We start from the raw sequence: 72089 nt of genomic DNA, 5'->3' as shown, positions 1-72089 counted from the left end.
GGTGGGTTTTTCTTTTCTTTTTTTCTCCACATCAGGATTACAAATGACTAAATGATTGCAGATGACACAAAACTGGGAGGAGTGGTTGATACGCTACAGGGTCGTGCTGCAATCCAAAGGGGCCTCAACAGGCTCAACAGGCTGGAGAAATGGGCTGACAGGAACCTCATGAACATCAGTAAGGAGAAGTTCAAAGTCCTGCACCTGGCGAGGAACAACCCCATGCACTAATATATGTTGGGGACCAACCAACTGGAAAGCAGCTTAGCAGAAAAGGACATGAGGGGGGTGTCGTGGACATGAAGTCGAAGAAGAGCCAGAAATGTGCCCTTGCAGCAAAGAAGGTGAATGGTGTTATCAGCTGCATTAGACAAAGCACTGCCAGCAAGTCAAGGGTGGTGATCCTTCCCTTCTGTTCAGCACTGGTGAGGTCACAGCTGGAGTACTGTGTCCAGTTCTAGGCTCCCCAGTAACAGAAAGATGTGGAGATACTGGAGAGAATCCAGTGAAAGGCCACGTAGATGATTAAGGGACTGGAGCATCTCTTCTATGAGGAATGGATGAGAGAGCTGGGGCTGTTCAGCCTGGAGAAGAGAAGGCTCAAGGGAAATCTCATCAATGTATTTAAATACCTGAAGGGAGAGTGTGAAGAAGATGGAGCCAGGCTCTTTTCAGTGGTGCCCAGTGACAGGACCAGAGGCATTGGGCACAAACTGAAACACAGGAGGTCCCCTCTGAACATCAGGAAACACTTTTTTACTGTGAGGGTGATGGAGCACTGGCACAAGCTGACCACAGTGGTTGTGGAATCTCCCTCCTTGGAGATATTCAAAAGTCATTTGAACATGGTCCTGGGCACCCAGCTCCAGGTGGCTCTACTTGAAGAGGGGTGCTGGACCAGATGACTTCTGGCTGTGCCTTCCAACCTCAATCATTCTGTGATTCTGTAGTTCTGTGAAAAAGGTACTCATATTTCTGTTAGATGAGGCTAAAGGATGTGCTGTAGAGAAAACCATGACCAGATTTAGCCAGGGTCAGATGAAACCTTTCTCATTAAGCCTAATTGGCTTTGGTCAAATACATATGTCGATTTTTTTTTCACTACCAAAATAGGTTTGTCTACATCTCTGTGCAATTCCGTTACAACAGTGATGTCCAGGGTACTTGATTACGGCAAAAGGACAAGCTCTTAGCTATATACCTTGAGTAAGAGACTATGGGAGCTTGAGGCAAAAAGCTCACAGAATAAGTGTTGCTGAGAAATTAGCTCATATAGTCTGTTCTTTGGGTGAAGGGACTGAGACCTGCAGCAGCGTCTTCAGACCAGGATGTCCCTCTAGTTTATTCAATTTGGTGCCTAATAGGCTCAAGAAATTTGGTTTGCCTGACAGCCCATAGTATGTGATAATCCCTGTACTCATATATTGTAGAAATATACTCTATGATAATTGTCCATAAAAGTTTTAACTTGCTGTTGAATCTGTCAGTGCTTGTATCCATGTCTTCCTTTCATTCATTGATGATTCAATGGATAAAAACTATTGAATATCTATTTAACTCAATCCCTATCCTCATCTTCCTACAAATTCTTTCCTCTGAACAGTGCCCAGTGCTATTTTCAATCCTCAAGGATTCCTCCCTGTATTTCTGATGCAGCCTAAACCCCCACTCCTGTATATCTAAAAGCTTCTAATACCACTCTCTCTGGATATTGCAGCAAGCTGTTTCTTCCCTCTTCATGCCCATGCTGTTTTATTTTCCTTTCTGCTTTGTCTCTGTGGAGCAGAACTTGAGGGCTATTTCAGATTTCTTCGTCATTTTTTTGTGCCTTACAGGCTCTTTCCACATCTCATTAACTCATTGTCTATACTATTTTTCTAAAACCCATCTTTTACACTACAACATACTTGATAAAATAAATCCAATGGTATACACTGCCATCCATCCAGTGATGGATTAGATAGTGCTTTACCGTCTAAGTCAATACGTCTTCACACTTCTTAGTCATCTCTTCCCCTTGATTAGACTTGACTCCTCCACACCAGAAGAAATTAGTTACATTTTGCTCAGAGCACTACAGCCAAAGTAAGTTTTGTGGCTCCATTTTATGCCACTCTGAAGATGTCTGACAGGAAAGACATTTCATCCTCCAATACCCACATTGAATTTAAGCTCTTTACCTTTCTCTATTGTTTGGCAACTTGCCTTGGATGAAGCATCTGTTTCCTCCCACATCCTCATCCCTTTTCCCAAACAGCTGGGGTCTGTATATATCTATATGCTACACCAGTGTTTGAAATAATCTCTCACTTTCTGTGGCTCAAGGATCAATATGCCTTTCAAATCCTTTTTTAAAACTGACTTCTTTTGCCCATCCTTTTATCAGTGTTAATTTTAAGTAATCTGCCTACTTATATATCTCTTTTTTTAACTTTCTGTACCTAGAATATAAATTTCAGAAGACATGATAATCTTTAACCCATTTATTTTAAGCATGTAGAGCTACACAATTATAAACTATCCAAGAAATGTACTTATGGCCAGTTTAAAACCTGAGCTCTACCCTCTGGATTTGTTAGCCTCATTCTGAGTTAAACCTTCCTTTCCCTCAGACCAGTTTTTACTTCCCTGCTGCCAGTGACAGCAAACATCCTGCCTGTCAGCCTTAAACATTTTATACGTACTTTCAGACTTTCAGTAAGACAGACAGTGAATCTTGCTGGGAGTCTATCTGAGCCGCATGGAATAGCCTATCCATTATAATTTTCCAGTTCACTACCAACCATAGCTCAAATGTATATCACAACCTAGGGCTTGTTTTTTGCATCTTGTATAAGAAGACCACAAGACATGCAAAATTTAATAACAACCATGTAAAAAAAGTCTTTCTTTTCTTTTTTTTTTTTTCTGAAAGTGTTGCCTTTGCCACTTTGTAAAGAGGACTGAGTGCAATCCTTGAGGCATCATGTGCAGCCTTCCAAAAAGAAAAGCTGAAAAACAAATTGGACAAGCATTAAGAACTGCAAGTAAAGCAATTCAGTTACACAACAGTGGAATGGTATGTCACAAGGCTGAGGAATGAAGTACCTGCTTCTGAGTGTCTTAGTCAAATCAGAGATTGCAATAAAGTTCACAAGGGGCTTAATAATCCGATCACGATTTTTTGTGTGTTATCTATGGATTTTGGTGATACAATAAATGTGGTAGTCGATCTGCTCCACTGTACCTCCTGGAATATAGACTCTGCAGTGACAGGCAAAGCTATGTGCCTGATTTCAAAATATTACAGTATAAAAATAATGCAGTTGCCATTTCTGACAGCCATCAGTGCCTCTGCAAATAAGCAACTTTTCTTGAGCTACTGGGGCACAGCACTCAAGCAGACCAGAATATAATACAAAGATGATTGTGTTGCTACACCTCTGCACAACTGTAGATACAAGCAGATTCACTGTATTGGTTAGGTAAAGCTAAGTCATTAACTCGAGCTGGCACACTTAAGGGTAAAGGAACACCACAGGGCCTTTTTAGGTATCTGTTTGAGGAGGAAACACATCAGGAAGTAAACAATAATCTCTGAAAGCAGGACAAAGCACAAATCCCTAGTATTATCAGAAAGTGATGAAGAATTAGAGTGGATTGACTATGAAATGGTTCACCCCAGTGAGTGTGCATGTATGTGGTCTGGAGAAATTATTATGGGGCTGGCAAAAAGCCTTTTCCTCTGAAAAAAGAGGAAAACACGGGAAAAAATTCTTGCTTTGTATCTCATTTTTTCCTCTTGGGAACAGCTACATTGACATCATAATTGAAAGATGTTTACAAAGTTTTAACAGCTTTAAAATTAAATAATTTCATTTTTTGGTTTCCAGGACTTGGCTTATTAAGAACAGACTCTTACTGGAAGATCATTCAGGATTTGCTTTTCAAAACAACAATTTTTAAAATTCTTCTGAGTTTTGCAAATTCTGCAAGAGAAAGCATCACATTATCATGTGAAAATCAGTCTTGGCCTTTACACGGCTTTGACACCTTTGCAGATCCTGTAAAGAACAGCTTCTTCACACTGTAAAGGTATGTCATTGAATTTTTTAGCTCACTGTTTTTTCATTGCTGTATCATTTTAGAAAGTCAAAAGAATTGTAGTTTCATATGACTATGTAAAACTGCACATGTATGTGTGATGGCAAACATGTATTTAGGGATCCGAGATATGGAGAGATCTCTCTGAAGAGACTGAGGAAAACAACACATCTCATTGAGAAAGGAAAAGATTTATAATTCTTGCATGTTTATTAATTATTACATTTAACTGCTTAATGCCAGCTTTATGAAGCAAATTGCATTTATACCAACCTGATAGCTACTTAATTGTGCATGAATAATGAAGGCATAAAGTCTTCAATGAAAGCTGTGACTTCAGAATTGAATTATGAGTTGAAGCCTTTTTTTCAGTATCAGAGTTTTAGTTTTGAGTAATGGTGAATGTTCTGCTCAAATGGTCTTAAAGAACACCAGGGGTCTCACTGTGGAAAGTTCTGAGACTATTTTTCAAAAGATGACTGACATCACCTGCAAAAAAGGTAAAATTTACCTTTTTTTCCTTGTAAATTTCACTTGTGTAGTGCTCCACAATGCAATGTTACAGATTGGAAATGGAGCTGCAAGAAGCAGTAGTTCTAGGAAATGTAAGGAATTCTGTATGTATGAGTCTGTGCAAATTTTAGCTAAAGGCTTACAGTATAAGTATGCCAAATAGTACCTTTAGGCAAACTGGTTGGAAGGAATAGGTTTAGGAGCAGGCTGAAGGCTGGCAAGCGTGCGTCCGCACTGCCATCTGGTGTCAGTCATCGCGCCCGTGCCTCCTCCGTGACGCGGGGTCTGTAACAGGTCGCACCCTAGTTGGGGTGTCCTTCCCTTTGGTTCCTTCAGTTGGTGTGAGCCTACCAATTTGTCTTATGAACAATGAAACATCACTGGAATGGTGGTTTTGCTTTCAACCGTTTCACGGACTCTATTTGTAAAACAAGAGTGTTGTAATGACTTTGTGTGAAACCAACACAAGAAATTTGTTTTCCTCTGAATGGTGGCCATACCAGGCTCTTCTCTTTCTGTACATCAGCATTAATAATGACAGTCCTGTGTTCCTGCAGTCTCACCTGTGTAATTCCCTCAATTTCTATTCCTAATCTGACATAATAACATTCTCATGAAAACTGCACAGGGAAAAGCTAATATAATATAACCAGCAAACATAGTTGTAAGTCCCCTTCCTCACACTTAGGGACTTCAGCTGGGCTGCTCAGATGAGGGAACTGTGTAATACCACAGTCCAATCAGTAAACATGGCACATACAATAATCCTGTGACTGAAAAGACACTTATTCCCAAGTTTTCCAAAGAAAAACTTCAAAGTGTGCAACTGTAGTGCATTTCTGTTAGCCCTGAATCTGCCAGTGGCTGCAAGCATTCCAATCCAGACTACTTGAATTTTGATAGTCACGTCCATGCCATTCTCTGAGAAATGTCGGTACTTAATCCATCCAGTGATCTTCTGATAAGATTTTGAAAGAGTGTATTGCTTTGAGAATCAGTAGTTATGCTGGGAGAAAAAAAGAAAAAGAGGGGAAAAAAACCCCCAAAACCAAAATTAAACCCAAACTGTATTTGTAACATGATCTTTTCTAAAACAGAGGCAATCTTTCATTTTCACAACAGTCTGATGGAATCCACAGACACCCAGCAACCACTGTGCTGTCACGGGGTGGAGGTGGGGGGCAAGAGTTTGTAGATTCATGGACCTGACAGCTCCTTCCTGATGTTTATTTTCATTATATATTAAGGAAAATTAAATTGTTGCCATAACTTAAAAAATAGCTACATTAGGCTTTTTCAGCTTCAGGTTAATCAGTCTGCTGCAATTCAGCCCACCCTTGAATAAATAGGGACAGAAATATATATTGCTATTAATTCTTTCTTTTTTCCTTTGTGCAACATGTAAGTTGTTCTTATTCTCAATATAGTGATTTAAAAATCATTCTGTGTACAACTGGTGTCCATTTACTGCAGTTCATCTTCAATCTATATGGACAAAACCTTGCAGTTAAATGTTTGCATTACTAATACTGGATGTATTTACCTCCCTGTTCTCTAGAGTCTTAATGGACTTATATTTTATACTGTTAAATATATTTAATCAATTTAGCAAAGCAAATATAGTTTGAATTTTGCACTTGGAAGGTTTTTTGTTATTAGTCCAGAAAATTTTCTATATGACATGACAAATCTTTTATGGAACTTGTAATTGGGCCTCTTTTGTGTCAGTTTAGATGTTCGGCACTTTCAAAAATGAACGTATTTAAATGCAGAGTTTAACCACTGCACATGCAGTACTCTTTGCTACTTCACATAGGCTAGCTTCAATCTCCATTTGTACATGACTTGAATATATTCAATTTGATAAACAGACTTTGTTATGGACAATAGCCAAAATATATTTGTACTTAAACAAGTAAGATAAATGATGAGTTTATAATCTACTTTTTATTTAAGAATCCCTCAGAGTTTGGGCAGTCCAGTTTGCAATCTGCTTCTTTAGTTTGTGGCCAGATCTTGTTCAAACACATGTAGTCCTATGCAGGTTAATGCTTATGATTTGGTAGCCAGGAACAGCATACAGCTTGTTTTAAATAGTAATATGACCAAACTGAATATGTAACATTGTGATATGACTAGGCAGTCCTCTTTCTTGATCTTGAATTGAACTACTGAGTGGCTTTCTGATTCTCTATGTCACCCTTCTTCGTCTGATTCATCTAATTGGGGCAGTAAGGACTTTCCAATACTCTGCTTGAAGTGTCCAGTCTAAGTTAGACATCCACCTTTCTTTTTCTAGAGAAAATGACACCTCCAGTGAGAATTTTTCCATCCTAATACAGACATCTAAGGCTGAGGGATGTTGCACAGTCTTGCTACTGCCTTCCTACTGCAGGGAAGGTGCGTCATTTGTGCTTGGCAGTTCTGGTATCCAAATTTATTCTGTTGGCAATGATATGGAATCATGCGATAGCTTCTTCCTCGCCTGTTGGCCTGAGCTGTCTTTGGAAGAAGACATGGGTACACAGGGAAACAGTGCACAACATCATCTTCTCTTGACATCAAGTTGGGATCTGACAGTTATACATAGGAAATTGAACTGCTAATGCACTCCTGCCACAGTGATATCATAATTCCAGCCTAAAATGGGTAGCATAAAGTGTGGGGTTTTCTTTATGGTTGAAAAAAAAAAGCTTAAATTATAGTTAAGATTTTATGTTGAACTTGAAGGCGGCCGTGATTAAATTAAATCAGTTCTACCTTAAAAGGTATAGTCTATGCATGTTTGAAGGGATTTGGTACGTCTGAAGGTAAGTTGTTTTGCTATCATCTTTATCACATGAGAAGTTCTTGTAACACTGTGGTTTTCTTTCATAGGTGACACTACTGTATGCCTTTCTTCACATGAGACAAAACTTGAAATATTTTGATAAAATGAGATGCTTGCGGAAACGATCAGCAGTGTCGTTCTTAGGAGTCCTTGTCATTTGCTTGCTGTTCATGAACTTGTACATTGAAGATGGTTATGTTCTGGTAAGTTTCTTAGATGGAAGAAATTATCCTGGAATGACAGAACAGGACACATCCCTAGTTAAGCAGTAAAGTTCATAGTTCCTGCAATTTAACCCTGTTAGTGTACCATTAACTGTGAACTATCTTCAAATTGTGTCCTTTATGATGAAGCCATCTGATCAATATATACTGCACACAGGATGTGTCAGTAAGATCCTACCAGTCCTTTTCACAGAAGTAAAATATGTCATTGTTTATTGGAAGTGTGGGAGATAATGAATGTAGCAAAACATGGAGACATCTCCATCAGATATCTTCCTTTACGTCAAAACATAACCTGTATTTGCCATACTTCTGGATTTTCCTCAATTTTAATGTTAAAAATCATTTACATCTGAAATATTCATGTGAGCTATGAGCTTTTTGAGTCCACACTGAAAATCTCATTTGTGAATACTGTATTAAACAATATTATAGAAATACAATTATAGAAGAGAACTTACAGTAATTCCATGTATTTCAAGCTCCTTGCATGAATAATTTCTTTTTAGTGCTTTTATTCTGCTTTTTTCTCACTTCCTGTGTCCCAGATTTGAGTCTGGCAGGTCCAGTGCTGCAGCGTTAACAATTAGCTATAAATGATACCTAGTGTAAGTTTATGATTGTGAAAAAGATTTACTGAAAGGTCTGTGTTAGGAATTTCAAGTAAGCTACTGACAATGTAACCTAACTCTACAATTTATATGTAAACTATGGGTGTCTCAGTGCTGAATGCCAAGTAAGCTCTGAAGACTTGATTAATGGATTGAATTTCCAGTTCATCTGAGGTTGGACTCGGCCCAGTAAAAGAACATGGTAGTTTAATAGCTGGAGCTTGCAAATAGTAGAATGACTAAACTGAATATGTAACTTTGTGATAAGATTAGACAGTCCTCTTTCTTGAACTTAAATTGAACTACTGAACAGCTTTCTGATGCTCTATGCCACCCTTCTTTGTCTGATTCATCTAATTGGGACAGTTTAGGCTTTCCAATACTCTGAAAGGTGAAGTCCGATCTCGGTTGGATCTGAAAAGCAACATCATAGTATGGAAAACGTGCAATACATAAATAGTAAAATCCTTACATGAATTTATAAAAAACCACAGATAACTTGTTAGTAACTTTAATGTAAAATATTATGCATATAACATTACTTATAAAAAATCTGTAAACATTGTAAATATTATTAAGACTATGCTACTACTTTTTAAACCATTGAAAAGATAACCCATGCTTCTAGCATGTTACTCCATTACAAACATATTGCTTTCTCTAACAACAGTACTTGCACTAATGTTTTGCACTACATTTTATTTATTCATCATTTCTTGGTTGTGATTGAATTTGACCTGGCTTATCACATTTTTTTTTTTGCCAAGTAGTATTTTCTCTGATGCTTATTCTCCTTTCATTAATTGCTTCAAAGTCCCCCAGATGTTTCTGAAAGTGCTTTTCTTATCACTGCTAATGGTGTTCCTCTTGGTTTGTTTTTGAAATCTTTTTCTGTCCTATTTGCCAGCTCCCCAGATGGCTCCATGTCTTATTCTTAATTTGCTTTTTTTCCCCCCTTTTTTAGAAATCCACTCTCTTATATTGCTTCTCTCATCACAGTTCTGGCATGTTTGTGTTCATGTAGCTCCCAGCCAAGTCTCTTGCCAAGTCTCCTGACAGTTCTCCCAGATCTCTTGATACCTTTATGGTCCATCAAGCATTTTTCAAATGTGTTAGGCTGTTGACTTTTTAGTTTATTTATTTATTTCTATTTTCAACTTTCCTGACCACGTCTGACAGCTCTGTTAACTTGTCTGGTGTGTTTTCTCTGCTGAGGTAAAAGATAAGTAGTTTAAGTGGTGGTGAGGAGAGAGACGCTGGGGATAGCTTTTAAGGACAGCAGGCTAACCAGTTCCCCTCAGGGAACAGGCATCTGAAAGTCCCCAGAGTCCCCAAAGGCCCTTTGGCTTTCTAATTGTAGGGACTTTCCTGCTGGAATATCTCCTGAAGGTAACTGATAGAGGAAGGGTGCAACTGACCCCCAGTTTCTCTTCCCGGTCTCAGAGAGCAGGCTGTGCAAGGGGATGCGGGCCTGGCACCTCTTTCACCAGACGTAAGATGAGATGAGTGGCCTTTTTCAGCGAGTAGGAATGACTACGTGAGATTCATTGTGGCAAATCTTAAGAAGGGAGAGAACTTTCCCTTTTTGCTCAGAGAATCTCGTATGTCTGAAGAATCCCTTCACTGTTTTCTGCACAGCATTTGCTGTGGAAATGGAAAATCAGGGCCCACCCGGGGAAATTGCTTAAGTATGCTTGATAGAGGGTATACAGTGCTGATGCATGTGTGTCAGCAGAGTAGTTTAAGACACTTCTGCAGCACGAATACCGCATCTGATCAAACATTTTGAAGGAGTACTGAATTAATATAACCTAGATCACAATATCTGTATGATTTGCAGTGATTTTTTTTTAATACATATTCTGAGTTGGAAGTGAACTGTAAGTGAAGCATGCCTTCTGCACTCTTCTATGAATACTAATCATTATTTTGGGCACTATGAAAACAATAGTATTGTAGCTGACACAGCATCCTTAGCAGAGCAGAGCATCTCTCTAAGGAATGGATAAACAAATTCTGGCACTTCTTCCCATGCACCCACAGGAACCTCCCAAGCTCCAGCAAACACTGGAATGTAAGTTAGAAGTTAGTTAACAGATGAAAGCCAGAACCATCATAGAAAAAATTAGAGAAGACAGCTAAAGAGAGCTAATCAAGCTCTCCAGCTTCATTGACCTCTGCACAGTAGTCAAAAGTAGAAGAACCAGATTTTAAATGTTTGGAAAAATCCATATTTCAGTTTTGCTTTTCATTCAACAAAGGAATGAAAACAACAACAATTGAAACAAAAAAAATGTTAGACACAAAAGGCATTTCTTAAAGAGGAAAAAAGAAGGAAAATTTTTGTGGTCAGTTTAAATAATTTGCTTGTTAAAATCAAAACATTTTTTCCTGACAATATCTATTCCTAAACATTTTGAAACTTTTTATGTAGGAAAACTTCAGCAGAATGGGTTTCCATTCCAAAACCTTCTCATGAAACACATTTTGGTGCTCCGTTCTCGAACCAATGGGATATAATGTTTTGACATTAAAGTAAGTCTTTTTTTTTTAAAAGGTTTTAAAAAGGAAAGGTTTTGGACCAGCCCATTTTTTTTCCATTTGATAGTTTTCATGGAAAATCCCCTGAAGTTTTGGTGCATTCTCTTCCTAGCCTATTGAGTTACATTTTAATCTGGAATCTGATCAACGTAAACCTTCCTCTCATAACCTATGAACAAATGCAAAGTAGCATAGCAGCACTAGAAGGAAATTACTGGAGAGACATTGCAGATCAAGAGAGCATAACAGTGCAGGTAGATGCCCCTGGATGTCCGCCAAAGATCTTTCCTAAGCTCAGAAGTGGATTATTTACTACTTCTATGAAAGAAAAATAATGAACTTAAAGTGAACTTAGGATCAATTTACAGAAATATTTCTTTGTGCTATAAATTTTATCTTTGACACATTTTAAAATATTTATACCATTAAATATGAGTGCTGTTTCTGCAGTTCTTGTTGTTAACAGCAGCACTATCACTGCACAATGCTCCCATTTAATGACAGCTCAGGAAGTTTTTAGTGTGTTAACACACTGTGTATATCAGAAGAAATGAACTCATTCATACACTGGCCTGTCATCTGACTGGAATCAAGCAGTGTAAATTAAATAAGCATTCCTACCTTTAAATTCAGTCTTGTGACACTACAACCTGTTAGACATTTTCCTAGATATAACTCCTTCCCTTGTGTGACTTTACTATGGCTCAAAAAGCCTCTTGGAAGAAAAAGGCAGGAGAAGGAGGCAGGAACAGGAGGCATGATGATAAATTTGCCTTTTTTCTATGCCATCAGTGTTCACCAAATCCAGAGAAAGCTTTGGCTGTCTGGATGATCACATGCATTTCTGTTTATCACAAATCTGAGTTTGAGCTACTCAGAAAAGTGGCAAAATGAGCCAGATGCCAGGATCTAGTTTCGCCTTTCCTTTGCAACAGTTTTGGTGGGGTTTTTTTAATCACTGAAAACATTTTCAAAAAATCTCCCCTATTTCACCATCTATGAAAATTGTCTCATCTGTTGCAGACTGATGCTTTCTTATCCCTATTTTGAATACCGCAGCACTTTTTGGTAATAATTTAGTGTTTGCAACCTTTCCAGAGTTTTTGTCCTGAATATTTTTTCTTCTTTTCTTGTTACCATAATCTGAAGGGTTATGGTAGATTTTCTGTAGTCAGAAATGTATGATATTCAGTAATGGGTTTTTAAAAAAAATGAGGTGACATCCACATGCTTTCACGAAAGCTGACACTGAAAAATGTTGTTCTTGGAAACCTGCCTGTCTGTGTTTCCTCTCTGGCTGGCATTCACAAATGTGTTTCTCTCTGTCTCTCTCCCTCTCCTATTTTTTTTGTTTTCTCACTAATAGGAAGGGGACAAGCAATTAATCAGAGAAACAGCCACGCACCAGCTCAACCCAGAGCGCTATGTTCACACTTTTAAAGATTTGTCTAATTTCTCAGGATCTATAAACATTTCCTATCGCTACCTAGCTGGCACGCCTTTGCCAAGGAAAAGTAAGTAACTGCAATCTGAATGTTATGAAATGAGGTAATTTAAAAACGGGTGAAATCCATATAGTCCCTGTGGTATTTCTAGGCAAGAGGGTCTGAGTCAAGCAGTGATGATTTCAAAGTTAGTGGGACAGCGATCTCTCCCTGCACAGGCAGTGCCTGGGCAGCTGCCAGTTCAGCCCTAGCAGCGACTGCCCCACAGCCTGGTGACCTTGTGACCAAATGCCTGACTTGTAGTCATCCTGCAGGCAGCCCCTGGATAGTCTGTGTGAGCATATTTTTGTGGATCTCCCCCCCAGGCCAGAGGGAGATGATTCAGGAAGCAGGAGCAAGGCACACACTGGTGGTGCTCTGTAACCACCTTCTGAGACCATATTGTCAGCCTCTGTCTGTATAACCAGTCACTCCAGTCTAAGGTATGCTTGGGATCACGTAGGTACACCCTTCAGGTCCCCTGTTCTGCCAATCCAGCAGACCTCCTTGCTCCTTGTGAATGGATCTTCTTGTTCCTTTAGCTGTGATAACGAGGGAGGCAAATTGTGCTATTATGGGGACAGTAAAGGAGGATTCTTCTCGCAGCCATCTGCAGATGGACTATCTAGTTACTCTGACTCCAGGCAGGGTTCAAGACTTTCATCTCAAAGTGAAATATGACCATACCTAGCTTTTAGACAGGTGTTCTTTGGGTTCCAAATCAATCATTTCACAAACATAAACAATGCTCAGAAGTCCAAGCACAGATGGTAAAATAAAATCATCTGTGAGTTGTTGATCTTCATAGAAAGCTATAAAGTAAAGTTTGTTCAAATTAGATTTGAGAAATTTGGTTCTGTGTAGGCAGCGTGAATGGCTTGTGGGGGTTGTACTTCACTGTACAACTGCATTTTGAGCAGACTTAAGCCTCGAGGGAAACTCTGAATCACTTTATCAGAGCAGTCTTTTATAAACCACAATATTTTAAGAAAGCTGGGATAGGTTCAACTAAAGTAAACCCTGTCAATTATAAAGTCTTAACATTTTTTACATCAGAAGTTAGGAAAATTGAGATATATTAGCAAATATCTGAAAAAAAAGATTTAGATTGCTGGTAAAAATGCAATGGAAGTGACTCCAGAAAAGCAGAGATGAAAATTCTTCCCTTATAATTAAGATGCATCTCCCCCTTGAAAGGTGTAACAGCATTAAAAATTATTTATACAAACACAGGCATGCAGTAGTAAGTTCCTTTCTACTTTAAAAGAGTATCTAAATATGTTCCCTGTAAAATGCTCAATGAGTCCTGAAAGAGGGTTAGGAGAAGAACTATTAGCAAGGAAAAATTGGACAAATTCAGTTAAAAATGAACACACAGGAAGAAATTATCCATGCAACATTCATAAAACTGTAAAGTTATGCATAAGATTAGTTAGTCTTGTAGAGTGCTTACAATGATAGAAGTTTGGCAATTAATCTATAGCTCACATTTTTGTGCTGCATTCCGTAGTTCCTTGCTTTAAAAATATTGTGTGAATCTTATCTCATAATCCCCTTTCTTTCAGCAGATTTTACAGCCTTATCATTGTCTACGTGGTTTCCTCTACCAGGCATATATGTGCACATTGCTTTGGCTTTTGTCCACTACATGCCATTCCTTGCAGTTAACAAATGAATGTTTAATGCAATAGTCTCCATATGTCTATTTGCTTGCAATACTATTCTTCTTTCATGAAAAGGCAATAGACATCCTTTGTTGCATGCAGCTTAATAAGTTCACATACCAAATTTCTCAGACTTCACCATTCAAAAGGTTTATTTAATATGAGCACAGCTCTGGAGGATAGCTTTGTGGTGAAATGTTTTCCAGTGTCAGATACTCAGTTTTTGTTCAAATTGTCTTTTGCACAGGGTATCTTACAATCGGGCTATCCTCTGTGAAAAGGAAAAAGGGAAACTACTTGCTTGAGACCATCAAGTCCATATTTGAGCAGTCAAGTTATGAGGAACTCAAGGAAATTGCAGTGGTAGTGCAGCTGGCAGATTTTGACTCAGCCTGGTGTGAAGGGATGGTCCAGGATATTTCACAGAAATTTGCACATCACATAATTGCAGGCAGATTAATAGTTATTCATGTCCCTGAGGAGTATTATCCTGTACTGAATGGCCTCAAGAGAAATTACAATGACCCAGAGGACCGTGTGAAGTTTCGATCCAAACAAAATGTAGATTATGCTTTCCTTCTTAACTTCTGTGCTAATCTTTCTGACTATTATGTGATGCTAGAAGATGACGTCCGCTGCTCAAAGAACTTTTTGACTGCTGTTAAGAAAGTAATTACCTCACGAGAAGGATCCTACTGGGTGACTTTGGAATTCTCCAAACTGGGGTACATTGGAAAGCTTTACCATTCCCATGACCTCCCACGCCTGGCCCATTTTTTGTTGATGTTTTACCAAGAAATGCCTTGCGACTGGCTGCTCATCCACTTTCGTGGGCTGTTAGCTCAAAAAGAAGTGATACGTTTTAAGCCGTCTCTGTTCCAGCATATGGGATACTACTCATCTTACAAAGGAGCTGAAAACAAGCTAAAGGATGATGATTTTGAAGAGGAATCATTTGATATCCCTGACAACCCACCTGCAAACTTGCACACCAACATGAATGTATTTGAAAACTATGAAGCAAGCAAGGCTTACAGCAGCATTGACGAGTACTTCTGGGGCAAAGCTCCTTCTACTGGAGACTTCTATGGGATTGTATTTGAAAAGCCCATTAAAATCAGTAAAATTAAAGTTGTCACTGGAACTGAAGACCGGCAAAATGACATTTTGCATCACGGGGCTCTGGAAGTAGGAGAAAAGATTGTAGGGAGTAAAAAAGGAAGACAATGTACTACTTACTTGAGACTAGGGGAATTCAGAAATGGGAATTTTGAAATAACAGATGTAGAGCACAAAGTTCTGTTTGATATTAACTGCATGAGAATACTTGTTACCAAAAGTCAAAAAGAATGGCTGATCATTAGAAGCATTAGCATCTGGACTTCACAAACACCGAATCAATAAAGCAAAGCCACTTGAGAAGGTACAGAGTGCATACAATCAGCTGGGTCCCAACTGGTGCCATTCCCCAGAAAAACTGACTTATTTCCAGCTCTTTACTAGAGACACAGAAAATCTGGGGAAATCACAAAACAAGCAAAGCAATTTATTTTTTACTAGTTTGGCCAGGCAATATACAAACACTTATTTGTTGAAAATTTTGAATTTTATAGGAAATACAAAGTTCTCAAACCTCTCTTGAGATCTTGAACCCCTTTTTTATTATCATTTCTCTGTAAGAGAGATCTGCTGGACTAAACAGAACAAAACAAAACATCCTGTAATTACCAAAAGGTTTAAAGCTATGACCAGTATGTTGTGAAAAGAAATTGGGTTGCACCTTACGCACATATAATTTTAAAATGTTATGGTAGTATGCGTTTGTACAATAGTTGGTGATGTGTTTCTTTTAAAGGCAGTTGTGACAAGGAAATCTGTCCTGAAACTGACAGTTTCATTCTGAGCACTGTAAGAAAATAGCGTTGCAACTCTTTTCAAAAGGGAATGTATGTAAAATTATAAATCTGACATGACAACTATGTAAAAAATAGATAATTGCATCTGTTATTCTGTCTCAACAAATATTGTTTGTTCTTTTCCCTGGGTCCTTTCACTGAAATGAGCACTACTTGGGTTCTATATTACTTGGGGGACCAATTTGCTCTCCTTATTCAAACAAAATGCCTCACAGTAAGCAAGCATTCTGCTTGAGTACAGATGTCGCTATCAAACCCAACCACCTCAAGGACAACACTGTTCTCTTAGACAGGCATCTTAACAGATAACGGCTTCAACATTTTCTGTTCCTTCACGATATACAGAACTCCCCACAAGAAATTTGCACATAGCTGAATACTGCAGCATGCTTTCCAAGGATGGTTATACCTTCCATATCTACATGTCCAGTCCATGTATGATACAAACATAAAGTGTATGAGGTTAATCAATTGGAAGTGAACGTAATCACCAGTCATTCCTGGATGATCTCTTAGCCAATAGAGCAGATGCAAAATGAAGAATCTTGATTTAATGAAAAATTAATATGTTCCTAAATTAGTTTTTATTTTTTCTTCAGTTTTCTAATCCTGATCATGTTAGTTTTGTTGACATCTTCCCACTGCCTCTGGTTATTCCCTGCAAGCTTATTTTGCCTGGCTGTAGCCAATAAGCAGAGAAGTTCCCACAGTCCTCATGACTTCAGTGTCAGCTCTGGGCTTTTAGTGCATCACACAGGGAGGCTGTATAGCTATATGGTTTATACTATATGCATACATTTGGACTAGCAGAATCTATGGGGTTTTTTCCCCTAAGAAATTCTCCAGACTCTCTTAGTAGACAGACTAAGAAATCCATGAGTATCAGGTGTGACACAGATAAACACTATATTGTCAGTCTCATGAATACTGTGGTTATCATCTAATTGCATGTACAGGTTTTAGTTAAACCTGGAAGGCAAGGATTAAATTTCAAGAATGCCTGCACTGACCAAGAGTCAACTAACTACTGTACTCAGTACATCTAAATCTAATGGCTATTTCAGAAGGGTAAATTATTAAAAAATCTACACAAAACAGCAATGCAATTGCTTTTCCTGGTTCATAAATCCTGATAAATTCAGGTCTAGGTTTGGCAATTCCCCCTATACAGAGGTAAGGTACATTTTAAAATAAATCTTCTCATATATGCTTCTACGTAATTCAGAAAAGCATCCTCTTCTCAAAGAAAGTCTTTGTTTCTTTGTTCCTTAGTACACACCTAATTATCTGTTCTTCATATACACATCTTCAGTAAAATAAATTAAAAGTGGTGTACATGTTCAAACTGAAAAGGAAAATAACACCATTTTTTAATATTAAAAATACGTGCTAATCTCACATGGTTGTAAATACTTATGAAGGATTTGCTTTTTAACAGAGATCTGCCATGATTATCAAATACTTAGTTGATAATTAGTCATGAGTCAACACCAATTTTTTTAAATGAACTGTCATTCTTCTATTTTTCCATTCCTTGATCATTAAATATTAGTGCCAAAGCAAATATAACTAGGTTAACCAGGAACATTACCTTTACTTTTATTCAGAAATGCAGTATGTCCCAACCAATCTTCTAAATTAGAATGGAAAATATACTCAATCCCAAGGTTTAAAATGTTCTTGTAATCAAAACCATACACAATGTGAATGGCTAGTACAAATTAAATGCTCTCAGCATAAGCCTGAAGTAATTTAAATGGTATTTTTGGATTAAGAGCTGAACAAAACTTCTTTCCTTTTTAAAACAACAGTAGTAATAAGTCTCATCTTCGATATCGTGGCTTAGCAGTGAGAACTCTCATCTGGCTGTTACCAGTCTGAGAGGGTGAAACTCAAAAATGCCAATGTGAATGCCCTCAAAGGAAGCTTTCCTTGGGTGTGAATAGTGGTACGGTTTGGGAATGAGAGGCATGCACTACTCTTCCTGTTGAATTTGAGTTCATTTGGAAAAAAACAATTAAAGATACATTTATTTCAGGAGAGGCAAGAACGCAGTTCTGTTAGCTAGTGTTTTGAGCACTCACATTAGTGCATGGGTCCCAGCTCCTCCCTCACAGAAAACATATTTTATCTATCTCATTCACATGAAAATGGTAGCCAAATTTTTAAGGAAAAAAAAAAGCCATAAAATTAATGATAACTGGTTTTCAGACAAATTTCAGAAAGATATATTTGAAGATACATTTTTTTCTTCATGTGCTAAGAACAGTGAATGACTTCTGAAAGCGAAATACTTAGTCAGAGGTGTATACATTCACTAATACTTCCCAAAGTTTGGATTGTCTTTTTTTCACTGATGAAGCAAAAGATTAGTAGTGTCACAAAGCTCTGTTCACTGGTGTATACCATTGGTTCTGTTGGTGTGCATTTCTTGTGTTCATTTGTGGACTGAACATCAATATTTTCATACTGAAATAATAATATTGAAAATATTACACTGTGGTCTGCACACTGATGGATCTATTCTTCACTAACGCACATGTATTGTTCCTATTGGCACTGTTTGGGATTCCTCGTTGTATAATGTCCCTGGGCCTTTTTTCCTTTTCTTAACTAAAAGCCAGTTTGTCTTCTACTTTTCTTCACATAGTGTAATCCCTCTGACATAGGGAATTCTTGGGAAGTAAAATACTACTCACTGTGAATTAAAGGAAGAACTGAGCCCTTAGTTTAGTGCAGAATAAACAAACCCAGAAGACAGTAATTTTCAGGCAAGACAGTTTTAGCGTATTTACTGTATGTACTCTGATAAAGATAATTCACTAAGGTGCTATATGAATGTGTTATTTTTAGATCAATGTTCTAACATGACGCTCTGTTTTACTCTCTTCTCAGTATTCTCTTATGTTAGACGCTAATGTTTTTGCTTTTGTAAAGGGAAATTGGGGACTTGTTTGTTATTGAATTATTAAAAGTTAAATAAACAGCAAACCATAACACCTTAGAAAATATTTCATCTTGGAAAACTATTAAAGGAAAAAAAAAACCCATGGTTAACCATCTTAAAAACTGCAGATGCAATCAGCTTTTATTGTGAAGCATTTCAGAGATTCTGATGGAAATGATAGTTCTTACTACTTTCATGTTAAATTTGCAGTTCTGTTAGGCTACATTTCAATAAGTATTAAATTATGAGTAGCAATGCAGATCATGTATCATGAGCTCAAGCAGTGTCGTATCCTCAAATGGTACAGTATAATGTTTTGCAGAACACAGGTGGAAAATACAGATGTATTATAATGAAAACAAATGAAGTGATTTTGATGTTATATTCTATATACAAAGACAAATGTATTGAAGTGTCTCCACCACTCCATCAGCTTTTCACATAAAGTAAAACAAGGGGCTTAATCTTTTTTCTTCTCTCCTTAGTCCTTGGAGATGAAAACTACAAAATTTCTACTCTCTTTAGTGGAAGCAGGATTGACATATATATCATAAAAGACTGAAAATGTTGATTTTGTAAAATAATTGGTTTTTTAACATAAACAAATATTTGTCTTACCTTTTCCATTTTCGTTTTAGCTGTCCTGAAAGGCTGAAATGAAAATAGTCTCCAAACAGATGTTTCGGTATCTCCAGATGGCATTTTCCAAGTTCTTGCCTCTTTTACTCATTTTGTCACAGCGAATACATTCTGTGTCACCTAGGCATACATGCCCTTTAGCAGCACAGTCAGGAATGTAGACTAAGGCTAGATTGCTGCTTCTGCTGTAAATGGAGAGCAAGAGGAGCGCATCCAGAGTCATCTCAGAGTACAACGGTTGTCTAAGATCTGTTTCTCTCTACTGACTATGGTGGGAGGTTATGCAAGTGGTCGGGCCTGAATATTTGTTTCTTAGATAATTAGAGACACAGGAGATCTGTTTCTTTTGCAAGATTACATACAGTACATATAAATCTAGATAAAAACATAAGATATATATAAACGTTTACAGATAACTTCCCATCAGCAGCACCACTCTTCACAGCAGAGATGTTCAGTGTCTTCCTCCTAAATACTATCGTGCAATTTCAATGAAAATACTTTGTCCAGCTTTAAAATAAGGAGTATGAATCTCCACCATGAATCTAAAGCATTATTTATTACCTGCTAGTTTAACAATGAAATTAAGTACAGAGAAAGATTAATTACAATAACATTTCCATAATAGTAGTTTGTTGTTGAATTGGCATAAAATTGAATTGGCATCAGGGCAGATACAAGGCTATTTTTCAGCCACATTTCTAGATGACTTTCAACTGTCGTACTACCTACTACAAATTCTCAAATAAAATTCCACTTTGTCCTCACAGTTGTAAAAAGGCTCTTAAAAGTCCACGTAGAACTTGAAAGTAATTTGAGTAGGGTTATATTGCTAATTAAGCCCTTTGCCAGCCTTTTCCTGGGCTTATGTAAGAGTTTCACATTTAATGAGTAAAGCTGAACATCAAAAGCTGATGCTCATTTCCTCTGTTCAGCTGGTTAAATAGCTGCCTTCCCTCTTTCTTGCTATTTACTCATTAACATTGGTTTTGCTTTTGCCGGTTCAGGAAAACCTGACTGGCAGCCATGGAAATCTCAGGCTGTGAATTCTCAGTCTCAAAGATACTGTGTTTGTACTCTATGAAATTATTCCATTTCTTAACAGACCCACACCATTTTTTTGAAACCCAGCACAAGCACAGTGTTCAGTTACTTGGGCTCTCCTTTGGTGTCATTAGAGTGGGTTTTCTTCCTAGACAACTGCATTGAGCACAAGCATTAAAAAGACATTACCAAGAAAAAAATAACTGCTATGTAAAGGACCTACTTTTAATTTTTAAAACCAGATTCAAATGTTTCTTTGTGATCAGGTTTCATCTATCCTGAGCAATTTGAGTAGAAGAGATGAAATTACTATGATGGCAAGAAAAGGTTAAATAAATATTATGTGTGTATATTTCTGCTGTATGATTGCACTTAAGCTAACATTATTTAAAGGTGGTTGTTTGTTAGAGTATCATCATTGTATTAACCCTTTTACAGCAAAAGGGAGCCTGTGATGGCCTCCAGAACTGCTCTTTTTTGCTGTCCCAATGAAAATAATAGATTCAGCTTTCAAAAGCATTGCCTTGGGCATGCACACTGATGTGGTACACAAAGAACAATATTGGCCGTCCGTCCAGCCTGCTGTACTGCAGCACTGGAATACTTATGTCTACCAGAGTGGGGGTGGAAATGTAACAAGGAGCAGTTACTATCCTTGCGACAGTACCTGTAATATTTTTGGAAATAAATCTAAGATATGAAAAGACCCTTTGGCTTAATGCCCTTCTTTTCAACCATGGTACTATTCAGTTTTCTTTTAGCTGTAGATACCACATTTTCATTTGTTTAACTTGGGCCAAAAGTGCATATAACCCAAGAGGAAAAAGCATACTTTAAAGGAAATTTGACAACGGGTTATTGCATACTTTGCTTTCTCAAATGTATGTTCACCTTGTTCTGATAACCTGGATTTAGATTTCCTGCTCAAATTGAAGTCTAGAGCTGCAATTCAAAATGTTCTGGCTTTTTTTCTTTAGTATACCTTGCACCACTAACAGCAGAGGTCTTAAGGTGTAAGTTAAACCCTTACACCATTTGCTGCTACTTAAAGTCCCTTGCTTGGTGCTGATGCCACTCGGGAGATTTCAGTTCATCTGCAGCTTTAGTCTATTCTAATTTCACGTTACACTTTCACCAGCACACACAGGCATTCCCTCTCTCTCTCTTTAATTTCAGTACTGAAAAAGTGAACATCATCTTGGGTAAATATTGCCAAACCACTTTCACCTCCATTCAGGAAACTGGGACTGCTACTTTTATTTCTTTCTTTCTCAGAATTACTTCCTTCATTTGGTCATTGCTCACTATATTTAAATGCCACATCTGCTGAGAAGACAATAAGTATGCTGTAACAAGGCACGCTTTTAAGGGAGAAGTGCTAATTCTTTTTTTGCCACATAACACTAAGCATGCACAATTTGATTGTGTCAAAATTATATGCATACCTCTTTACCTTCGTGAAAATCTCATAAAGCAAACTGGTTTTGTTAATCACTCCTGCAATTGGTTCCTGGCAGCAGTTGTTTCTTGCGTTTGCAAACAGAGCCAGGTTTTTCTCCTCCACAGAGCTGAATAGCGTCTTTCAAGGAAGAGAAAAAAAAAAGCCCAAACCAGGTCTTCTCTCTAGTGGTTGTCTGCTAACTTTCAAAGATACAATTTCTTCCGTATGTTTCCTCCCTTCTCTCCCTCAAAACTGTATATTAAAATCAACTTGTGGTCTCCCTTCTTCCTAATACCTCAACTCGCTCCCATCTGCACACTCATATGTTTCTTTTGGAAAGGAGTTGTTTTAGTTTATGCAGAAACTCTTATATTTGGGGAATAAATGACACAACACAGACCAAATTTTTTCGAAGGTCCATTTTTTTTTAAGCATTCAAAATGAGGTATGCAATATATTCCCTCAAAGGAGATAAAATGTTTTCTCAAGCATGTTTGTCTGAACTGCTCTGCACACAAAAACAAACAAATAAAAAGTCAGGTAGGCTTTTTAGGTAAGTAAGGGTGTGCATACATGCATTAGTTAAAAAGTTGCAAAACCCCACATCTACAGCTGCCCTCTGCACCAAAGACTTTAAGCTCTCTGGCTGAGAACAGAAACCGTTTTTTGATCAAAGCAGTGTGTCAGAAATAATTTGGACATTAACTTTTCTACAGTTAATCAGTCTTTCTTCTGATACTAAGCAAATTCCACATAATATAACCTCTGGGGTAATATCTCTTGCCAAGCTGTTGCATGTATTTTGTAAACAGATGTTACTTTTCCTGAATATTGATTGTAATTAATATATTTACCTTGACCAAAAACTATTGATAAAATATTTTTCTTGTCTTCTCCTGTTTGAAAGTTTATTTTTTTCTCTTTTAAACTGAGGAAGTGTATTTGTTCTTTGCAACAGCTTTAGCGTAAACATTCTAGAACAAGGGATTAGGAGCCACGTGTATTCTGATATGAAACTGGATTCTACCATTGTACTTACAGCATATTTGAGAAAAGGTATTTAAGCCATAAAAGTATATTTAAGCATTTTTCTGTTCTAAAAAACATTACAGCATCTTTGTTTCAGGACTTTGTGAGAAAAAAATGCACAAATAAGACCATATTACTGGAAAAAAATCCCTTTTCCAAACTTCCATTTCTTCTGCCAGCAGCAAGGCATCAGGTTTTTCCAGTTCTTCTTCATGAGACCCAGTTTGTTTGTATCATGTATTTCCATCGCCTCCACAAAATTAAGTCAGATCCCCATCAGGTTTGGATGCATTTAGTTCAAAGATTTTTTTTTTTTTTTTTTTTTAAAGCTCATTAAAAATTGAACAGCTATCTTCCACTGTCCTACAGAAGGAAATACTGTAAAGTTCTGGTCAACGTGTCTCATTGTTGTGATAATTAGTGGCTAGTAGTTGGTTTTATTTATTTATTTTCATAGAGCTAGATTTCCTGAGGAGTGGAGGGGGAAAAAATTGGTTGTATTTCTACATCACCTATTTCTGTCATCACCTTCTTCATATCCAGATTTTGCTACTCCCTCCTTCACTGCAGGCACACACACACAGAGTGAATAAACAAATAAACAGAAAGGCATTGTAAGCAATAGGTTTCTGGTGGAGAGGGGAGCATGAGAGAGAGAGTTAGAAGCTGTCTTAGATATTTCAAGTTCAATACAAAGAAAGCTAAAGACTGTTTTCTCCTGCTGCCCTGCCTTTTCACTGTGACATTTCTTCCATTTCATATGTTTCTGTGGACACATGATCTAAAGCTCACCGCACTTAGTGGGAACTTTTCTATTAACTTTGCACTACTTTGCTATGCCACTTCAGCTATAAATCTTCTGTCATGTAAGCCAGCTTGCTTTCTGGTCAAACTACACCGTGCTGTGTAGATGTACCCTCTGGACGCCTATGTGATTTTAAATCTGGGATACATTACTAACCCAGCAAGCATTTATGCAGATGTTAAAGTTAGAGAGGTGTCTGCTCCTGCTGAGATTGGGTACCGGAGCCAAACATGGCACGCTACATCACCTCAAAGACTCCTTGGGCGTGTGTTATAACACCATAGGCTTCCGACTCACATCCAGCCAGCCAACAGCTATAATGGTTTAAAACCTTACCACTTGCCAGCTTTTTGTTTTATTCCCCTCTCCTCACTTTGCTTAAAGTTACAGCCCCAACAGTGGAGCCAGTGGAAGAGTGCTCAGTGCAGTGTCTTTGTGCAAACCTACTCTCATTAATATTTTAAATATGCCAACAAGCTGGGGACCTGGCGTGCCAGCGGCATTGCCCCATGCTGCCTCCTGCTCCTGCCACACCAGGCAGCAGTGGCTGGCAGGGAGCTGGTTGCACAAAGCCTTCAGCTGGCCCTTAAGACAGCCTTTTTTTTTTTTTTTTTCTTTTTACAGTTCCTTTGCTACACAAAAAAAATCTTTCTTGCCATTATTTGCGGAGCTATCACATTTTAGTGCAGCAAGTTTTTGAATAGCAAAGTAAGAAAGATATTAAGCAAAGAAAAGAAAAAAGAAAAGAAGCTTTTAACTCTAAAGCTTCCCAAATTAGTCATTAACAATAGGTCAGATCCAGTAACAAATTAGGAGATATTTCTCATTTTTTCCATTAAATTTAGCTTCCTTTTATTTTTTTTTCCTCTCACATTTTTTTAGTTGCAGAGGCAACTAAAACTGAAAAACAACAGCAAACCTTTCCCACCCTTACTTCCCAGTTTGCATAGATTTAGAACTTTTTAATATTTACCCACATGGAAACATCTACCATCTGGTGAGCATACTTTGGTCAGATGCTCCGCTCCCAGTAGTCAGGATGTCTTGGAAAAATTCCTAGTTCTTAAAAAAAGAAAAAAAAAAAAAATCTTTGTCTGTGCCAGGATAGTTTGTGGGCCAGATGCTTATCTAAATTACCCTGGTGCAAATAACTACTTCCAATACTAGTTGAATAACAAAAGCTATACCTAATTTTTTTCCTTCTTTATTTTATTTTCTGCAATTTAATGCTGTAATTAAATAGACTGAGATGATTAAAATAACCTCAAAAGACTTTTCAGGGGAACGGGATCTTTAGTTTAACTCAGAGTAAGAAATCAGAGACTTAAATTTCCTTTTCTCTCACAAATGCAAGTGCTAAAGCAGATTTCCTAGGAATTTGAATCTTTGAATCTCAGAAACCTGGAACAGAGGCTCCTTCCTCATCTCGGTATGAGCTACAGAAAAGCACCTTTCTTCCAAAACAGTCTCTATTCCAAATGATAAAATTCATAATTTCATAAATGAGATGTACATCTACTACAACTCTTATGAGAGCTTCTCCTGCTCATCCCACACTTCTAAAATGTTGCATTTAGTAGCTTAACTGCCTTCACTGCGCTTGTGTTAATAGACCCAGTTTTCAGGTTTTGGTCTTTAATGATATAAAATTTCACAATCAGGAATTATTTCTGTTCTCCCTATTTGCTTCAGTTCACTGAAGTTTTCAGACAAAAATGTGAGAGACACAAAGAAACAATTAGGAAAAATGTTTATAGCCTTCAGGAGAATTGTTCATTTTTTATCCCTTTTGTTGGAAAACAGATCTTTTCTCCCATATGGCACCTCATAACAGAGTTTTTGGCACTCAGACTGTTATTTGCAACATATTCCTAAAGTGCTAATGCACCTTTTTTTTTTTTCCCCCTCGGCTGCTTTTTTTAGTTTTCTGTTGTGTCTAAGCAATCACTGTCTGTTATGAACCCGAGGTGGTTTTTTGTGGGGTTTTTTTTTTTCTTTTTCAGCTGTACTGGAATCCAGATGAGAGCATGCTAACAGCTTCTTTTTGGAGGTTGTTTTTTTCCTTTTTTTTATCAGAATGGGAACTGTTTGTAAGAAACAGTTCATCTGGTAAATTGAGCTTGTATTTTCTTTTTTACTACTATAAAAGAAAGGATACAGAAAGAAGTGGGGCTAAATTGCCAGAGTACTGTTACTGAAAGGCATTTTTTCCCTGCCATGTTTTGCTAGCGAGCATGTACAATGGCACACTGGGTTACATCTAAACAGGCAAAGCAGAGAAATTACTTTAGCTTAAACTACTCCTCAAGCTTTAAGGTAGCAATCCCACAGCCACCGAAGAGGATTCAGCTGTAAGAAGGACACAGTCACTAACAAAGCAAATGATGACTCAGATGTTTCTAGTGCTCCCAAAATATTCTATAATTTAAAATATTTCAAACTTAATCCAAAGACCACTGAAATTAAAAGGAGTGTCTGTCTTCATTTCAACATGTCTTTGATCACAGTCTAATTTGGAAATTATCTCTAATCATTAAACTAGTCTTAGAGATGGCACTTCGAGACAATAGCCATGAACACAAAAGACTGTTGGTATTGATGTTTTTTAAGAAATCCTATTCAGAGTTATGCAAAATTTAATTAAAATCGGTTACCACCATTTCCCCTGAGCTGAAAATAGTTTTTTGTGGTCCTGCCCCACTTCTGTGCCTGTCTTTCTGCCACCTCCCTGCACTGTGCTGGTACAAGCACCCAGTGAGTCAGATAGTGAATCAAAGAGAGGAATAAAATACGGATTATAAATAAGGGAGAAATAAAAACTTTGGTGTTAGTTCAGTTACCATTTGGACATATCTGCGCTTGTGCTGGCATAGCTGAGGGATTGGAGGTAATTCAGTTAGATGGAAAGAAGACGCTGTGTAGTTAATGACTAAGCAGTTGTCTGTAGCCCCTGAGATATTTATAATCCCTTTCCTTTAGTGTCTGTATTAGCACATATACTAATCTTCTTATTGTCTCAGATCTAAAGACATAAAAACGATAAATCGGGAGAGAGAAAGAAAAAAGTGTTAATCCAAGCAGATGAAATAAAGCAGAGAAACACTAAGAGTTACCAAGACTATAAAGTAGAACTATATCACAGCCACAAGCTGGCTCCAGGCCTCCATGTCTTCTCATTGTTCAGCTGCAAATATTTTGTTTAGATTTTTCTCCTTTGGCATTTTATAATTTTACATAAAATGTAACCTCATGGCCATAAGAAAAATCCCCACCCCCAACAGTCATTGCCTATTAGGTTATCTATCTTAAAAAGCAATTCCTGTAAATAAATTCTCTTAAATTCCATTTGTGTCTCCTCCTACATTTTTGCTATTGTTATAGACAAGCATTTACCACACTGTACAATCATACTGATTTGAGAACTTTATCTTGACATGCATAAATTAGGACTTATTTGAATACCAGGTATGGATTTTAAGTTTCCATAGCCAAAGAGGTGAACACTGTTGCTAGCAGACTGGTAACGACAGCTGAGTACAAAACAGGAGCTTTATGAATGAGTTAAGAATAATGAAACTAGAAAGCCTAAGAATCATCTTCTGGTTGTGTTAAAAAAATCTTCCAATTAGAGCTTATAAGTCTATCAATTCCTTTCCAAAATTCATAAGCACATGCATATTTTTAATACATATTAAAAGTATAAATATAAATAAATATGCCTGGCTGTCATTTATAATTGTCGATAGAGTGCGTGAGGTTGCAGAGAATAGGCACAGACACTACTGCAGGACCTTGGAGTTGTCCCAGTTTCTGTGTTTAGATGTCTGCCTACAGCGTATCCCACACTTCCCACTGCTTTGCGAAGGTTCCTCCTTCACCTAAGACACTCAAGAGTGTATGCAGAAGACAATCGTGGAGGCAGACTTCATTGCCAATAAACAAGTTTCATAGGAGAGGATGCAAAGTCATGGCAGTGGGGAAGGAATGCTGTGGGAAAAAACAGAGAGGAGTGGTTTTTCAGCATAGTTGTAAACCTAGGGATAGACTAATTGAATTAAGTCTTGTACAATTTTCTAATGTAATTTCCACAATCACTTGATTTTTTTAAGACTGAAAGGGACATTTGGAATACATAGTATTTTGTAAAATAACTCCAATTTTCTGTTTGCAAGGTGAGCAGGAACTTTCAGCTTTAAAAATAATGATAGCAGAAAAAAATCTGTTATAGGATGGGAGAGAGATGGTAAGGCTAGAAAGATAAAACTACATCAATCCTTTCCATCTCATAGAGGGTTGGACACAAAAGTTATGACCTTTAGCAAAGCAATTTAAAAAAAAATGACAAGGGTGGGAAAAAAAGTGTCTAGTTCAGCCAGGCCTGTTGGGAGGCAAGTAGAGACTGAGATGTCAGAGACCCATAGCATAGATCAATATCAGATGGATTCAGGAAGGCAGGAGAGAATAGAGAAAATACAGATGAAGAATGCAAACCAATAAAATTTACACTCACATGAATAATTTTCTCTGAGCTGTCACTTAAAGAAGCCAACAATTCAGAAAAAATTGTATTTCCTTTTTTTTTTTTTTTTTCTGTGCTAGAATAGAAAATAGCAAAATCTAATGGGACCTGTGAAGTTAGGTTTGGAGGCACCAACTCTCTACTAGTATTACATGCAGGTTTTCAGTGTGAAGGCTGGGTTCTGAGTTATGTGAAACTTGAAAGGCTTAAAGCTGAGTTTGGTTCAGAAGATATTTTCAGATGAACCTGGGTGTAAAAATACCAGAATTGTTGTACTCACAGTATCTCACATTTGCAATTCTGTTTGTTTTAAATTAAAAATTAAGAAAATCAAACAGAAGGAAGTGGAAAAAGAAAAGAAAAATAACCTAATCTATCAAACAGAAGGAAATGGAAAAAGAAAAGAAAAATAACCTAATCTGTCAGCATTTTCAAATGACTTTAACTTGATTCTGGTCAATAAATGGGAAAAGTTTGTAATTTTTGTTGGATGGTATTCATCTTCATGAGTACTGATGTTCAGTGCCATTTTTGATATTATTTGGTATTGGAGACATCTGAAATCTTGGGTTGATCAGTAGGGTATGGGATCTTGGGCAACAGTCTTCAGAAGCATCAGCTGGTGGCCAAATATTACTATTATCCTTCATGATAAAAACCAACAATAAGTCTCAATATTAAAGCAACGTAAGCCTGAGGCATCTGGTTTAAGATAACCAGTGTAGGAGCATCTATAGTCAGTAGAGAGAGATGTTGTCTCCAGAGGGCTATTCATTGCGTGCTAGGTTAAGGGCCAAAGAGAGATGGCAACCTCTCGGGGTACTTGTCTCGCAAGAGGCTGTAATGGGACCTGCATGAGTAGCTTAGACAAGACTTCCAGTGTTGAGTGGACTGACTGAGTGACATATATCCTATGGTTTTGTCTGTTAGTTCAATTTCCCCCCCCAAATCCACCCCAAAGAGTTACTCAAACTGATGTGTTAAACTGAAGATGCTTGCGTCTATGCTTTTTCCAAAAAAAGAGCAAAACTTACTGCCAGTTTGTTGTTTTACTAATTTCAATTCATTTACAAAAACCGGAGGATGGGTTTGAAGGCTGTCCATTCTACTGTAACATCTTGCACCTGGCTTTTATTTCAGACATTCATGTTTTGCCCTAATCATTTCAATGTGTAGATCTGCAAGGACTGACTAATTAATGTTCTATGTTATTAAACTCATTTTTCTTCATAATTTCCTTCAATGTTCTAAGAATTGTCTACAATAGTAAAGAAGCTTGTCTCAGCTAAAAAAAAAAAAGTTGTAATGTTCTCACAAATTAAGCATAAAGTTTTTAAATATCTTTTAGCTGTATTGAGTTAATCATATTCACCAGTAGTACAATCTGTAGGTCAGAGGTTTATGTACTTAGTGTGAATATCAAGTTGCTGAATGCATAAAAGCTTGATTCCAATATGGTTAAAGCTTCCTACCGCAGAAAACTGCAGTGTCTAATTCCAGCAATAAGAGCCTGTCAATAACAGAATCTGACCCTTTGCCCTTTTACAGTTCACATACAACTGCCTTGCCCAAACCCTCATTAGCCTTGCCCAGTGCTCTTTACAGAGTGTGTGCTGGAGTCTGCAGTGGCTAACAGGGTGGGAAAATAGCCACGATTTTGAGCTAATGTTCAGCATTCCAGCTTTTTTTTTTTTTCCCCCTCCTCATTTGTTGTTTGGAATAAGGGTACCACCTACTGGTCATAAGTTTTTTTGTGAAATTATCTGAAAAATATCCTCTTTTAGTTCTGATCAGTGCCCCTTATTCCTTCCCTATTGATTAAAACAATCTAATTTCATACCTTACCTGTCTTTTCATACCTTTCTGGGCATGTGGATTTGAACAATGTTCTTTTTGCTTTAAATATATGTACCAATACAGGCCAAAGAATTGAGACAAATATTATGCAGGAGCCCAATTGTTCTTACTTTAGCATATAGTTTTACTGATGCAAGTAAGCATTCATATATGAATGAACAGCTTGATTTCTCTAGTATTAGTCAGGAATGGTCTCCAGAATCGTATGCTTTCCTGCACAGAAATGTAAAAGAGTGCTCTTACCTCTCCCTCCTTCAAGGACGTAGAGAACAATAGTTTTCAGCTCAGGTGTCTGACCCCATCCCGCACACTTGCTGCCTCTGCAGCAGCCGCAAGACATGCCCAAACTCTTCCTCTTCAGCCTTCATTTCTCACCAGCATGTGAAGCAGAGAAGACGGGAGGAAGAGGTGGAGCTTCATTAGGAGTAGCAAGGGTCCACAGAGAGACTATAAAGTCCTGTAAGTGCCAGGAGAGGCATGATCTAGATTGGGTCAGGAGAAACTGAGCAGTCGCTCTTCTCTTTCCTCGCCCAGCACATTCACACTACTTACTCCTTAAAGAGTCAGCTACATGAAATACTGCCGATCCTTTCCAGCCTCACTTCTAAGGCCAAATTTCTGAAAGTTCCCATTTACGTGCCTTTGTCCTGCCCACCTAGTAAAAACAAGCCCCATGGACTCTGCAGCCACTGCCTTCGTACCCAAAGGCCCAGCCTCCCTTCCTTGCCACCAGCCTACTGATGCCATTCTCCTGGACTTGCCCCAACTTCCCGCTGCCACAGCTGCTTCTTCCTACCTCATGAATTCTCTTTCCTCCAGACCATTGCCGTTTCTCACAAAATTGAATTTGCCTGTGAAGTAAATCTGGAATCAGCTCTGATTTGAGCCTGAAACATTTCATACAGTAAATACGGAAAGAATTTACTTTAAGGGAAAAAAAAAGAAAGAGGTATTTTAAATTATATTTACAAGGTATTTTACAGAGAAAAATTATTGGATACTAACAGTAACAATTAATCTGGTAGAGAAAAGCATAATAAACAAATAGCTACAAATTAACACTTGACAAATTTTAACTTGCACTGTTTATTTCTAATTTTCATCAGTTAGGGTGATTAGTCTTTGGAAAAGATGATCAAAGGTGGGAGTGAGACTATTTGTCTATTTGAAGTCTTCAAATGGGGACTGGAAAATTAGCTTTTACCTTGATTAAATTCTCTTGTCTCCCTTGTAGAGGAAAGCAGAACCAATGATTCGATGTTTCATTCTTCATGTACTAGTTACGACTCTCTGAACTCTATCCACTGACAAAAAGTGTCTGAGCACCAATTTAGATATCTGGACTGCAGACATCAGACCTTTGCCTACTACAGGTCTAAAAAGCAAAGAATATATTGAGAAGTATAACATAGACAGGAAAATAACATCAACTTTTGTTCACTGCCACTGAAATATATCATGTAAGACCTGGTTTTCTAAACATGGGGATCAGATCAGGCTGCCGTACTTGCAGACAGATTAGACAAAGCTCAAAGAACCTATGGAATTGACTTCAGAAGATCAGGAAGACTGTGGCTATTCAGATGAGACAGCAGACAGTTAAAAGATATAACATTAACTAGTAAAATAAGTTTTTGTAACCTTTACTCAAGTCATACAACCAGCTAGCAAATCCAGAATTTGGGGTGGGGTGGTGGTGTTTCCAAGGGGTTTTTTTCAATAAAATTGGTAGACTGCTAGGTGTGTTTACTAATTTTGTCACCTCAAGCAGGGGAAAACTGAACCTTTGGCAAAAAACAGGACAAATAAAATGGCCCTCTTTGCAGTGAAAAAGGTGACTGCAGACTAATCCTGCACTTCCTTCAGGCAAAGAACAGAAAAGAAGATTTCATATTTTTTTGTGAATAAATTTTTATTGCGTTGAAGGCTGTGTATGAAACTGCTTTCAGTGCTGTATGTAGTCCAGATGTTTTGGAGAGCTTCAGTTATATCCAACAGTAACGTGTTGTACTTGGCCTGGCTGGGATAGAGCTAGCTTTCTTCATAGCAGCCCATATGGTGCTGTGGTTTAGATTTGTGACCAAAACAATACTGCTAACACAGTGATGTTGAAGCTATTGCTGAACAGTGTCTGCACAGCACCAAGGCCTTCTCTGTTTCTCACTCTACCCCCCATACTGAATAGATTGGGGGTGCACAGTAGGTAGAGAGGGGACACAACCAGGCAGATGACCCGAACTGACCAAAGAGATATTCCATGCCATATAGCATCATGGTCATCAATAAAAAGTGAAAAGAGGGGGGTTAACTGTCTTTTGCTCAGGAACCAGCCGGGCATTGGTCTGCCCATGGGGGGTGGTGAGTGATTGCCTTTGCATCACTTGTTTTGTTTTCTTTCTCTCGTCTTCCACTTATCCTTCACTTATTAAACTTTTTTTTATTAATATCTTGACCCTCAGGTTTTCTTGCTTTTACTCCTCCTTACCTTTTCCCCCATCCTCCTGTGGTGGGGAATGAGTGAGCAGCTGTGTGGTGCTTAGCTGCCTACCGGCGTTAAACCACAACGCATGGAGAGAACTGAAAAAGCCATACAATAATTTTAAAAGTATTGTGGGCTATACAAGGATCTCTTTTAGGAAGAAAGCAATTTTCTGAACAAACAACCAGCTGCCCAGTGGTGCAACAGAACTTTAGGCAATGGAGCAATGTAATATAGCCATGTCACGTTAGTTTTAAAAAGGAAACAGAAGGGCTCATTAAAAAGCAGACTATTTGTCCAAAAAAAACCCTTAAAAGTGGATAACAATGATGCTGTTTTTCATTCTCTGAAGGTTAACATAATTATAGGTTGAAAACAAAAATTAAAGCCACCCTGCTTAAAAATATCCAAAAAGGATTCATGTTACAAGACACAATTAACTTGTGAAACTCATTGCCATGTGATTGAAAAGGAATGAACAGTTGCTTAGAAAACTGGCAATATTAGGTATAACAAAGCTGTTCAACATTATTATGATAGATGGATTCCTTGCTTTCATAAATATCTGTAGCATTAAAATGGTACAATCTTCTGAGTCATTTTAGCTGTACTTCCCACTGGATGTAGGTTTCCCATTTTCTTTTCAGCAGCATAGCTTAAACCCGACCCTCTGTTCCCAGTGGAATTGGAGCCCCTGTTCCACATGCTTAGGTGCATTATGAAATGATACCTGCTTAATATAGTACAATTAAATTATTCTAGGCTTTTGCTTCAAAATTTAATTGAAATGACAATGAATAAATAAAAAAGAACCCTTTTAATCTATACGAGAGAATGATTTTACAGAAACAAAAGTTAAATCTGAGCCCTTCCGGATTTTAGTAGGTAAGAGGAGAGTCAAACTCTGGATATTGAACGAAATTTAACAGCTAGCCCTTATTCTTGCAAAGGGCAGTACCCAGGCCCATAAGCAGGTGTCCACATATGCTGGGTACGGCTATGAATTGTGTCACCCTGAACACAGCCTCACTGGAAAATAGCAAACACGAGAAACAGATCCCATCCCACCTTGTACATGTGGCAGCCTTTGTGAACATATGCCATATTCAACATTTTCCTTAGGCCACTGTTGAGATCTCTTCTTCCTTGGTACACTGGAAGGGATCAGCAGCTCTACACCGCTGAAAGCCCTTTCCTGCCAGCGGCATTCCTTCTGGCTTTCTAGAGACAAGAGGGGATCCTTCTATTGAGTACGACAGGGGCAGCTGTTACAAAGCCAATGCCACAGTTATATCCACAGTGTACTATTAGGCCTGGGCGAAATGTTGTAGCAGAACATTTTCGCATCAAAAAATGCCAGTTGTCTGGCCTTGGCACACTTCTGTGGACTGGCTGATCTTGCCAAAACTCCAGCAGAAACTGGCAGACAGGCTGACCGCTTGGCTGTGACCATGTCACCTAGCTCAGCAAGACTCTTCATTCCCCTGGAAAGCTTTGGCTGACTTGCTCGTGTCCAAGATGGCATAAGGTGCATGGCTATAAGCCTGCGCAGGTCTCTCTGCAGCCAACTCCCCAACATCTGGTGTTACCAGACCTCAATCCCCAAATAATTGGTTGGTGAACATCTGGGATGCCTGAGCATTTAGCTTGGGAGCCTAGCAGCTGGCAGAAAATAAGTGAAGACACTGAGGATCCTGGAAAACAGCTCCAGAGCAGAATATTTAGTTCTACAATAAACCAAACATCAACATAATTATTTGGCTTTTTTTTCCCCCAATGGTTTTCTAGTAAGATTTTTTTTTTAATGGATATATATTTTATTTCTAATCTTGTTGTACTTACTTACAATATTTAGCGACATTTGTTGGTGGCAACACAGAAAGTACATGCTGACCATGGAGAGAGCACAGATACTACCAGCATATATCACAAACTTTAGTAAAACATGAATTTTCAATGCAGTGCAAAATGAAATTTAGCTCCTAAAGTGCATGGGCAATATGACCAGAATTTTTTCCCTAAGATTTTAACCAAAATATGAGGGGAAAAAACCCTAATAGCAAAAAGAATATCATTTTGCTACCAATTCTTTGAAAGAGAAAGAAATCAAATTGTGCCAATACCTAGAATATACAGCAGTAGCCTATAATCTATATGATAAATCTTGCTTGATATTTAGCAAAATATTTCGAAGTATCTTATATCACCATGTGCAAAATTCTGTCTTGTCTTACAGAGCAGATTTATTAAGAAATACTGAAGGGTGTATTTAGCTTTAAGAACATCCTTAAGCCCCTTAAAAGTAAATCCCTGACAATTAAATAACTGGTTGAAGTAAATAAGCTGAATAGAGCAGTGTGGAAATTTCACGTGTTGTTAAGTGGTACACTAAAGCCTTAAGGGCCCGTTGAAGTCAATTAGTACTAGGAAACTAAAGCTTCCCAATTAACCAAGACAGGTTAACTGCTCAAAAGCTTTGTCTTGCTCTTTACTTCCACCAGATGGTGGTATATCGCAAAAAAACATACTCGTGAAGACCTGTTTTCCACTCATTACCTAAAAAGCAAGGGAAATTCTTCATTAGTAAAGTGACTTTCCTTCTAGTCTGTTCATGCCAGATAACTTTATTTTCAACAGATTGCTTAGGAGAGATATTCACAGCTATTATTTTTTTAATCAAGTATTTGAATATATTTCTATGCCACTGCAGCAGCGATTCCTGACTACACTGTTTCGTCTATTTCTTCTTAGCAGAGTTTACTAGTTGTATTTTGTGCTCTGTCTCACCTGTAATACTGGTGCACCTTTCTGGTGGATCAAGTGTAAGGTCCTGGGCATTCCAAAGTAAGTACTTAAACCGTATTTAGATATCATGATATAACTCCTGTTCTGAATACTTTGACATCAGCTCAAGGAAGATTTAACTTTGGCTTAAAGATGGGCTTTGGCTTCAACGCAGGAAGATTCCCACTGATTCTGAAAGAATTACCTCAGCTAACAGGTGAGTGTGTAGAGAAAGTCACATCAGCAACCGCAGCACCTTCTAGAACTGAGTAACTCAGTAGAAGCAGTGAATCTTGAAGCTTTTACAGGGTATGGGTTTTTCTTGCAAGAGCCATGGGTATTGGTGTCAAGGGGTGATGGGACTTGTGATGTTTCAAGCTTTATTCTAAGTAGTTAATACTCTTACACTTCAAGTATTGTGGCATTGATCTATAATCTGTATATGTAGACAGTTAAGTGCTTACAAGTAAAAAAAAACGCTCCGGGTTAAAAACTTTGTATTCTCACCTGAGAATACAGTGATTTTCCTTCTATTGGGAAACTGTTATTTCATCATCTGAACTGAATGGAAGCTGTATGTTACTGGTTTTAACAAAAGAAAAACTTAAAAGGCAAAATAGAATGCTGTTGTCTATGCTTTATTCACTGTGTCTCTCCAGGCAATGCCTTAATATGCATTCACAAGTAAAAGGGTCCAACTTGCTAATCCTTAAGTTCCAGAGGCTGAGCTTGGGGCCCCTGGGAATATGACGCTTAACACAAGTCCTGACACTCCACCCTAAGCTGTGTGGATGTGAAAAGTAGGCTTCAAGCCTGGAGCAGGACTGTTTTCTAATTATCTTCTGTTCATGTGAAAGTCAAAGCCTCAGAAGCTAAACATAATTAAAACAGATATTCTACCCTTTGGTCCCAAACATGAAGCAGCCCAAATTCCCAGCTCTGTCATCCGTACTCTGCTGAATTATTCTTTGCCATGTTGACTGCTGCCTCCTCAGCTACCTGCTCACTGGTAACACAGATCGTCATAAGACCACTGACCATGAACAGCAGCTCATCACTTGGTCTCCTTACCCTGGGTTACAAATTGGCTGATGTGACATGGGTACACGTTGAACTGGAGGCATCCTCTGCAAAAGCTTCTCGTATTGCCAGTAATCTTAAGTCCACAGTAGGAACTCACCTACCTCACCCAAAAGAAGGTGAAGGCAAAATGCATGGTTTTGTCTGTTAAAATCACGTGTTCCCCATGGATTGGGAAACTGATGGAGCACAAGAGTCATGGAAACTTTTGTAATTTACTTACAGCTTTATTTACACCTGAAAATGGGCCTGAAACATTGTTAGAGCCTGGAATTTGATCAAAAACCTACCAATAATTTGCAAGTGGCAGTTTATGGTTTACAAGCTGCCTCAGTTTGTAGATGCTTAGCTTGAAATAGTTTGGGGAAAAAAAAGCAGCATGGAGAAAGTACCATTTTCTAAAAGGCAGTCTTGATTAACATGGTACAAATCAGGCATACAGAACTATTAGCAACTTTAGAAAAATTGATTCCTTACTTTACAACAGGTCAAATAGTGTCTGGTTGCAACGATAAGGTCTAAGACACTGTGTTGCTTACTCAATTCCTGTAAAACAAGGAAAAGAGCATTATCCTTAGACTCCCTCTTACTTCTTTCCTCCTTGTCGTCTTCTGTCCAGAATATTCACCAACTCACTATTATCTCCCTTTTTGTTAAACATTTAAAGAAAGAGTACACATCTGATAACCATATGCTCCAAAATTTTCGAATATAGATGCAAATTTTATAGCTTCAGTGTCTGGTTCCAAAATTAAATAAAATCCTGAGCTTTCTATTGACAGTGTATAAAATCTGATAAAAACATCAACAGTAATCACAAACATTTTTGAAAGGAAAATTGTGATTGCCAGCCCAAAACTTCAATAACACATTTTTTTGCTAGTAACAGAATTACAAATGTAAAGTTGACCTCTTTTAGATTCATGATTCACCCAGGAACAATGGATAATCTGTAAAATGAAAAAGAAAGCAATACTCATGCCACTGATAACATAGATAAGTTAAAGAAGGTTAGTTTGTTTGTACAGATAGATTACTCAAAGCACACAAACTTCAGCACATTCACACATACTTACTGAATCAAGACCTAAATGTTGCAATATATGCAATATTGTCACACACTGTAAGTCAGCTTCCCTTTTAGAGAGTTTTCAAGCTTTCCTGTCATTTTTTCAGTGACAAAAATTTCCAGACCAACATGTATAAATAAGCTTGTTCTTAATCTCTCTGTTGCCATAGCAGTTTCACAGAACATATCCTTTGAAACAAAAATTTAATCTTCAATCATTTTTCCACACTCTGCAATTTTTTTTCAACACTCCCTCATGTAAATTGTCTTTGAGGCTTTCTTTAGCTGCAGATACATAACACACTCATAGCCACATGCTAGTAATTTCTATCAGAACTGAGAATCTAATTTTTAATTCCATAAATATAAACTTACTGCTAAAATTTTACCTTATGTCCATTTTATCTGACATGTTATTTCTCTTCTTTTTTAATTTGCAAAATATTTCCTAAATCTTTGACACTTCTCTCAAACATTCACTCAATGAGTATCTCACATGGCACTGGAAAAGTATTTTCTATGACACCAGATACCAGGAGAAGCAAGGTGATTATTACTTCAAATCTTGCTTTGGGTTTTTTTCACTTTTATTTTAGAGAACTTGTTCTTTTTCTGGCTCATATTTTTTGTCTGATGATGATCATTGTGTAGGGAGAAACTTCTGTGACTCAGTATAGGCTCAAATCAAGATTCACCTGGCATCTTTGCAACACTCAAAGCTGAAGTGTTTAGTCCAAGGTAGATTGTTTGTTTACAGATACATAATTCTTGATGCAGGATTGCTCCCCTAAAGTGCCTCATTCTTCATTAGGCATGGAGGAAGTCTGCGTAACTAGTTTAGACCTAGATATCTGACTTTCACATGGTTACAGCTACAAGAGATGAATTCCACATGAAAAGTCTCCAATACTTGCCAGCCTAAAATTGTGAAGGATTGAACTCAGTGACCTGGATGATGTCTTCTACTCTTATTGTCTTTTGTGTTACTTTGCATCAAATTTCATGCACTTTCAACTCTGTAGTAACTCCACTTTTACAATCCATGAAGCAATCGGGATGCTTTTAAGGAATTGCAGAGGAAACTCCATTTGATGAGTAGTACCGATCTCCTGTAATTCACAATGGGCCAAGTTTCTAGAGACCAGTTAAAAAAAATAAGTGCAGTAGGATACCCATGTATCAGTTACTCTTCTCAGAAAACAAGATTAGACTCTGGTTTGTGCAATTCCACCTTCTGCTGCTGACTGGGTGCTACTTCAATAGGAAAACTGAAATACTAGTTCTCACAAGCTTGATTTCTGCAGTCCTAGGAGGACAGGTAAGAGCCTGCTGTTTCTTGTTCTTGGAAGAGGACAGACATAAGCTTGTTGTACTCAGTGTCAGAAAGGAAGCAACTTTAAAGGATGGCAGCATATTTTTAAAGAAGTTTACATTATGTTATTTGGGGAGCAATACAATATCTCTCCCTCTGTCCCTGTTTTCTTCATTTAGCTTTAATAGCAACCATTTCCTCCATTTTTTGTTTGCGTCACCTATGCTATTTTATCTGATCATCATTGCAGCTTCCAGAAAGCTACCCTCCTATCATCTTTGCAATATCTGAGGTTCTTTATATGTCTACTGCTGTCTTAGAAGACTGAGGCTTCTCTGTCCACCACATCTTTTGCTCTTCTCCCACTCCCAATTGTGTGTTCAGTTCAGGTCCAGTGTGACTGTACAGGACATGGAATTGATGTTGTGAATGTTGGAAGGTGACCATCAGGTGTACTACCCAGTTGTGCAGCTCACACCCACACTAGACAAGATCAGCTATGGGTCATCATTTTGGCCAGCTCTGCAAATACACAGCCAGAATTATGAAACTATCAACATTTTTTTATACATGAAACAAGCATAGACATTCATTTTTTGGCCAGAAAAATCAAGTAACATCCCCATGAAGATCTTGTTGTGATGAGATACAGCTTAACAGAGATATGGCAGAGGACATTATGTGCAGTGTCTTCATATACAGGTTTGTGCTTGTGTGTATGCGTACTTATGTATTAGCAAAATAAATATTGTCCATTTATTTGACCTTTCCCCTGTTTGCCGAAAACCTTTCAACCGGTTCTACAAAACCGTACTGTTTTAGTAAGCTTTAGATTTCTATATTGTCAGTCTTAATGAATATATATAATGGTGAATCTGAGCAATCCTTTCTCATTCACACCTGTTGCCAAACACATTTTCTTGGTAAAAGTTTAGCTAAGGAAGACGAGTCAGAGAGACTTTCAGTATCCTCAAAGGGGCAGATGCACTTCTAGCAGAAAAGCACTGAAGTGCTTAAGTGAACAGAAATCAGGTTTACAAGCACCATACTTCAGATATTTTAACACTCACTCTATCTAAATAAAGACTTTACTTTTCACAGTAAATGTCAGCTCTTTCTTTCACATTAAGACATGCCTTGGAAAGTGGTGCAAATAGTACATTATGTTTCTTCACACACTACTGAAAGCTGCTAATAAGGCATCAAAAATGTTTTAGCACAGCATATCTTCTTTTGCCTTCTGCCTTGTTGAATGCTCAGAAAGAGATCTTGTTTATATAATCTATATCCATCCAGGTCACAGAAACATGGATTGCAGGACCAGGTCAGAGAACAATGCACTGAAGTAGGCTGTCTGATTTGCCACAATTACACTAGATACATGAAGAAAATCTAATTTTTTTAAAGACCAGTTCCAGATTACTTTCTTTAAGAGAATATAAAAGTCTGGAGTTTGTCTCTCAACTTTTATCTGTGAAGTCTGTCTGATAAAAACTACAGTTCCCAATGTCACTTCTTGATCTTACACTGAAGAAGTTTCACAGATTCAGATGTTTCTCATAGGAATTTTTTCCCCCCCGAAGGACATGAGAACACAGGGTTCAGAAATGTAGGCTTACAGGGTTTTTTGCATGAAGTCCCATATCAGCAATCCCGGATCATTTCAATTGCTGGACACAGTGAGCGGGTTCTCAACAGATATTTTACTGTTCTTTTTCTCTATCATTAACATTCAAAGGAAACCTGATTTAGAGTGCTGGCCATGCAGAAATCATCCAGGTTTGAACCCTGAAGACTTGCACATTTTGCTAAAGTGAAGGGACTGGGGTTTTCTGTAATTACACACCCTCATTTGACCTTCTCTATTGCCTCCAATTATAAAAGCATCCTATCTGAAGCAGGACAACAAACTAGAGCCCTGTAGAGTAAACAGAATAGAATGGATTAAGAATGGAAGTATAGAGAAAAAAAGACAAAACTACCAAAGAAAAACCATTATGAAAAACTAGATTTATTCTTTTCAAGTTAACTTAGTCCGTGTGCAGCAACACTTCAGTCAAGCTTCTATTAACTAGGCATCGTTTGTATTAGAACAGTCCCTGGACTTCTTCATTGTCCTAAATAGTATGTAAGTACTTAACAAAGATATTCCTTAGACTGTTCAAAGAGTAATTTCCTTACTCTACTTTAGTAATAACAATTTACTTAAATAGAAGAAAGTGAGAAACAGATCATATTTAAACCCTCTAAACAAAGGTGAATTTTCCCTGAAGCATAATCTTCTCTGTGCTAGTGTTAGGTAATGTCAGATGTTAGTGTTAGATGTTAGTGTTAGATGTTAGTTTTAGATATTTATAGCATTCAAAATATCTTATTACCATGGAAAAACCATAAAACCTGAGATGTTACCCCATGCAATCATGAGCAATAATGAAACCTAGCAAAATTACTTTCTAATTCTGTTTTCTAAGTTCAAAACTCTTTGTGGACTAGGGAATTACTTTCAAGTCTTTCTGTCTGTCTTCGTTTCTTTGGGGGTGTAAAGGGTGTAAAGAGATGGCTAGCTGAGTGTCATTTTTCTGAAAAGGAATGTTTTGCTACACTTCCTAAAGATTATCAGAGCATGAATGAGACAGAGGATTGAGTCAGGGTTCTGAGCAAACTCCTTGCCAACATTCAAAGCAATAGATCTGAATTCTGAAGCTGCAGATATTGCTTTTAACAATATATACATCTTGGACTAGTATGATACAAAGAGAAAATAACAAATCTATATTTAAGAGCTAGTGGGAAGAAAACTAATCTGTGTAACTACAGACTAATGTAATTTTAGTAGAAATTGAGGCTTTCAATGAAAAATTTAACTGGATACATTAAAATAGGATAAAATTCAGTTCACGTATGACTACTTTTCTCTGATAACTTTTTTTTGTTAACCTATTAAATGCACTATATGTAATTTATTTTTATTTCACTAATATTTGATTCAGGCCTATTAGGGAACTTGCTAAGTCAACCAGAGTAAATAATGGCAGAGGAATTTGAAGCAGGACAAGGAATTAGTGCTATGGTGGATGAGAATGAGTAGAACAGAGATGGAAAATATCAAGGGACGTTAATAATTAAATTCCTAAAGATTCACACTTTTTTGAATACTTTCATAAATTGTAATAAATGGCCTCACCACAGTGAAAAAAAAAAAATAAAAAAAACAGGGAAAAGAATATAAAGTTGAGAAGATAAGCAGTGTATGCTCTATCAATGTATACACACCCACAAAAAGTTTCTCATTACCTTTCAAGAATGAAACGAGCTTCTGCTTTATGATAAGGTCTTGTTCTTGGAGCTAAGTTTTCTTCTGTTCCTTTTCATAGCCCTTAAAAGGTTTTCCTTGCCTCCTGCATGGATACCATGATATCTTCTAATTCTGAGACCAGAGTGAGAAAATGCTGCTAATTTGCTTGAGACACAGATTTAAACCACAAGCCTTCTCAAATCTGGACAGATTGGTGTTGTTGATAACCCCAAACTATTAACAGCAATCTGTATTTCTGCCCTACTCAGTACTGATATTCCTGGCTCTGCACAGCTTACTGAATGATTGAACCGACTCTGATTTGTGTAATTCCTGACCCTTGCCACCCACTCTCTCCTTTTCCCGATCAGCTTTCTTTAGTTGTTCCAGTTTCATCTTAAAAACTCTCAATTTGAAACCTCTCAGTTTCAAGCAGCTTTTCTTGATTCAAGGGAAGTGTCAGGAATGAGGGCCAGATGGTTGCCCTTACTATCCTCTGCCGGGAACTCCCTGTTTGTTTTCAGAATATCTTGTATCTTCTAGTTCATACAGCTTGTGTACACTTTAGTCCTCAACTAACACTAACCTAGCAAGACTTGACTCAGTATTAGATTCCCTTTCCTCCTTTCTCCCTGACTTTCCCCTCCCTTTCTCCCTCCCTCCCTCCAAATACACACAACCTATGCCTCAGCCAGCTCTGACACTCTGGTTGGAGCCAGAGAGAAGGAATACCCAGTTAACATCTTCCCACACTTCCTCATTAAGTCCCTTATCTGTCTGTATTTCATTTCACATTTGCTTGTTCCCTTACAGCCCCTTTCAGTTCAGCTCTCTAACACAGAAATCTGTAAAACCACAAAGGTAAAGTGGAGGTACATTATTCCAAGACCCTGCGTGTGGAGAATGAGGGAGCTAAGAATGTTAAGATTTGGTTTTTTAATAAAGTAAGTCTTGGAATAGTAACTCTGAACTGCAGTATAATGAAAAAAACTGCCTTCAATAAATGGAAACTTTTGAGGAGAATGGAAGTTAAGTATTCACAAAGGATTTCAGCTTCAAAAGCAACTGCAATCTTAGTGCTTCAGCACCTTCTGCATATTAAAGACAACAATTTAGAAATTTGTGTCATTACTGTCTATTTCTGCAGCAAACAGCAAAAGTACCATGGTACCATAGTATTCTGCAGTTACATATCCCCATAAGTCATACTTTATTTGCTGTAAAATTCAGAATAATTTCAATAAACTCTTCATTTGTGGGTGCATACACATATACCTTTGCTCCATGTGGTGTTATTTTTTCGATTCCTTCTTTTTGAACAGAACGAAAGTCATGTTATCTCTTCCAAACAGCTCTTTATTTAAAAGATCATTAAGATACCGAAACACAACAACTGTAGTATATGGGTTATATAACTACCCTAAGGATTTGGTAGTACAGAAAAATAACCAAGAGATTTCATTCATGCAAGAATTGTTAAGTAAACTATTTCTAAGACCTTCTCTATACCTGGTATAAAATAGGAAAACTTTAGTTTTGTTTTTTGGATTATTTTTTTTTTTGAGGAGGAGAGTTTTTTAACCATAGGGATTATTCAATGAATCAACTAAAATGTTTTTTTGCACCTAATAAAAGGCTTTACAATATTAGATTCTAGGAACAGTTGTCTTTAAATACAAACAAACAATATGGTTTTGAAAAAAAAATTTGGAGGAACTACACCATTCATTGCAGACAAAATGATTCCCAAGTCACGTTGCTCTGTGACAACTTTCTTTAAGAAAATAATGCACAATATAGCACATGCTAGTTCTTTTTTTTTCTTCTTTTTTTTTTTTTCTGTGTGTACACTTTTATTTTAGACCTTGAGTTAAATATTTATAGGGGGAAAAAATCTTACATTGTAAAATGATGGATTACAAAAATCTGTTATACAACTTGGATTTTTAAATAATGAATCAGAAAAAGCTGCAATAATGATGTCAAGTTTGTCTTTTAGGATGTTTCCAGTCTATCCTCAAGATCAGATTCACTGATGTACAAGCCGAGATGTTTTTCATTCACATACTGTTAACACTTGGTTAAGCAGCTTAGAACTACATCTGGACAGAGGTCCTTAGGCTGCTGGCAGTCATTCTCTGGTCTCTTCTCCCATGTAGTTAGCGATAGGACGAGAGGAAATGGGCTTAAGCTGTGCCAGGGGAGGTTTAGGTTGGAAATTAGGAAAAATTTCTTTACAGAAAGGGTGGTCAAGAATTGGAACAGGCTGCCCAGAGAGGTGGTGGAGTCACAATCCCTGGAAGTGTTCAAAAAACGGGTAGATGTGACACTTCGGGACATGGTTTAGTCTAGTCTACCCTTGATTGGCTTAGAGTAGACTTGGTAGTGTGGGTTAATGGTTGGACTGGATGATCTTAAAGGTCTCTTCCAACCTAAACGATTCTATGATTCTATGATTTATGAAAGTAACATGTATCTAAGCCCCTTATGTACACGTAAGTGAAACACGTCCTGCAAAAGATTCCTAAAACTGAATTTCAAGAATAAAAAAGGAAATTTTTTCTAGACTAATACTGCACTGTAACTTTTGAGACAAAACAGACTGGTACTTGACCCATTGGGAGTTCAGACAGACAAATGCTATTCCTTGGTAATTCAAGTCCAGTTACGTATAGTCCCATCTTTTCCTTCTGTATGAAGGAATGTGAGGAGTCACCTGAGACAACAGCTGTACACACTCACCTACTTGGAAAAAGCAAGTCTTAGTTGGGCAACTAACAGCTCCTGAAGCCTTTGTTTCTTAATAGCTGACACCCCTCCAAAAGTTCCTGGGTGGCTCCCATGCCATTTCCTCATACTGCCACCTCAGATGAGTCATTCAGCCAGCCAAAGCTTGCCTGCAAAGCTCTTTCTAGTCCACTGTCTGATTACTGGATCTGTCAGACCCATCCAAGTATCCTGGATCTGACAGGCTTTGAAATCTGATCATCAACATTGTGCTTCTGTGTGTGTCTTAATGTGACACCTGTTGGATTCAAGAGATTGGATGAGAATGTCAATTTGCAGTAGCAATGAGTAAAACAAATAGGTTTCAGCTCTTTTTGTCAACAAAGCTTAAAAATATGATTCAGATGCTCCCTGGCAGTCCAGTAAATGGAGGGAAACAAAAATCATTTGATGTCTATTTCTTATTTTATTTAGATGTCAGGGCTATTTATTTAACCATCTATTTATTTATTTGCAGGTTTTTGCAGCCTCACTCACAACTTTTGAATGCTTGAATTTGGTAGCAATGAAAGTCTCGTTCCCCAGGTTCCTTGTGAAGATCAACGCCTCCCTCCACTTTCTTTGCTTCCTGGACAGCAAGGTACAAGTTCTTACTCTATCATTATGTCACAGAAGTCAGTATACTTTATTTTGCAGGTTCTCTGCAACTCTTGTTTTATGACTGCCTTCAGTCGGTCCAATATTTTGGATGTGGAGAACATCAATGACCAGTCTGGAACCTTGGGGAATTTCAGAACCTGCTCCTCTTTCTCCCTCCTGCACTCAAGTATTATAGTGGTGGCCTGCATCTTCAATTTGATACTGCATAGCGCAAACTGATAACTAATCTTGGGGAAAAAGAATAAAGATCAAGACCGAATTATCATGCCTCCTTTGTGTGTTAGTTGAGTAGAGTGTGAGGCATAGTCAAAATCATACATCACAAAATTAAATCTCTTTTAATCTGCAAACTCCACATTTCATCCGCTTTGTTCATACCACAGCTACTAAACTCTTACCTAAAACACAGCACAAAGTTTATACTTATCATAGAAAAGGCAGAAAACAGCAAATTTTATAATATACCATAAGCAAGACTCAAGGAATCTGAGGACGTATTTTGTCACCACATTTAACCTTGAGAACAGTAACTATGATTTTTTAATGTTTCTTTTAAAGAAAAACTAGCAAATATAAGCTTCAGAGATGATAAAATTATTCATTTCTCTATGCTTTGATTTTCCTGTATAGGACATTTATAAGATTATGGATGATTAAAAATATATAAAATCACATAAAATCTCAGTTACATTTAATTCTACATTAGAAATAACTGACAGGTTTCTGCAATTGCTCTGTATGACCATATCCAATGTTTTAGGAGTATGAGAAATAATTAAATATAAAGTTTCTGAATAATTGGTATAATTATTCATCTATGAACTTTGTAAAAACGTCAGCAATTGAATATGTAGGAAAAATGTTCTCCTCTGCGGAGGCAGAGAAAGACAGCAAATCTCTAAGTAACTGCCTTTATAAAACAAAATTGTCCATATCAAAAAGCAATTCTTTAAGCCAAGGTAGCAATCTGAGTTAATGGTCTTCAAAACAACATTTTTAAACTTAAGGCAATTATGAGCTACAGAAAAAAGGGGAAAAAAAAAAAAAAGCTGTCTGAATTTACAAATCTTTACATATTATGAGGGTCTCCTCTGGCTTGAACTTCATTCAGTAGCCACTGCTGCTGCAAATACAGTATTGATATTGCAGGCAATGCACAGCTAGGGCCAAGGCAGGTATCCTGAGGATCCCACTGAAAGAATGTGCAAAATAGAGACAAACATGCATAAACCTGCCTGTTTTTTTGCTGCCATCATCCAAAAAGGAGGGCTAAAGAAAGGCTGCGGTTCCACAGCAGTGAGGTCGTCAGGAGGTAGCAACAGCCAGAAGTGAGAGGAGATTTCAAGAAAATAAGGATCCCCCAGACATCAAAATATCCCTTAACAGCTCTGTATATCTGGCTTAATCATATGCTTTAAGTGTTTTTTCTAACATTTTAACGCTGCTGTGCTTGCTTTTCATCAATGATTGATAAGGTGAAAAGCCAGCATTGGCTTTTGTATCTTTACTGACCACGTTACAGTTACGGATATTGTTTCCTCACCTAGTTAGACCTGTCTTTCACTCGGATGACGTTCTTCTGACGGCTCCCTGAACACCTCCAGGGAACAACCGAACAAGCTACCTCTATGCTTGAAGCTCTGGCTCCTCCAGTGACACGCAGTAGCTGACGTGCGGATTCACAGCGTGCTGAAAGGCAATGGGTTATTTTAAGCCATTTTCAGCCAGTCGGTCTGGCTAACCTAACTCTGCACTGCAAGGACCCAAGTGCACAGCCACAGGGTAAGTCCCGCTTGAGCGTGGAGCGCTAGATGAGAGTGGAACAGTTCATCATCATCATTTGAGGTCCTCTGCCACCACCCTGAATGTCTAAATCACCTCCAAAATGAAACATGGAAGGGTGCTTTTGTTTTCGAAAATTTTAACATTCTCTATCAGATGGCTACCACGCTACCTTACCCTACTTTTTTTTAAACTCTTATACTGAACACAAGAGAAAAATATCATGGCAACCTATTTCTTTTTGTCTTGTTGTTCTGTGTTCGCCATGAAATAGTGACCTGAAGTTTCTCTTCTTTTTTTCCTCTTATATTGCTAGTGGTGAATTTTGGAACAAACTGTTCTGCTTTGCTATTTGAGACCAACAGGTAATTTAGAATTTAAAGTGTCCATAACAGGACTAGGGAGCTGGTAGGTTTGTTAGAAAGAAGGACGTTTCTTAGCCACTTGAGAGCATACTGTGTCTCCAGTCTAATTCGACAGCAGTTTCATAAAATAATAAAGGGTATGAATCTACTAGAACCTTTTTTAAGCAAAGCCCTTAAGCATGTTAAGCACTTAAAACATTAAGACCAAATGTGCTTAAGTGCTTTGCTGTATTCAAGTCATAACAATTATTACAGTAATTAGTGTATGCTCAGTTATATCTTGTGAGTGCATGCATTTAGTGGCCATTGAATAAATAAACTGATTAATAACATTTGCAGTGAGAAAAGGAAATAGAATTAGCTTTAATATAGTGAAAATGCATTTTACTGTAAAAACCCCATCCCTCCACATGTAACAAAGTTGGTATAACCACTGGTATGGGTATGTTTTTTCTGTGCATATCCCTGCGTGTTTAATAATAATTGACAGAAAATCTGACCTGTGAGAGGATTTAGAAATTCCAGGAGTGTTTTTTTTCTGGCTATTTGTTGGAACAGCATTGCTTTGAGGAAATACCTCAAACAGAAACCGGGTAGGTTTTCAAAAGCAATGTCTGTCCAATTTTTTGCCTCCTGGCCTGAGCATCCAGGCTTCATGGGTGTTGGACTGTCCCTCTGTTTTGCCTGTTGTTGTGCCCCCCAGTTCTTTCAGACTGTTTTCCTCCAGCCTGGAACGCAGGATCATTGAGATCCTGAGTTGCATGTACATATCACAGACACAGAGCTGGAAAATGTGTAAGTTTCAGCTGGCACTTGATTTCTCATGGCTTGAAAACAATTTTTTCCATGCTGGGAGCTTCTCTTTCTGTCAGCTTCCAAGACTGCCTTTAACCCTTGAAACTGACTGTTGTTATTACAGACTTGTAGAAAGAGGGAAAGGAAATGCCTTTTAATTATCGGTTTAAGAAGTTCTAATTTTAATTCCTCTTTCAAATATTTCTCCCAAGTTTCTCATATAACCAGATTAGTATTTTGACTTTAACAGTGACAGCACAGGAGCATGAATCAGCTTTTATTTTTTGTCTTTATTTTTTTTTTCCTGAGCATCCATAGATTAAGTAAACACTGTAAATTCTTTTATTGATTTAATAAACTGTTTTTCTCATTTAGTTGGTGATACACAAGACTCTCAAGCACATCTGGGTTTGTTCTCACTTGTTAAAGTCTAATTTATGTACCATTTTCTTAAATTATGACTCTTCAGTGACAAGTTAGGAGTCAAGAACTTATAATTCATTTACAAGCAGGCTATTTAAAATATGAAATTTGAAACTGTCATTTAATAGATAGCTGACAGTATTTCCTTCCTGCCTGAGACCTAATCCCTAATAAATTAAACTGACCAATATGCAAAACATTGTGGCAGTTTTGACCAGTGTATTATATAAAAATTTGCAAGCATATGTATGTTTGAGGTGTTGCATTAAGAAATTGTGAGATTCTCAGTAGGGTTTATGGACAATATAAATTTACTTGGTGTATGTCCGTGCCCTTTATAAAATAGGAAACAACTAGAATATTTTCGGGCCCCTCACTACAAGAAAGACATTGAGGTGCTGGAGCGTGTCCAGAGAAGGGCAACAAAGCTGGTGAAGGGTCTGGAGCACAGGCCTTATGAGGAGCGGCTGAGGGAACTGGGGTTGTTTAGTCTGGAGAAGAGGAGGCTGAGGGGAGACCTTATCGCTCTCTACAACTACCTGAAAGGAGGTTGTAGTGAGGTGGGTGTTGGTGTCTTCTCCCAAGTAGCTAGCGATAGGACGAGAGGAAATGGGCTCAAGCTGCACCAGGGGAGGTTTAGATTGGATATCAGGAAAAACTTCTTCACCAAAAGGGTTGTCAAGTATTGGAGCAGGCTGCCCAAGGAAGTGGTTGAGTCCCCATCCCTGGAGGTATTTAAGAGACGTGTAGATGTGGTGCTTAGGGACATGGTTTAGTGGTGGACTTGGTAGTATTAGGTTAATGGTTGGACCTAATGGTCTTAAAGGTCTTTTCCAACCTAAACAATTCTATGATTCTATGATTCTAATATTGTTGGAAGTATGTTGAAATCTCAGTTTTGTACAATACGTCATGCTTAGAAACTAGATTTATTTGCAAATGTATTGGTCCAATTAATCTCAAGTAGGAAAAAATCACAATCAAGAAACAGCAATTGCAAAAAAGACACAATTATGTTATCATCTTGATGATTTTCCATAGTATATTTTCACACAAATATGATTTTAGATTTAAATAAGATAACCATAATGCACAGTTACCTATAAACTAAATATACATTGTTTTCTTCTGCTGCATCAGTAATATGAACTTCTCTTGAGTATGTATGGTCTTCTAGCTTTGTTCACATGTAGCTGCCTTTTCAGAATATAGGGATTTTTTCTTTTCATTATTTCCTTGTCTTGGTTTGAGTTCTCTAGATCAAAAGCATCCTGCTGAACTAACTGTAGGATGAAAGAAAAGACACAATGTTATCATCTTTTTTTGGTAATGAAGATTATCAATTCCTAGAAAGTTTCATAAAACTTCATTTTAACATCTGCCACCAACAAAAATCTTTACCATATAGTTGCACGGTTTTCCTTTTTTTTAAAAAAAAAAAAAAAGGAAGAAAAGAAAATGACCAAAACTCAAAACACGAAACTAAGATCAGGCTAAAGATGAGCTGAATCCTATGGAGGTGATATTTAAATTCCATTGGAACAAATGAGATCATTGGTTTTGACTAGAGAGAAAAGCTGGTATGTCCTCCTTGGACTAATACTCAATTTGACTGAAAACTTCTTAATGATTGCCAGTCTGTAATAACTCATTTAGGTTAAACATCTCCTAAAACACCCACTGCTTGCTGGTTTCAGCTTTTAGGCAATATTTTTATCTGCAACTTCCTACAGCTAAAAAATCAAAATGTGTAATAACCAAATACTAAATTAAATAAAGCACAAGAAAGCCAAAAGTTTTGACAAACAAAATTTGTTATATTAACTGTGGTTTGAGTATTACTTGGAGTTTTTAAAGTGTTTTGTTCAAATTCATTCTTGCTTTATCTGTTAAGATTCCATCCATTCTCTCGCCACGTTCTTCCACAATCAAGTACAGTCCTACTGTCTGGCTGAAAGGCATTAAACTGAAAACATTTTTATACTCACCTCAGTATTTCCCTAAGCAATCAAACTCTGCTACTCACTTAATTACTTAATAAATGAGTGTTCATCTAAATTATATTGAAATGAATGGAAAGACTGTCATGGTTTGAACAGACTTTGGAGTCAGTCCTGGATGAATAAGATCACAGGAACTTCTTTCATTACATAAATTGTTTATTTCATACATAAATTGTTTCTTTTAAGCCTTCTTCAGCTCTTCTCCCTCTGGCTCTATCCCTTCTTCTTTTACTGTGTCTTATAAACCTCTGCACTTAATAAGCATGTTCCTAAGCTGCGAGAGGAATATTTTTTTTCAGTTTCACATGCAGTACTGTTAGGAGTGATGATTCCCAACCACCACAAGAGGTGATGCAACTGCAAAGTAAGGAATTGTGATTAAGTCATATGGGCTATTGCATACGGTCAGTTCTATGGTAGCTCCTTTTCAGCAATAAATATACTGATTAAGAGAGTCCTCAGAAAACTCTGGCTCTCAAAGATGTTGCAGTCTTCTGTATCAACCATCCCAGCTAATATGAAGGACTGAGAATAAGCCTGCAAATAGAGAGCTGTGATTCAGCAAACGAAAGAGAATCAAGATTCAGTCAGACTGTCCATGAACCTGCAATAGCTGAAGAAACTGGATTTACTGGAAAGTGGGTAGTGACACTAAGATATCTTTTTTTGCTACGCAAAGCAGCTTTTAGTGTAATATATAACAACGCAAGGGGATTGTGCCCAGTGTACTTCTGTGTGATCACTGCACTAAGGTAAATATCACAAATGGACTATAAACAATCACTATTTAAGAGCAGCAATCCTTGTACAATCCCAATGTCAACTTCCAGGGCCCTCTTTAGGTGTGGGGAAGCAAAAAGCAAGAGTTGCCTTGCTACCGGTTTCCTAGCAATGATAAGCCCAGAATACCTGGTGAAATTACATGTACACATGGGCGTGTGTCCATGCATTTTGAATCCAGTTTGCCTTAGGGCCTTAAAAGGGTTTTCAGAAACTCTGCCTACATTTAGTTATGCCTCAATAAATCTGCAGTAACTTCACAACTGTTAAGTAGATATTAATTTTGTGTTCTGGCATAGAGCTCACTTTCATGTGTTTCTTTGGTTCCTTGGAATGGCTACAAAGAGCGGAGAAAGTATGTAGTTAAGAATAGTTCTCAATTTATCCATGGGTCATTATAAAAAACAGACACTCAGCTTGTCAGAAACTACATTAATTCACAACTCTTTCAAAAAGAAGCACATTAGAGGTATTTGCGGATATAAAAAGGGAAGGAGAGCTCAGACAATGTGACGGGGGTCACATGGATATGGATTTTAAAACACCTCTACAAATACAGCCTGAGAGTTTAATAGCAGCTGAAACATGCATTTGTGACAGTTTGTTTTACCTCCCAATGCTGAAAGGCTCTGCTGTGGCAAACTTTTTGGAGTTGATATACCGTCAGCATTGCTTCCAAGCTGAAGCCATCCAGAGCAGCAGGAAACTGTCTTCCTGAAACGAGATCTTCTTCATCTACCTCTACTGTTTCCCCCACTTGGTTGTTTATGTTGTTGACAAGATTGCAGACATTTAGCAGGGTCATTTTCCAGTAAGGAAGTTTTGCTCTGTTAATCTGAAAATACAAATACCCACTATTTAATGTGTTGCAATTTTTCTTTTGTTTTTTAGTAATAACGTGTGACATTCAAACATTTTGGTAGGGACAAGTTTGGGTGTTTGAAGTACTTTTCATCTGCTCAACTTTTAGAAAATAATTAGAGAGTGCTGAAATTAGGACAACTCATTTATTATACACACCAAGTCTGCTTCCCCACAGCCTTACCCCCCAGGTAGATATACACAATGAAAAATTAAACTGCTACCAAACCAGAATGGCAGCATTTCATAGTCATTCTGCACAGGTGCAAACAAAAACACAGAAGGAAATTAATATAATATAAATTCAGAGGTGTAAATCAGGACAATGAGTCAAACCCACTGGATAAATTCCCAGTACTGGAATCCAAGGTGGATGCCTGTGGTTAACTAAATGCTCTTCCCCAGTTCAGAACAAATACCAGTCATTTCAAAATTCCCTGAGAAAAGGAACAGAGTCCCTGCTTCAGGGCAAGCTGTCTGATGAGGCTGGGTCTGAAGTTATGGAATCTGTAAGCCCCAGGAGTTCTGGATGCTGGAGAGTCATAAGCCTGGGAGATGTGAATCAAAGGTCTACGGGCTTAGATGAAGATGAAGCAGAGATGAAACAGAGCTGTGCAAACAATGTATTCCTGATTTGGTAACTGGATTGAAAAACTCACACCAACTGTATTTAGGTAGTCCATAATGGACCTGTTCAGAGAGATTGCGGAAAGACAGAAATAGAGAAATTTCACCATGGTTTGTCTCAAATTTTGCTTGCTCCAGTATCTTGCATTATTTAGGAGCTATTTAACCTTTAAACCCTTTTAAAAAATGTTGAGAAAAGGAATTTTTACTTTTCTACTGATACTGTTCTTTCCAAGCAGTTGTGGCAGTAGTCTTCTTTAGTTTTGATTATCAATAGGAAAAAGTGAAAAACCTAATTCCTACCTCATTCACTGCTTTTCATGTCTTTGCCGCTTTCTTGGTTCTCCCACTATTAATTATTTCTTTCAAACTGTATTCCTTTTAGTGGTGATTATAGAAATTAGTTTCCTTAAACTAGAACTGGTGACATAGGAATCTCCAATGAAAAGCCAAATAGCAAATTCCTATTTATTACTGGCAAGGGCTTCCTTGCTGTGCACATTAGGATTACACTTTACTTATGAACTGAAGTGTAGTTGCTTATTTTCCTGGATGTACAAAGTTAAATATAGGTATTACATTAACACAGACATTGCCTTTCACATACTACAGCATTAATTAAGTGTGGATGCAGTGCTTGCTTAGCTGAACATTAGGGAATCGCATAATTTGTTGTTTCTTTAAAGCACCTTCCTGACAAAGGGGCACTGAATACAAGACATGCATATTCACCACACTTTGCTATTTTTTGAGGGAAAAGAAAGAAAATGGGGAGGAGTGAGGACGAAACAAGAAAAGCTGGCATCACTGTTAGCATTAGTTACAAAAAATTTCCTTTTGGCCATAATCATTACTCCAATATACATCTGATATATGCAAGCCTTTCAAAATGAGAATAATTTAGCCCTTTAATAAAAACACTATGTGTTCTCAGATTCCTGACAGGGCTCAGGAGAAAAAAAAAAAAAAAAAGAGTATTTTGTTTTGAGGCTAAGAAGAAAACAAATCTCAAATCTTATTCAGAAGCTTGAAATTGGTTCTGCATTGTTTAATTTGAGCTCATCTGTTGTCCCACCTAGGTGCTCTAATTAGTCTGTCGAATTATTTGAAAAGATGTGACAGGTTCAAAACAAACATTAGCCTCTTTGCAGAATGTCTAATTTAATTAAGAGAAGTTAAACTAGCAGAAAGAGCAAGTGTTCGCTGCAATTTCAAAACCTCCTTCGGTCTGTTTTAAAATATTTGTGAAATATAAAAATATGGAGCTTTCCATGACAAATGAGGAGGCTTTTCCAGTGCACTTCTCCTGGGTATATGAAAGAAATGTGAGCTAGCACTACAATAACTAAATTCCAATGAAGAATAAAATCTAGGGGCAGTGCTACATGAGCAAGTGAGAGTTCTGAGTTAAAAAAAACCAAAAATATTCCAGTGGATGGGAACAGAAGAGAAGAAGAAAGAAGGATAGGGAAATTTGTTATACCTTCTTGCATAATTTATAGAATCTTTTTGATCTAAAGTTACTACTTTATGCTAGCCTGATACATGTCTATGTTAAAAGGAACTTTCCTCTGTATATTAGTACAATACTTAAATAGCAGACTTCATTAGGTGAAATTGGTCTTAGCTGCTACTTACGAGGCTGGGGAAAAAAATTTTGCAGTGCTGTCTGCAAGGATACTTTCTTTGTTAAGGGAGTCTAATTCCCATTAATACCACACATATATCATCTCAAAGTATTTTTACCTGGGTACACCTGCTTCTCACTTACACTGCTGCCAGCTCACAGAATGAGACCATAAAACATTAAGAACTTCAGTCAGGAGTGAAATAATTTCTTTTAACTGAACATGGAGCAATCCAGGTCATGTCCAGTCACTGAACAGAGCAGTCATGTTACTTTTCTACTCCACTATTATGGCAAGCATTACAATCGGCTTTGTTTTATAGGTTATGGGAAATCTCTGAGGTAGTTATCCTAAAGGAATATGTGAAAATACAGTTTAAGATGACCATAACCCAAATGTTCAAGTATATTTCCAATGTGCGATATACTTTTCACACAGGTCTAAGCAATACCCACTATAGTTGTTCAAGACATGTTTTGGAAAACACCTACACAAGAGATCAAGGAACCCATATCTACCAAGATGGGACCAATTTTTTTAAGATTAAGTTGAAAAATATCTGGGAGTGATCTGAAGGAACAAAGAAGTCTACAGTATGAATCAAAATTTATAAAAGTTATTAATGCTGAAGTGAATATGATGTACGCATTTCCATTGTTGAACATGCTTCTGAGATAAGACTCAGATATATGGTTTCCCACACATCATGTATCTTGAAAGAGAATTTTACATCATCTAAGAAACTGAAATGAGTTTGAGAATATTTCCTTCTTTGACAACAGGCTTGTCCTATGAAAGACTGAAGAGAGTCCCAAGTTATAACTTATACGATATCTTTTTCTTTCCATTTCTGGTTGAATACCCCTGATAGTTTGTTTACGACACTTCTTATGTTATAATGCTTACCTCCCAAATGCTATTTTTTTAAGAAAAAGAAAGTTCAGTTCTCTGCTTTTTATATTCTTGTCTTTATCCAGTGAAAGCAGATGAAAACCAAATTCATAATCAAGTAAAACCCAAGGTAATGCAGGATCTCTATGGTTCCTTTTCGGAATAGTAGTTGAGTTTTGTTCAGAATGTAACCACAGAAGTAATAAAAATACTCTCTGTCTTTAAGCAGATATGGTATTGAGTTCTGTTACAGCAGAAGTTCTTCCATGGTGTATACTAATGCCTGTAAATGTAATGAATTTTTATGTGATGACTGAGTCAGGAAGTCAGTAACTCCTAGGCAGCTGTAAATTCATCTGCCTCAGACAATGAAACTAAACTGTCCGGGCACATGCAGTCAGCAATAGGCATCCTAGAACAGTAAGAAGCTCAGAGGGTCCAAGACCAGAAAATTAACGTGAGTGGGGATCCCAAAAGTGGAACATGTTCTAGTGATGATGTATTCTTCAAGGGAACACTTGTTTTTCTTTTTTTTTTCTTTAACTATCATCTCAATCTTGTTTGAGTTCAGGTCATTCTTCATGCAAGTGGTTGTTTCAGGCAAGCATTTAGGAAGCTGGGAATAGAGCTATTTGATAGAAAAGAGAGACAGCAGATAACTGTCTGCATATTTGTGACACTTCAGGTTGTGCTGTCTTACCAGATCTTCCAAATGGCTCTTTGGTTTTTATCTTAGAGGAAAGACAGATAAAGCATTTTAGGGGCTTATTTGATCCCTGTATCTTCTTTGAGATGTAACAGCAGTTATATTTTTATATATATATATATATATAAAAAAATAACTTTATTAAATGTTGAAGACAGGTTGTAATAAGCATGGACATACTTCTTTAAAGACAGAGAGTGATTCAGCATATAGATGACTTTAAAAAGCAGTTCGACTGCTTTGAAACTGGACAGCATTCTGTGAAGTCAAAAACATATGGTAACTCTTTCCATAATACTGGATAGACTAGTGAATGTTGCAAAAGGTGTGTGCTTAAACCGTAGCTGTAGTCGTGACACTATACTTCACAAGTGCCTACTTAGGAATATTTTTTCTATCAAATACTCGAACCACAAGAGATAATCCACTTTGTTGTATGTTTAGATCTGAGCTTTCATAAACATTTTTTTTCTTTCCTTTTTCTTTTTTTCCCCCATCTTAATGCTATTTAAATTGCCTGGATTTCCCTTGCTGCTTATTACCAAGTCAGTGTCAAAGACGGTTAATGCAATTTAACAGTAATTGCCCTCAGCTGGAACCAGATCTCAGGCACAATACAAAACTGTTATTACACATCCTCAAATTCATCTCTCACACCAGAACCATACTTTTGTTCTAATAAGGGTTAAAAGCTAGCAGAGGACAACAGAAAAAAATAAAAAGCATCTGTCATCGCAGTAATGAATGGAATAGCGGCATGCCTGTTGTAGAAGCATTTATGCACTTTTTAGTGGTTCCACCATGCCTTACTTTGATGTCAAGAGACAATATATATTGAACTAATGAATTTTAGATGATGATTTAAGGCAGTATAATGTAGAATTAAAGCAATGTCTCCACCATGCATCTACTGCTTCTGCCAACTTCAGGTGTTACTTGACTTATGGTACGTACCATGAGGAAACTAAATAGAAAGCTACATGATGTAAAACAATATGTAAGAGTATTATGGCAAACGCCATCATGTTATCAACTGGTGCACTATATTTGTGCATTTTTAGTTACCTGAGATTGTGCTCTGTGCTGAGATGGAGGAAAAGATGGAAGTGGAATTTAGGTTCACAGTTCCACTACAGTCAGTACCAGAAATAACAATAGCTGCAGGGTTTCCTCCCAGGGCATGCTATGCTTTGTCACACAGAGAGAGAACTATTTTTGTCATCCTCCTACATTTAAATTTGTCTCAGGAAAAGAGTATCTATTAAATCTTTCTGTACCTTAGAAAAGTGAGAGTCAAACAGGTTTATTTGGCATCTATGGTGTCCTGGTTTCAGCTGGGATAGAGTTAATTTTCTTCCTAGTAGCTGGCATAGTGCTGTGGGTTGGATTTAGGATGAGACTAATGTTGATAACACACTGGTGTTTTAGTTGTTGCTAAGTAGCGTTTATACTAGTCAAGGACTTTTCAGCTTCCCATGCTCTGCCAGGTGCACAAGAAGCTGGGAGGGGGCACAGCCAGGCCAGCTGACCCAAACTGGCCTAAGGGCTATTCCATACCACATGACGTCATGCTCAGTATAGAAACTGGGGGGAGTTGGCCAGAGCGCAGCAATCGCTACTCAGGGACTGGCTGGGCATCAGTCGGTGGGTGGTGAGCAGTTGCATTGTACATCGCTTGTTTTGTATATTCTTTTATCATTATTATTATTATTATTATTACTTTCTCCTCCTCTGCTATCCTATTAAACTGCCTTTATCTCAATGCACGGGTTTTACCTTTTTTTCCGATTCCCTCCCTCATCCCACGGCAGGGGTGGGTGAGCAAGCAGCTGTGTGGTGCTTAGTTGTTGACTGGGGTTAAACCACGACATATGGTTAATTACTATGCCAGTAAAGAACATGGGAAGCTAAGAACTGCCAGACCAGATCAAAACAATGTATTTTCTGGCCTCATTTCTTATTCTAGTCTATTCAAAGGATCTTGTGAAAAAGCTCACATATAAGCAAATACAGTAAATACAGAGATCTTCCAGACAGGTTTTGTCCTATACTTTCAACTAGTCATTGGCTTATGAAATTCTTTTTTGGGGGAAATTTTTCAATTCTCATTTCATTTTCCATTGAATTTAAGCACCACTTGAACTTCATTAGAACAAAGAATTAAAACATTCTGCCTTAAGCCCATGGCACCTGTTTCAGGGTTTGTTCTTTAATACATTGCTGAAGAAATATTAGACGTATATATTTATTAGATCATTCATGGAAAATAACAGTGTTGAGCAAGTGTTTGTCTATCAGCTCATTCGATACATATGTGCAACACTTGCTGCTTCACCTTGTCAATATGAGATTGGAACTGAATTTTTGTCTGTTTGTATTAAGTAACATGTACGTTGCTCACAGTCTGGCAACTTGTCAAGGAAATGTCATTTATCAGATTAAAATTTTCACAGTCATGTCCGCATGTTCCTGTACTAACACTATGATTAAAGTTCTAAACCAAAATCAGCATACGTATTAACAGGTTTTGCTTTATGACTGTCTTAATTTTCTATGCATATAGGAAAAGTTCTGCATAAAAATAGGACTTATGGATTTGACTCAAGGTTAATTTAGCTTTCATCAGGCATAATCCTATTGGAAACACATTTCCTCATATAAATTTACATCTCTGCACATAACACAGTTTTGACAGTTTAATGAAAGTACCAGTGTTACAAGTGAGGAGCACTTTTAGTGTGTCACATCAACACCTTTAAATTTCCTTTGAACTGGAGAAAATCTTGCACCAAAATAATGTCTAGCACTGAGCATTTCAGTCTAGACCACAGGTTATTACTTAGTGCAAAGGCTTCTGGGTTTGTAATGAGAATTCATTTGCTCCCTACCCGTCAGCTAAAACAGGAAAAATAATTACCTTTGATGTGTACATATTGGTCAATAAATCTGCTTCTAACGCTTTCATTTCCTCTTCTGAATCTGGGAATAAACCAGAAACATATGTTTATTATTTCATCATAAATCATGGACATTTCAATTCAGTATACAGAATTTAGATGTATCAATGAATTTTGAAAAAAAAAAAAAGCAAAAACCAAACAAACAACTTAGCTAAAAACACAGAAAAGTGATCTAGAGGGACTGTGAGGACTCTTCAGGTAGCAGCAACAAGATGTTAAAATGGATACTCATTACCTTTTTAAAGCATCATCAATCTTATTGAAGTGAATGAAATGAGTCATTAATCTCCATTCACTGGTAGACAGGCCCACTAATCTGCAACCCTTTCAGTAAACAAAACTGCTTGAATCGTATCATAGAATGCTTGAATCATAGAATGCTTTGGGTTGGAAGGCACCTTGAGAGATCATCTAGCCAACCCCCCTGCTGCAATATTCTTCATTCAAAATCAGTATGATTTTCACAATCACTATTTGTCACCTGTACTTACTTTGGAAGAAGATTTTGGATATTTATTTTCAAACAATATTTATTTAAATAGCAGCTAAGTGTTTAGGTGAATGGCAGTTATGATTACTTGACAAGATTTAGTCTTGATTATTCTTGGTTAAATTAAGAATATTTTTACTGATATGAGGGAATTGAGCTCAACCAGTTCGTGATACAAGCTCTTGACAATGCACGTACCAAAAGCAAGTATTCTGAATGAAAGTCTTAGGATTTTCTTTACTAATTTAGTTGACCTTTGATAGTTCAGCAGACTTGCAAGACCTGTGATTTGGTGAATAGAATAAAAATTGCTGTAGAAAGAGAAAACAGCCACAAACTTTTCTGCTTTGTGCTGTACAGAATCACAAGGAAGATCTGGTGCCTTGAAAATGTAGCAGCAATCACAGCTGAAAGATGAGATATATACAGAAATCTAGTTAAGAGTTCAGGCGAAACAGAGTTCCACATGGCTTTTAGCTTTCCTGGAATACCAGCAGTCCAAAGCCAAACAACACACTCACTTACATTTAAAACCAAACTAAATCAAAATCTATCCCATATTCATATGAGTCATGCCTCACCTTCATTAAAATGATCAATGCTGTTGGCATGTAACACCCTACCACAGAATCTGTGGATAAATTCTGCCTATGCCTTCATTTCAGGGATCACCACAATGTTGTGTCACTACCTTTAACAGAACATGAGACCGTAAGGGACGTTTTATATAAATATGTGCTAATCTGTCACGGATTTCTGCTAGCACAAGAAGCCAACCATTATAATGCTCTTAAAAATGGATCATGTTCAATCTTAATAACAAGCTCACCACCACCACCACTGTGTTTCTTCTTCGGGGAATTCTCCCAAAGTATCAATAGTTATTCACCTTCTTCTAATTTCAAGCTTAATTTATTTCTAATTACAAATTTATTAATGGTTTGTTTATAACTTCGTTCACTATAATTGATACCTTTCTCTTTGTAATATTTACTCAACTCATGTATTTTTTGAGAGTGATCACAGCCCTTCCCCGCTTAGATTTTTACGGTGCGCTTACATGGTAATTAGCAAAAAAATGCACGATCACTGTGCCTTTTGGACATAAACTATTCACCTGGAAATCCCGTAAATACTTAACTGAAAGGCTATGCCCAGAGCTATTAGACTCTCATCTATTCCCCTCTCTTGTAATAGTCTTACATCCCCCAACTCATCAGAGTGGCCCTCCTCTGTGCCTGATGCGATCTCAAGACAGCACAGCATAGCACAGTTTGGATCAGAAGCCTCGGTACTTAACTACCTTAAATGCTTACCATTAGCTACAGGAAGTAGCCCTCTTACACATTTTTTGATTTTGTCTTTCGTGGCTGAAAAACTTTAATATCTTATAAAAAAAATGAGATCAGATAATATGACCAAGTCTTTTATATCCTCAGATCTTTCCAACAGCTGTGCTTCTTTTAAAAGGAGCTTTTAATAGGAACTTCTGTTATTTCTTAAGCTATTGCATTTTGCACCGTTGCACTGCTTCTCATTTCTCTTATTCAGGTCATCAAAAACTTCTGTGTGTTATGCCTTCTGTAGTGATGTTCCTGTTCATCTTTGCATTACCAGCACACTACATTCATGCATTCTTACCTTTTTGCACTGAAGTTGTTATTGAAAATATTAACTGGTCTGTAGATCAGTATTACACCAAGTCACTAGCAACTAATCTTCAACCTAATGCCTTTCAGCCTTTTCAGCACTACTGGTTGTCAGAGCTACCTAATCTCTTAACCACTTTACCATTAGCCAAAGTTCTGCTGGCAGCACAAGACCACCTCAGCTGAATTTCTACTGATGATAGCAGCAGCTCCTGTGAATGGGTGAGTGGCACACGTGTGACAGCATCATGATTTGTGGTGTCTTGGGTCATAACAGCTGAGGACAATGAAAGGACTTGTGTCTGATAGCTTCCACACCATCAAGATTGGAAGACAGCTGCAGATGTGGAAGAGAGGTAGGTATTAAGAAACATTTTGATTGAGAAAGGAAGTCCGGAGGACATTTTTAGGAGGCTGGTTAAGAATCCTTGGGTGAAAAATAAAGCCAAGCTTGGAGGAGGAGAAGGGAGCATGTCCAGGTAATTCAGCAGTGAAAGAGACGCATGAGGAGTAAAAGCATAAAAAGAGCAGACTTTCAGAGAGCAACGTATAAGAAGTCTGATCACACGTTATTGTTCAAATCAGAGGGAAATTCACGCAGTTTGATGCCCTGTTGATTCAGTTCTTATTGACAAGAAATATAGCTTCTATTCATATACTCACTTTCTACAGGAATAGTTACATTCTACAGGTACACACTTTCCCCTGAGGGCAAACATTTTCAAAAGAAAATTAAAATGAATGATCATTTTCTTTATGACATAACTGTCCATATTAGTTAAAACCAATTCGGCCCATCCACACAAGCTTCTCCATGGCATTTCTCATTTAATTTCAAATTTTCAAGCAAATAAACCATCATGTCAGTTACACATACAATTTTGTTTCTGGGTTTTTTTATGAGCCTATTTTAATTTCCACTGAAATTTTTTACTTTGGTAAAAAGAGCTTTCATTCAAGCTCTACAAACAGTTGAATTTTAAACTGCCTCGCTGAAAATACTGGTCAAGTATTTGTTTAAAAAGCTTCAGATAGATGGGGAGAAAATAATAAATATTAAGTCTTGTCAGTAAGATCACCAGTTCTCTATAATACACAAACCATGTTTAAACTGTGACAAAATGCAGGTATTACTTGTGTTACATTTTTCTTCTGTAGGGGAATACGAATTGGAAACTTTCATTTAAAGTGAGAATTCGGAATTCTGAATCATCCTGAATACTGAAGCTGAAAAATCAAGCTACTTGTAAATTTGCTCTTTAAATTTTGTGGAGTTAAAAATTGAAGTAATTTTCAAGTTAGCCAAGATTGGATTTTGAAGCCTATTCTGCTTCATGTCTGTGTGTGTACACCTGTTTAATTGCCACTAAACTTATTTTCGGTCATAAACTCAGGACATAAATGACAAACACTTGGCTGTGTCATTTTCCAAAGGAGCAGGCAATGAATTTTAATATATGGTCCTCTTTTTTTAGGTTTCTAAAGCCATTGCTCTTGGAGTAGAAATGCACTTACATTAACCTTCCTATTGTGTCATCTGCATCTGATTCAGCATTTTTTGTCATAATTTCAGATCAGTTGCTAGCAATTTTTCCCCAAAATACTAAAAGTGTATTTCGGTCACTAAAAAGTGACTAAAGTGCATATATAGGCATGTTGATTTGGATGATTCTATGATTCTGTTATGCCAGCTCTTCATATGAGCTGCAGAAATTACACTTTCTATGATCGTTTGGAAATACATGGCATTCAATAAATCACAAATGAGAGGGCGTAATCAAGGAGATGGTCTACACTGATGCCTATTCCCAGTGTCTACTCTACGCTGACTGCCACGGTGCGGATGCTGGGAGGAAGGAATGGTTTGGATGAAGGGAGAAAGTTACGGGAGTGACAGCAAAAATGATGCTGGCCAGAGCCCGTGATCAGGGCCAGCTCCTGGGCGCCCACTGGGCACACCGCCGTAGCCCGAAGCGGCTTCACCTCCTTTCTGTCGCTCGCCCTCAAGGCTCCGGGAGCGGCTCAGTGCCTGCCGCTCAGCGAGCCTTGGGGGGCCGGCGGCGAGCGGCGGGGGCGCGCCCGGGGGGGGGGCGGTGCGGGGGCTTACCTGAGCACAGGCTGCCGGAGGCCAAGGCCAGCAGCACCACGCACGCCAGCTGGGCTCTCATCCTCGCCGCGCTGCCCTCTAGAAAGTAAAGTCCATAAATCCTGGGGAGAGACGGAGAGAGAGACAGACAGACAGACAGACAGAGCCCCCCGCCGCTGCGCGCCGCTCCGCGCCCTCAGCACGCGCGCTGGCGGGCGGCTGCAGGCACCAGACGGGGGACCCGGACCCTTCCCCAACTATATAAGCCGCGGGGTGATGTCACGGCGGTGCCGCCATCGCCTCCCGATCAAGCTCCCTCCCTCCTCCCCCTCCACCCCCCCCCCCGCTCCCGCTGCCCCCTCCCCGCCGCTCCGCGCCCGCCAGCGCTGACGCCACTCGCCTCCTGACGCATGCGGAGCCCCGCGGGGCGCGTAGCAAACCTCCGCACCCACCGCCGCGGGGCGCGGCCAGAGCGGGTTTTTCCCGAAAGGGAGCTATCCTCTGAGCTGGAAAAGCCCTGAAATAATTCCTCTTTTATTATTTAAAAAAAAGAAAAAAAGTTACGGCGGTTGCTCGGACCCCTGGCGCGCGCCGTGCGCTGGGCCAGGGGCGGGAAACGGCGGCGCCCGAGCGTGAGCAGCGCGCGTAGCGCCGCGGGCCTCGCGCGGTCGTCGTCTGATGGCGCCTTGTCCGTCATCCCTTTTACCTTTCCCTGCAGCGAGGGAAAAAAACATGGAGAGAAGCGCACACCTGCCACGGGCAGGGCTGTGACACCGGGCACGGAGAGGGGTGTTAAAGCGGGGATGGGGGGGGCGACATCGGGCATGGGCATGGGTGTCACATCGGGCATGGGCAGGGGTGTAACCCCGGGCATGGGCAGGGGTGTCACATCGGGCATGGGCAGGGGTGTCACATCGGGCATGGATGTGACATCGGGTATGGGCAGGGGTGTCACATCGGGCATGGGCAGGGGTGTCACATCGGGCATGGGCAGGGGTGTCACATCGGGTATGGATGTGACATCGCGCATGGGCAGGGGTGTAACCCCGGGCATGGGCATGGGTGTCACATCGGGCATGGGCAGGGGTGTAACCCCGGGCATGGGCAGGGGTGTCACATCGGGCATGGGCAGGGGTGTAACCCCGGGCATGGGCAGGGGTGTTACATCGGGCATGGGCAGGGGTATAACCCCGGGCATGAGCAGGGGTGTCACATCGGGCATGGGCAGGGGTGTCACATCGGGCATGGATGTGACATCGGGCATGGGCAGGGGTATAACCCCGGGCATGGGCAGGGGTGTCACATCGGGCATGGGCAGGGGTGTCACATCGGGCATGGGTGTCACATCGGGCATGGGCAGGGGTATAACCCCGGGCATGGGTATTACATCGGGCATGGGCAGGGGTGTCACATCGGGCATGGGTAGCGGGGGGGGGGGGGGGGGGGGGGGAAGAGACTTCTGTGTGAGAGCGAGCGATGGAGAAAGATAACGGGAAAGTCACTTGATAAAGATTTTTCACAGATGCCCCAAAAATACTAATACCTGACACGGCGAGACTGCCTATCGCTTCTGAAGAGTGCGTGCCGTAAGCCGACGGCTGCCGTTTCAGGAGAGTAAGCGCTCCTCACAGACATTTCTCGTGACACCTACTTTCCCCGGCTGATTGTTACACTAGGTGTCTTTCCTCAACCACCAACAGGCTCCGCGACCAGCCCCCAGAGCTCCAGACCCAGTGAAACAGGCAGGGGGCGCGGGGCAGGGGGCGCGGAGCGGGCGCTGCCCCGGGAGGGGACGCGGGGGCGGCGGGCGGCGCCGGGGGGGGCGCGGGGGGTGCGGGGTCCCCCCTCTCTTCCTGCTCTCCGTGCGTGCGCGGGAGCCTGGGGGCGCGGGGGGTGCGGGGTCCCCCCTCTCTTCCTGCTCTCCGTGCGTGCGCGGGAGCCTGTATCTGCCCTGGGCTCTTCTTCCGCCGTCTGGATCTCAGCTCCTGAGCCGTAAAAATCACGGAAATGACCCGAAAGTGGAGGGTAGGGCAGGGTAATCTTTAACGTATGAGTATATAAATGTAAAGCTGAAGACTCGCATCGGCCTCCATCGCGTTACTGCTTTTACTGTGATTTTTTTTGCTCAGATACAAATGCTCCATCCGTTGAATGCAGATAGTACAATGCGGAACATTTTGATCTCTGTAAATACATTTAAGGACAGATGTATGTGCCACGCATAGCAGGAACGCACTCCGTGAATGGCAGATTCTCTTAGCGTGGATGTTCTCTTCACTGAAGAAAGTTTCCTTTAAAATGCAAAGAGCAGTGACGGGTGCTGCTCTCCTCCCGTACCCTCTGTGCCTATCTATGCAACTGAGTAGATGCCGCAGAAACAGAAAACACGCAGAATTTTCAAAATCCTGCCCCAAGGAACACCTGGTGAGAAAAGTTTGATTAACAGAATTCCTTCTTCCCTGAATCAACTTTTGCAGCACAACAAAATTTAAATTTGAATGTTGTTTTGGTTTATGGTGAAATAAATACATGCAGAAATAAAGTTGAGTACATTCCGGTGGTATTAGCTGTTTTAAGAACACGGAATTTTGCATACAGTCGGGAACACATCTTTCTGCCCTCCTAAGAGAGAATTTAAAAGCAAACAAACCAACCAAACCCCCAAAACACGTTTATCACATTGTATGGGCTGTGCTCGTCTGCCAGAAAGTTTCAGCTATCACTCATCTGTCTTAGCACAGAGGTTAGATTAGATAGCCACTCACTCCCCTCTAGTCCTATTTTCTATTATTTCCATGATGTAGAAAGACCAATCTGCAGCTGATTTTGTTCTGTGGGTGTTCTGCAGTTCAGAAAGCTCTATGAATGAGAATCATATTTCATAGATATTTTCTAGTGCCTACTCTCTGTCACAGATTTCTTCAATAGTGTAATTGCCCATATTCTTATGTAACTGGAATTTATAGGAAGAAGTTTTATTTTTTTCCTCAGGAAGAGAGCAATTACCATTTTTCCTGCCATTAAAATCTGTGATCATCTAATTGTTGCCTTTTTTTTTTTTTTATGCTGAAATACTAATTATTAGTGATTTCAAGAGGATGAATGTATGGTATGTTATGGGACATAATCTTTTTTATCGTTGCTCTGTTTTCACCTTTCCCCCCCGCCCCAGAAAATGACAAGGCAGAAACTTCAGCATTAAAAATCTTCTTTGCTTTCTTATCACGTTGAATGTTCTTGACATACTATCTTCAAGTCCCCTGGATCAGGCATAACTGAGCTTGGACAATTATATTTTTTTCTCAGTAGAACTGAACTGTCTTCTGTTTCTCAGATGCTCCTTTATTTACTTTTTCTACCTCTTTCCTACAACTGTAGCTTCTACTGGTCCATTAAGAATCGCATACTAGCAATTTTAACCCTCTCAATTAATTCCCTAAATCACCTTGACTTCCTCAAGTCATCTTCATATCACATTTCTCCTAATAAGAAATGTGCTCCAGAGAAGCTTTTATAAGAAAAAAACCCTTCTTTGCAGATCTGTCTCTCTCTTTCTCTCCCTTTTTCTTTTTAAATATTCCTCAGATAAAAACCCCCATTTATAACTATTCATTAGTGTCAGTCAGCTTGGGAAACTCAGTTTATCTTTACTTGCCCTCAACATGTGATTTAAACAGCCTGTCCAGGCCTATAAATCAGCTCCATTCACAACTGTGAGGCATCTGAAGATAATGAAACAATCAGGCAAATGGCAGATCCATGAAAGAGCAGATATATGAACCTCTATTTACTTTGGCACTGGAACATAAAACTACCATCATAACATATGGATGACACCAAACACAAAAGCTGTAATCACCAAACAGAAGGAGAAAACCATTCTGCTAAAGATCCTGCAGTAGAAGGTACTGGAGACTATAATAAGGAACAGACGATGTTCCAGTGAGCAGTCTTATGCCTTGGGAACAGAAATAAACACAGTGAGAATGAATGCAAGGCAATTCAAGCTGTTCAGTCTTGTCCACTTAATGTCTGAGAATTTTTTTGTTGATTTTTTTTTTATTTTTTATGTTTTTTAGCCAAACCTTGTGGTAGTTATAGAAGTATGGAAACTAGAAGAGGCGGTCAGCAAGACAAAATTTCATACAGCAAACTTGCTCAAGATGCTCACACGCAATCTCAAATTTGAACTTAGTTGTGGTGATTAAGCTGCTTTGCCCCAACAACAGTTTGGCTATCAGCAGTTTAGGTTAATATGCTGGGTGGTGTCTCTAATTAATTTCTATCATGTCAGCTCATGGCACAATAAGCTCAAGCAAAGCAGCAGGACAGACAGGGAAGGGTATTCAAAGCACATTTAAAGCATAAAGCATCGTCAGACACTGCAGCGGAATTTCCCAGACATTGTGAGTTCTCAGCATCTCTTTCTCTGGGCTTAAAATATGTCTAGAGTTTTTATTCTGTTTGATCAGGACAGTGATGCTCAAAAATTGGTGGTGTATTCAACTGCTGAAAATCCCGGAGATCACCCGTGCTGCACAGGATATCAGAAAAAAATTCAAAAATAAAAAGGAAATGATGCTTAACACACTGGATTATTCCTAAGGAAGTAAAACATTAAGCATCCTCTCTACTTCAAACCCAATCTCCTTTAGCCATTACATGACTCGATTTTTTTAGATTTGTGAGGTTGTGCACTTCAAGGAAACCTTGAGGAGTCAACTGAATAATATTGAAGAACAATTATTCTTCAATAATATTGAAGAACATAAGAACTTACTGCTGTAGAAAAAACCCAAACACATAAGCAACCACGTTATTATCTGAATCAGAAATATTTCTTAATATGCAGCAAATCTACGCCACATTTTGTAAAGAGCTGCAAATAAACAAACTTTTTGGACATCTAGTGAGCTATTTCTTTATGTTTTAAAGCTCTGGAGTCTGTAACTGCGAAAGTGGCATTCTGTGCAGCCTCTACATATGAGGTCCACATGCATGGCAGAGCATTTTTTCTTGATGCTTTGACGTTTCAAACAGCAACAACATCTCAGTACCCCAGGGGATCATGATTCTCAAATAACAGAAAATTTTAAAGTATCATCTCAACAGAATGATCTGAAGTATCATTTCTTACTTCGAATTCAATATTTTTTTCCATTAAAGCACAGCCATTACATTTGCAGGACTGAGATTCTCTAACCCTTCTCATGAAAAAACAGATTCTGTATTTCCATTGCTATAAAGCAAATACAGCATGTATGCATCTACACGCCTACAGTTAAAACCACTAAAAAATGTGAACCTTTTGGTCATATATATTTGTAACTGTTTGGAAATTGTTTAGGAGAAGTCATTTTGGATGAAAAAGGCCATGAGAAAACAATCTTCCCTCCTACTCCTACTTTCCATTTCTTTTTTTTTTTTTTTTTTTTTCTTTTACTAGAATCCCCCTATCTGAGAAAGCAAACAGTGCAGTTAGAAGTGCCACCACAGTGTGTCATGGGAGTTATGCTTTGGGCACCTCCTCCTTACTTTCACCTCTCAGCAATGCATTCCCAAGCCAGAATGCATCTTTCTCATTTTTCTGATTACACATTTTCTCCAAATACCGAAGTTAATCAATTTTTCATTTCTCTCCAGTGAGCTATGAATATTTTAATTTAAGTTTCAGGATATAATATATACAATGGGCATGGGTGAAAAGCCTGATATAACTTTGCTGAAGATTGCATATTCATGTAATCCACTGTTCATCAGAGTGATCATGCTTTGAACTTCTGTGTTAAACAGATGAAATAGTTACAAGATGCAAAATTATTGTTTTAATAGCGTTACTGTTGGACTGATCAGATAACAATGATTATCCACAATTCCTGAAAGAGCAAAGTGAAATTGATCTGAATTCATAGGGGTGACTTTCTTTTTCCCATGATATTCATTTTTTGTCTGCAATTATTCTTCAGTTTTTCCTGGAACGTGGTAACTGAAGACATGCAGTATGCACAGTTGTATTACACCGGTTTAATTATGTCACATAAGTAGGAATTGGACTCTACACTGCGAAACTCTTGAAATCATTCTATTTTCTCTTTCCAGCCACCGTCACAAATTTCTTAAACAATCATGCTGTTTCCTTGTACCCAAGAGACAATTTCACTTTAACTAATTATTTAGAGCCACACAGCCATGAAAAGATTTTGAGTTAAAAATACTGAGGAATATTTTCTCTGTGTAGAGTAGAGAGGGAACATGTTATTATTACTGTAAATCGGTGAGATTATGCTGAGGCCTTCATCTTGGCCAGATACGGGTTCTTTTCCAGGAGTCCTTAGAGGTTTCCTAATGACCTAATGATTTTTTTTTTTTTTTTTTTTAAATAAAAGGGACCCTCAGGAGTCATGGACAGTCTTCTACGGTTCTACTGCAACATAAGAAAAGACTAGGAATCACTGCCTTATTTCATAGAAGTGTTTCCTTTATTCAATTTGTTAGTTATTTTTTCTTCTTCAGAAAATTTCATTAAGCAGGGCAGAACCACTAGTTTTAAATTTATTCTTCATATACCAGGTGCTTGGTTTGACCATTTATGAGTAGACCATTTAAAAATCATTGCTAAATCTGATTGGTTTTGATTTAGGAGTAATCCTCAGAAGCAAAATATGAATTCAAAGAGCTGTGGTTTCAGTACTGTGCCAGTATGCACATTCCAAGTATACACCCCTTCTGCAACTTCCAGCCTTTTTACCTATGAGGGATGGAAAGCATCTATGTAATTTGCACATCTGTGAACTGAAATTTGCATGCATAGCATGTAAGAAATTCCTTGGAGATTGAAAAGCAGACATCCCAATAAAGACAGACAAAGTGGTAATAAGAATACATGTTACAACAGCAAACACAGGCAACCAATCATTTACAACATAAGCAAAAACATAACTGACAAAGAAAGAAAGCACCCTTTCTGAAAAATAAAATAAGGCTTTGCATCTGAAGAATATTTTGCATTTGCATAACACCTTTCAATTTCAGTGCTTTACAAACACTAATTAACTATAGCCATGTCTAAACTAGAATACAGCTTATAAATATACACTGCTCTGGAAAAAAAAAAAAAAAAAAAAAAGTTTGTCATCTGTGGCAGCCTATACCAGCCTTGTTTTTACTGGTAAGGCTTATCACTGGGAGTAGTGAAGAGCTGCAATCTTTATCTCTATCCCTTATCAAAACCATCCAGAGCAGTGCATCCTCCTGGACGGGTGCCATGACAGTAGTTCCACACCTGTGATCGCCATCCATAGCATAACGGCACCAAGCCTTGGTTTACTCACACCTCTCTCTCTCTCCCCCCACTCTTCCTCCCAACAGAAATATGTTAGACTGGCAAGAGAACAGTTGTGCTGTTATAACTACAGGTAAACTAGGGGATTCAGTGAGCACAGAGCGCTCACACCCCAGATTAACACGGTGATGTCAGCCGTGCCTTGTGCTGTAGACATGATCTCAGCTTCAAACCTCCCCCCCGGTGCATTGATTTGTGCTACTGGAGCCATGTTTAATTAAGACCCAGAGGGGACTGTTTTCTAATCACTTGATGATGTAGCCCCAATCCTGCAAACACCTCCATACATGCCTAATTTTAAGAAGATGAGTAGCATGACTCAAATGCTAAAACATAAGCTTGTCTGTATCTGTAAATTTCATGTACCCACACTGAGGAGAATGAATTGTTGATTTAAACAGTGAGACCTGGTTTCCAACTCTTGCTTTTAGTAAGATACCTGTGAAATACTTTGGGCATCAACTGACACGATGTTAACAGTCACAGATTACAAGTAGGTTTGAAGAGCATTACATATACCTGGTGGTGCCATGTAACATTTCATACTGTTGATTTAGGTAAAGCTGAAACTTCTGAAAATCAGGAATAAATATTTAGGGCAAAGAGACAAACTTCTGTTTCTTCCTCCTTTGTTCCTCATTGTCCCCAGTCTCTCCTGGATGAACAAGTGCTCCAGCTGTATTCACTGGTAACTGGTGAGACAGTTTGATATCCACTGTTAGGGCTAACAAGTAAAGGATAGCTTTGCATAGATGTAGCTGCAGCGGTCTCACTCCATAAGGCCATACCTTTACGAGCAAGGTAAAGCATTGGAACTGAACTTCTCTGTCCCTATCTCAATTAATATCACCAAAGGGAAAAGGTTTGTTTACACAGACAAGGTCCCTCTGCTGTGCAAACAGCCAGCTGAGGTCTTAACGCAGAAAGAATAATGTTAGATATCATCCCTATAGAGCTAAGGGGTGTTAGAAGGTGTCAAAGTCTTCAGAAACTTAGCAGGTTTGGCATGTTGTCTATGGCAGGCTTACACAGCTAGAGCACGTATAGGCAGCTCCTACTCCCTACAGTCTAAAGCCACAGAAGAAGGATGTGCATCATGGACAAATGCCTCGGTTAAAGTGGCAGATTTATTTGCTTAACACTCTTTA

The 72089-nt window shown here is 38.4% G+C and overlaps 2 protein-coding genes across 2 annotated transcripts; one reads left to right on the top strand and one right to left on the bottom strand.

The window, feature by feature from the left end:
• The first annotated feature begins 7479 nt into the window (after positions 1-7479).
• MGAT4C (MGAT4 family member C) lies at positions 7480-15354 on the top strand. Its single transcript, XM_009492535.1, has 3 exons — positions 7480-7629; positions 12169-12316; positions 14198-15354. The coding sequence occupies exons 1-3, from the start codon at positions 7501-7503 to the stop codon at positions 15352-15354; spliced, it is 1434 nt and encodes a 477-aa protein (XP_009490810.1). The 5' UTR covers positions 7480-7500.
• A 34700-nt stretch (positions 15355-50054) lies between these two features.
• On the bottom strand, positions 50055-63681 carry NTS (neurotensin). The gene is made up of 4 exons (XM_075727688.1): positions 63621-63681; positions 59332-59393; positions 52312-52536; positions 50055-50201 (listed from the first exon to the last, which is right to left on the bottom strand). The coding sequence occupies exons 1-4, from the start codon at positions 63679-63681 to the stop codon at positions 50055-50057; spliced, it is 495 nt and encodes a 164-aa protein (XP_075583803.1).
• Between the last annotated feature and the right edge of the window lie 8408 nt (positions 63682-72089).

This window comes from Pelecanus crispus, chromosome 1 (genome assembly GCF_030463565.1).
Source record: "Pelecanus crispus isolate bPelCri1 chromosome 1, bPelCri1.pri, whole genome shotgun sequence".
Taxonomy (NCBI): domain Eukaryota; kingdom Metazoa; phylum Chordata; class Aves; order Pelecaniformes; family Pelecanidae; genus Pelecanus; species Pelecanus crispus.
This window is presented reverse-complemented; position numbering and strand designations above follow the sequence as displayed.

What these genes read in the sequence shown, in the direction of transcription:
- MGAT4C (XM_009492535.1), top strand. Translation starts at nt 7,501, where the DNA reads ATGAGACAAAACTTGAAATATTTTGATAAAATGAGATGCTTGCGGAAA. An exon ending in TTGAAGATGGTTATGTTCTG is followed by an intron (nt 7,630 to 12,168) that starts GTAAGTTTCTTA and finishes TCTCACTAATAG; the next exon opens with GAAGGGGACAAGCAATTAAT. An exon ending in CACGCCTTTGCCAAGGAAAA is followed by an intron (nt 12,317 to 14,197) that starts GTAAGTAACTGC and finishes TCTTTTGCACAG; the next exon opens with GGTATCTTACAATCGGGCTA.
- NTS (XM_075727688.1), bottom strand. Translation starts at nt 63,681, where the DNA reads ATGAGAGCCCAGCTGGCGTGCGTGGTGCTGCTGGCCTTGGCCTCCGGC. An exon ending in CCAATATGTACACATCAAAG is followed by an intron (nt 52,537 to 59,331) that starts GTAATTATTTTT and finishes TTGTATTTTCAG; the next exon opens with ATTAACAGAGCAAAACTTCC. An exon ending in GAGCCTTTCAGCATTGGGAG is followed by an intron (nt 50,202 to 52,311) that starts GTAAAACAAACT and finishes TTCATCCTACAG; the next exon opens with TTAGTTCAGCAGGATGCTTT.